Source organism: Macrotis lagotis, chromosome 2 (assembly GCF_037893015.1).
Source record: "Macrotis lagotis isolate mMagLag1 chromosome 2, bilby.v1.9.chrom.fasta, whole genome shotgun sequence".
NCBI classification, from domain to species: Eukaryota; Metazoa; Chordata; class Mammalia; order Peramelemorphia; family Peramelidae; genus Macrotis; species Macrotis lagotis.
Window position 1 is genome coordinate 255,742,428 of NC_133659.1, and position 71,805 is coordinate 255,814,232.

At 44.6% G+C, this 71,805-nt stretch overlaps 2 protein-coding genes across 7 annotated transcripts in view; both read right to left on the reverse strand.

The window, feature by feature from the left end:
• Positions 1-7,305, reverse strand: part of ATG101 (autophagy related 101) — an 11,485-nt gene extending 4,180 nt beyond the window's left edge. Inside the window, exons 1-2 of one of the 3 annotated variants that reach the window (XM_074225874.1) lie at positions 7,159-7,305; positions 1-158 (exon numbers count right to left, since the gene is read on the reverse strand). The exon at positions 1-158 is cut by the window's left edge and continues 143 nt beyond it. In XM_074225874.1, coding sequence (XP_074081975.1) covers positions 1-109 — 109 coding nt within the window. In that variant the 5' untranslated portion in view covers positions 110-158; positions 7,159-7,305. Of the gene's footprint in view, positions 159-6,685; positions 6,785-6,964; positions 7,121-7,158 lie in introns of those variants that run through there. The other 2 variants (XM_074225875.1, XM_074225877.1) reach the window with 2 other exon arrangements.
• Positions 7,306-12,578: 5,273 nt separating this feature from the next.
• On the reverse strand, positions 12,579-38,631 carry NR4A1 (nuclear receptor subfamily 4 group A member 1). Of its 4 annotated transcripts, none has more exons than XM_074225882.1 (8): positions 38,614-38,631; positions 38,137-38,187; positions 19,189-20,057; positions 17,987-18,116; positions 17,250-17,401; positions 16,894-17,096; positions 16,369-16,547; positions 12,579-15,221 (listed from the first exon to the last, which is right to left on the reverse strand). In XM_074225882.1, exons 3-8 carry the CDS (start codon positions 20,053-20,055, stop codon positions 14,962-14,964), a joined length of 1,791 nt encoding a protein of 596 aa, XP_074081983.1. In that variant the 5' UTR covers positions 20,056-20,057; positions 38,137-38,187; positions 38,614-38,631; the 3' UTR covers positions 12,579-14,961. The 4 variants fall into 4 exon arrangements, with proteins under 4 accessions (XP_074081983.1, XP_074081982.1, XP_074081981.1 ...); XM_074225881.1 differs by lacking the exon at positions 38,614-38,631 and adding an exon at positions 38,346-38,438; XM_074225880.1 differs by lacking the exons at positions 38,137-38,187; positions 38,614-38,631 and adding an exon at positions 36,148-36,228.
• Positions 38,632-71,805: the final 33,174 nt, after the last annotated feature.

Sequence of the window (71,805 nt, forward strand, 5' to 3'; positions counted from 1 at the left end):
ACTTGCCTGTGCTCCGGTGCAGAAGAACGGTGTGCAGCACGGCCAACAGGGCCTCCTCCACCTGCCGCCCCTCCACGGACACCTCCAGGACCTCGGCCCGGCAGTTCATCCCCCGGCCGCTGGCTGCTCCCACCAACCTGGCAGGGGACTTACTGGCTCTGATGGAAAATATCCCAGCCAGACAATCAATTTTGAGGGCTCCCAGACAACAATGATCCACACCCTTTTGATCCTACCCACAGGATCCTGTCCTCCCTAAAGTCTTCCCTTTTCTTCTTCCCAAGCCCCCCTTTCCTGTGACCCTCAGGGCCTGCATCTTATTTGGCCACTAATCAATCCCCTAGTCCAGGGTGGGAAATCTTTTCTTTTTGACATGGGTCATTTATAACATCATTCATGGGTTATATTTGGTCAAACATTTAATGAATTCATCCCTAAAAAGCTGCTCTATTTATTGAATTTCAAATCCCACCTGTGTGAGCAATACCACACCAATACAAGGTTCCCTGCCCCTGCCCCTCTTGGATTGTATATCTGGCTTCCCCAATTGGGAAAGAGGGAGTCTTTTTCATTTTCCTATTCCCCCTCAAATACCCCCATATAACTTCTGCAAACACAGTTAAATTGGTCCATTATGATCCAACATGCATCTATTAAGGCTCCTACTAAGTGCTAGGAGATGTGTTATGCAGGCTCTAGAGACAAGCAAAAACAGAAGGCAGCCCCTGCCCTCTGCTGCTGTTCAAGCATGACCTTGTTTGGGGTTTTCTTGGCAGATACTGGACTGGTTTGCCATTTCCCTCTCCAGCTCATTTTCTGTAGAAGAAAAGGGAGACAAACACCGTAAAGGAACTTGACCAGGGTCACACAGCTTATAAGTGTCTGAGACCACATTTGAATCAGGAAGAGGAGCCTTCCTGACCCCAGGTTCTGCACTCTTCCAACTACACCATGAAGCTGCCCTGCTCTGTAAGAGCTTACAATCTACAAGGGAGATTCATGCATAACAGAAGGACAGTTAAGGGGCAGGTAGATGGCACAGTGGATAGAGCACCGGCCCTGGAGTCAGGAGTACCTGAGTTCAAATCTGGCCTCAGATACTTAATAATTACCTAGCTGTGTGGCCTTGGGCAAGCCACTTAACCCCATTGCCTTGCAAAAACCTAAAAAAAAAAAAAAAATGACTTAAAATGAAGGACAGTTAAAATGATGAAGACAAGCTTTCCATCATCAGCATGGGAGCTGAAGTGGAAGGAAATTGGGTCCCTCATCCACATGGGCATCCTCCCAACCACTTCAAAGCCAAAACAAACTACAGTCTTCCTTTCTGGACCAGGCTCATCCTTATCGGTTCAAAACTCCTCCTCAAAGGAAGTGCTCAATGTGCTAAAGGTCTTTTTTTTATTATCCCAAGGCCATCAAAGAAGTACTTGGGTGCCTATACTATGTCTTCTAGTTTTGCCCCAGGACCAGCCCCCTCCCTTTTCTAGTCACCTAGGTACCTGATATTGGTTTACTCTCCCATAGCAAGTAATGCATCTCTCCACCACTGATTTTGCACAGAGCAAGTCTCAATAGGCATTTCTGATTTCTGATCCTTCAGAAAGAGATGGGGGAGGGAGGAGAGGATATGAGCCACCTCATACCTCCTGCCATCAACTTCTTGTCAGTTTGAATCTTCATATTAATTCAATTCCATGTCCATTAGTTTGGAATTACATAACTAGAGTGACCCTTCAGAGTTTTCAGGCAGCTGCTTCCCTTCTACTACTTCCTCAACTTGGTCATCCTCAAATGAGTGGCCCAAGGTGAAGAAAGTCTACCTTCTCTTCCCAAAAAGAAACAAAATCTTCCCAATCCAGGTATTGTAGCCCATAGCTGGAGGAAAACAGTGGCTATGAAGGCAGAAGATATGAATTCTAATCCAATATACCTTTGTGACCATTGACAAATTACTAGCTCTTCCCAGGATAAGATGGAGTTTCTTCACAAATAAATTAAGGAAGTAGGACAGGATTTTATCTCTATCATCCTTTGCAGGTCTAATTCCTATGAAATCTATAAACCTTGTAGGCAGGGACCATATCTTAAACATCTCCTCACAATTCATTGAAAAAAACTGGAACTTAATATGTTTGCTGAAGCAACATGGTGAATTACCTGTTTGTAAATGTCGATTTCAAAGGTCTTCCCCAAGATTTTCCTGGGTGTCTCCTGGTCACCCACCCACCTCACCTTTTCCTCTCTCCATAATAAAAGAAGTCATGCACTATGCTGACTGAGTTCACTACAAACTGATAGGCCTCATACTCAGTCCTCATAGCTGCCTGGCAATACTTTTTTTACCCCTGACCCTAACCTATCATCCACAGAGGATTTTCCAAACTATCTCTTCTTTCCCTCTCCTTCCTTCCTTCCCTTCATTTGGTTTTTGTGAGGCAATGGGGTAAGTGACTTGCCCAAGGTCATTCAGTTAGATAATTATTAAGTCCTGAGATTGCATTAGAACTCAGGTCCTCCTGACTCCAGGGCCAGTGCTCTATTCACTGTGCCACCTAGTTGCCTCCCACTCCTAACTCTTGTCCTGGCTTCTCAGTAGAGGGTATGGACTCAAATTTTCCTGGGAAAACAGAAGCCATTTATTATGATCTACCTCTCTCACTAGTACTCCACTGAAAATTTCCTCAAATTTCTCATGTTTTCTCTGGTCTTTTGTGCCTTTGGCAGACTCCCTTTCAAAACACCCTCCTCTCGTCTTCAATCTATCCCTAACTACCTTCCCTAGTTCCTGTAAAACATGCCCAAATATCCTCCATCTTTTAAAAACCTTCACTTGACCCTATCATGCCCTCAAACTATTGGTCTATATTTCCTCCCTAGGACAGTCAAACACCTGAGCAAAGCTTTCTATACTCACTGTTTTCACTAACTCACTTCTAAAGCCATTAGAACTTCTGACCTCAGGTCTTAAAAGCTCTCTCATGAATTCTGGTCCTCATGACCTATTATCACTAGTTGACTTCTGGTCATTTCAGTGTTTCAAACTCAAAAACTAAATAGAATGTTTTATCTTTCCCCCAAAACCCAACCTCTTCTGAACTTCCCAGTTTCTATCAACAGCACTATCCATCTTTCCAGACACCAACCTAGAAATCTGGCCGTCACCCTGAGCTCCTTACTTTTCTTTACCTTACAATTAGATGCCAAATCTTACTATTTTCACTTACACAATACCTTCTTTTACCTGGTCTATGGAAGTACACTTCAAGTCTCTTCTCATTCCAATCCTCCTCCAAAAGAGACAAAATAATTTTCCTGAAGCATGGGTCTGATCATAATACCATCTCCCCACTCTATCTTTTCACACACTCTACACATAGACATAAAAACACAAACTCAATCAACTCCAGTGGTTCCCTAGTATCTCAAGGTCAAACTATAAACCATCTGTTTAGTATTTAAATACCTTCATAACCTGGCCCCAGGCCACCTTTCTGGCCTTACTGCCCCTAAAGCACTCTATAGTATATTCAGACTGGCCTTTACTGATTGTCTTTTCCAGAGTTTCTGTATCTCCCATCTCAACACTCGTTCAAATACCACTCTTCTAGAAGATTCACTCATGCACTAAGTCTCCTACTTCTCTACCAATTCACATATTTATTTTGCATATACATGCTGAAATCATCTCCCTGGAAAGAATGTAAGGTCCCTGAGGGCAGGATTACTTCACATTGTATTCCTATCTTCAGCAACTAGGACACAGGAAGGAGTGGGCTCTTAACCAGGTAGACTAATTAACTAACCCCTCCTCCTGGACATTCAGTTCTGCCCACTTCTCTCCAGCTCCTCCCCCTCCCCGGCTCACCCCTCCTTCTTTGTCTCATCATCCACAGCGATGCCCTTTAACCATTAAAAGTCCAGCAAGGCTCTGGCTGTCTGGATCTTTTTATTCTCTCTACCCCACTTCTTGGTGATCTTATCAGCTCCCATGAATTCAATTCTATGCAGGTGAGTAATCACTAAGTATTTTTTGAAACATCTGACAGGTGTCAGTTCTATGCTTGGAGATGGGGACACAGTGACCAACAACAGAACAATCAATCCCAGCTCTCTCCTGAGCATCAGTACCAACACCACATCAATGCCTCCTGGACAACCCACTGGAGGCATCTCACACTTGACATGGCCACAAGGAGTCGTAAGTCCTTTCCCTTTCCTTTCTCTCATTCCCACATTTCTCTCTCTAATTTCTTGGTTTCCTGTCAAGGGAACTACCATCTGTAGGCCAATTTCTTAGGCTAAGGAGAGCTAGAAGAGACCTTAAAAATACATCTAGTCAAAACTTATTTTATTCACAATAGAAAAAGTTGAGGTCCAGAAATGCTAAGTTCCATGTTCAAAATCAAATGAGTAATATGTGGGATTTGAATTCAGCTCTTGTGACCAGAGCTCCTTCCCCAGAAACCCTTCCATAATAGCTTGTGAAATGAATTTCCTTCCCCTTTTTTAAGATCTTCTCCCAAGGTGTGGCCCAGGACCTTCTAAGTCTTTTCCCAAAACTGTATGGATATATTCTGCTAATCAGATGTGCTCCTCTCTAAATCCTATCTCTCCACTCCAATTGGTATCTCACAGGTGCTTCCCCTGAATTCCTTAAGCATCCCTCAAGTTTAGCCCCAAGATTTGGCCAATCCAGTATCTGGCATCCTGAGAAAATACTAGTGGTTTACCTGGGCAGAGAAGAGGTAGCATGATGTTCTCTGCTTCCTCACCCTCAGTAACCCCACTCTAGATCACGCATCTGTAAATTCATCTAAACTCAGAACCTTTTCTGAATCTCTACTTGTTCAAATTGATCTGATGGCTGATGGCTGATGAGTTGATGGCTTCCCTTACACCCAGTCTGACCATATGTCACATTCCTTTGGCCTTAATGGAAGAATTTACACTGCCCCACAACAATCTAAGGCACAATATAAATGGTTTAGTCAACACCTAGAGGTTCCCCAGTTGCTGCCCTGGTCCTGGGTCAGGTGATGGATCACCTCCCACAAGACAGATGGAAAAGCAGACTATTTGAACCTTCCCTTACATGCTGGACAGCTTGTCAGATTCATTTTTCTCCAATCATTATATTGATCCCTTCTTCCTCTGCTCAGCAACCAATCAATAGGTTTGATTTCTTGGATCAAATCCAGACTTGGAGACCTTAGTCTCCAAGGACATTCCTCTCACATTCCCAATTCTGTTTTAACCTTCATTTCTTACCAGTATCAGACCCTCCAGAAAAATCACTCCTTTCTCTTTAGTTACCTCATGTCTCTTATCAGATGAACTTTCACATAGGTTTTCATCCCAACCTAAGAATCCCTGTTTTCTCAGTCCCTTTTATCATTAGCCCAGTTGTTACTCCTCCTAAATAAAATTCTATAATTTTTCAGAAAAACCTTCTCTAGCCACATCCTTTTAATCCAGAGCTTTATCCCTTAGATATCCCTCTGAATCCTATCTCTAATTAGAAACATAGATCCTTACTCTGTATCCCCCTCCCCTGCTTACCAGCACCCATACCCACCAAATAAAACTGTGCTCTCTACAGAGAAAGAGAAGGAATTAAAAAATGAATTTGCCCAATATTAGAACAGACACTAAAGGCATGGGACCACCTGAGGATGCTCACAGCCAAAGCATTTCAGCAGGGAAGGCACCTCAATCAGTCAAGGGACTAGGTGTGGTGGCACATGCTTGATAGATCTTTTAAGCTCACAAGTTCTGAATTACAGAGGACTAAGCCAAATTGGGTGTCTGAATTACGATACCGAGCCTCCCAGAAAGGAAGGACTAATTTAGGAGAGGAAAAATAAAATAGCCCAGGTCAGCTCTGATCAGCAGTGGAATTACAACCAGGAGCAACCTAGTCAAGATAAGAGACTCAGCCTCAAAAGAAAAAGAAAAAAAAAACAGCCCGGGATAATCACTACTCCTGGGGAAAAATAGCTTCCCCAAGGGCTCCAATAACAGTGTGAATGCTCAGAAGGATCCTAGAATAGCAGAAAAAGCCGTAGCTACGGAGTCAGAGAACTTGGATTTGGATCCTCATCTCAACAGTTTCCTTATCCGCAAAATGGAGAGGTGCAGGAGCATCTCGGTAGCTCCCAGCTCGGGTAGAAGAAAGCCTGTTCCTGCCAATCCAATCCTCCGCCCCGGAGGAGGCTAGGCCAGTCTGCCCCGCAGGCCCCGCAGGCCCCCGCAGGCCCCCGCAGGCCCCCGCAGGCCTCCCCAGGCCGGCGCTCTACACGCACGGGCCGCCCAGGAACCTCGCGCCTTCTCGGCCCAGCCAGGAGCATCCACTTGGAAACAAAGTAACCGCTGCTCCCCCGCAGCAGCCGCGGCGGGTCACCGGCGGCCCGGCGCGGGCTAGTGTCGTCTGGGGCCGACTCAACAGACATTTATGAAGCGCCTGCGGAGCGCCGGGCCCTGGGCTAGGGCACAGAAAGCGCCGGCCTTGGCAGCTCCGATGCACGTTTTGGAGAAAAGCAAGCCCGCTGGGGCCGAGCCGGGGAGGCTCTGGCCCCCCAACACCTCGACCCTCTCCCATTCCACAGATGAACACACTGGAGGGACCCTTGCACCAGTCCCGGGCGCCGTCGCCCCCGAAGCTGGACTCGGGGGGCCTCCTTACCTGGGCCCGGGAGCCCTCCCCGAAGGAGCGGGCGGGACGGCCCGAGGGGCCCGACTCGCCGCCGACAGAGGGAGGCCGGCGGGACGGCCGCGGGGTCTGCCCGCCCCCCTGCCCCCTCGCCAGAGCCCGGAGGCCCGCCCGCGCCCAGGCCGGCCCGGGGGTCGCACCACGCGGGGCCCCGCACCTGGGGAGCAGCGCAGGCGCACTGAGCCCGGGGCCGGGGGGGGGGGGGGGCGGCGGCAGAACCCGCGCCGGTCTAGGCCCCAGAACCGCACTCACCGATCCGGACGAGACCATCCACAGTCCTGAGGGGAGGGGCCGAGGAGTCTACCATCCACCCCCAGAGTCAGAGGTCTGAGTTCGGCCTGTTCCACCTCTCTCCCTCGCTCTCCCCGGGGGAGCGGTGAAAGGAGAGGCGCACATTTCTGTGTCGCCTAAAAACATAAGAAAAGCCTTCTTTAAAGCTGTCTTACCGCGATGTAACGTAGAATGTATGGGTCTTTCTCTGTAGTGAAATATCCTTCGTTCTTTAACGTTCATCTCTTTCTAAGATTGGACCCCGAAAAACCTACCCCCTGTTTTGCCCGGATCCATTCCCTCTCCACCACCGAGATGCTGTTGTGCTTTGGAAAGAACGGACCAACTTCCGGCATAGAGAGAAGGGGAGCGGAGGGCTAGAAGGACAACAGGCACTCTCGGGCTCCCCCTGCGTGGGAGGACTCACCGGAGTCAGTACTGCAACTTCGAATCGTGGCTTCAGGTCCTGCTGGAATAAACGCTTGTTCTGATCGAAGGAGACCGCCTGGAACCCTGGCTCTGGTCGCCGGGAAGACAGAAAGTAATTCCATTGAAAAGCTACATTTCCCCGCCAGGGAATGACCCGAAATCGGAGCCCTTGAATGGTTGTGGAAAGATCCACACTAGGGTGTGCTGTGTGATGTTGATTTAGCCTCTAAACATCTCTGAGCCTCCCAAGATATGAAACCCAGGCGTTAACTGGATCAGAAAAAGATTTGTAATGAGAGGCCACAGGTCACAGTCTTGCTCCTGAATTGCCAGTTTGCCTTTGAGCACAGTCGGGTGTTTTTTTCCCCCCAGAGTCTCAGTTTCCTCATCAGTAAAGTATAAGCAGGATCCTCCCCCTGACTACTTTAAAGGGTTTCTGTAAGGAAATGTTTGAACTCAGGGTCTCCTGACTTCTGGGCAGGGGGCTCTACCCACCGCCCTTCCCAGGCCTCAGACACTTGGGCAAGTCGATTAACCCTGATTGCCTCGCATCCCGGGTTATCTTCAGCTATCCTGATTCCTATCTGGCCACTGGACCCAGTTGGTCCTGGAGGGAAAAGTGAGGCTGGCCCCCTCACTCAAAGCCAATTTATGTGATTGTCTTGGCTTTCCCTTCTCTTGGTCTTCTTTAAGAAGGGAGTACAGTCGACATCATCATCATCATCATCATCATCATCATCAATATATACAGGTAAAAGAATCCTGGGATTCTAGGATACCCAGCTGAGAGGGACCTGAGTTCCTGATATAGTTCTATTGATTGATTCTAACAAATCCTTCACTTTATTCTTTTACTCTCCCTTCTCCACCCTGAACTCCCATCCACAATGGATCCAGATCTCAAGATTGTAGGGTTCATCTATTTTCATTTTTGTCTTTCCAGTCCCCAACACATAGTAGGCTTTTAATGTATAATTAATGGGATCTTAGATGGATAGCTCTTGATATTTATTCTACCGTTGGAACACTTTCCTTCACAGTCATCAGATTTTCCTCTCTCCAATTCCACTCTTCCAGGAAGCTTTCTCAGTCCCCCCCCCCAACCTCCACCCCCACTCCATTCCTCCTATTTATCCAGCTGTCCCTAGGTCGGTCTTTGTGTTTGGACATTCAGAGGTGGGGTGAGAAGATTAGAATGGGCTATCCTGAGGGGTGGTGTAGAAAGGAGGATATATCTCCTCCTGGCAATTGATAGAAAGAAAGAAGGAAGGAAATACTAAAAGAAGGAGCTGGAGCTAAGGGAAAAGAGCCAGGGTGAGGGTATCTGGAACCGGCTTGACCAGCCCCTGGAGAGCTGAAGGAGGTACTGGAGACAACTCCAGGAGATCAGGGTGTGAGCTAGTCAAAATCTCCCCCAACACAAACACCCTTTTCTGCCACACACATACACCCTTTTCTGCTTCCAACCCTATCCCTCTTATCTCCTTTTCCTCCTTCTTTTCTTCCTAATCTACTACAGCCTACATTCTCCAGGCAGCCTTTCCTGTGTAACCCCTTTACCTATAAAGGAAGTATCTTGTCTACCCAGCCTAAGATGTTCAAAGTTTCAGAAATAGAATTTCAGAATTTCAGAAATCCCTAAAGTTAACCCGTCTTCACAAAGAACAGACACCCCTTCTCCTCTCCCCCCACCTCTATATGCAATTCACACTGCTACTGTGCCTCCTGTAAACCTAGGATAGGCATATAAGAGGACCTATCTAGCCCTATAGAAAGGAGGGTCCAAACTTGGGTACCAGGGGGTTGGATGGGGTAGAAGAGAGGACGATGTGCCCACTGATCCCCATCAGTCCTACTCCTCCTCTTCCCAGGCTAAGCAGCACTATCCCAAACTTCAAAGCCCTCATCTCCACTCCACCCCCATCTTCATTTCCCTTTCTTCCCACTCCATCCCCTCCCCCACCGAGCCCTGTCCTAGGTACTAAAAGTGTAGGGGTGGTGCATCCAGAGGGATGGTGAAGTTTTGTTCTTTGTTCTTTAAGAGGACCACACTTCAGGGAGTTAAGACCATGACAAGCACATGAATTGGATTAGAGTGAGGGTGTGTGTGCTGTGCTGTCCCCAGCCTCACTTTCTCCTCTAGAGTCATCTGGATCCAGTGGTCAGATATGAATCCAGAAGACTGGAGATGGTCTTGGATGTGAGGCAATCAGGGTTAAATTCACACAACTGGTGTCTGAGGTCAAATTTGAACTCAGGTCCTCCTGACTCCAGGGCTGGTGCCACCTAACTGCTAGGATCCAGAGGAAAAGAGGCAAACTAGGCTCCCGCCAGAAGCTTCCATTCTTAAGAGAGAAGGGGAGAAGCAAACACAAACATGAAACTAAGAAGACAAGAACAGAACTGGATGGAAGGAGGCTTGAGATGGGGAGGGGTGGAGTTGAAAGGGGTTTATTTAGTCAAGGAAATGTTGGAGGAGGGGAACATGGAACGGCAGGAGGAAGGAAGGGAGGGACAGGGTGGAAAAGAGAGGGAGGAAAGGCAAGGGGCAGCTTTGCCAGAGTAGAGTACAGAAGCTAATCCCAGGAAAGGGTTAGGGAAATAGGAGCCTCGAAGGGCAGACTGAAAAGCTGAGTTTCACAGCTGGAGACAAGATGAAAGTGACCCCAGTTGGCCTCCCCTCCTCTCCAAGGCAGGGCTGGTCCCCTAAGACCAACCTATCGGAAACCTTGGGTCTGCCCTAGAATCTTTGCTCCTCTGCTGACCCCATCTGTGGCGTCAGTGCCCCTGGTTTCGGCAGGGGTCAATGACTCAGTCCCCAGCAGCAACAATGTGGGGCGGGGAGGAGGGGGTGATGTCAGGTTCTGGGTGTTGCTAAGAGTCAGCCAGAAGCCTGCTCCTGGGGTTGTCATACCCTAGGGAGCCCCCCTCTCTGTGCCCTCAGTGAAGGCAGACATTGGTCCTGCACTGCGGGGGTGGCGGGCCTCTTGAGGCTTTTTTGCTCTGGAACACTCCACCCCCCTCCTTCTGATGTCACAGAGCTGCCTTCCCCCCCAACCCCCCACCCCCAAGCAGCAGAGGAAATGGTGAGGCAGGGAAGGGAGCAGGAGAGCGTGAGAAACTGACGGCCAGCCCACAGCTCTCCAGGCCACCCCAGTAACTGGACAAGGCCCAGACCCCTCTGGGGAGGTCTGGGGGAGGAGGGTCTCTCTCTCTCTCTCTCTCTCTCTCTCTCTCCAGCCCCTTGGGGTGGGGGAAGGGAAGGCTCCTAGAGAATGGGTGTGTGTCCAGTCTTTTGGAGGAGGCTCTGTATCTTTTCCCCTGGCTGAGGGAAGTCTTTGACCTCCCTCTTTTGAGGGAAAAGGAAAGAGCTAGGGAGTAGCTATGTGTCTGGACCCCCAAAGAAGAGGCAGAGTCCAAAAGACTGAATATTTGCAGGTTTCTTCTTCATGAAATTCTCTTCTAGAACCATGGGGTATGATCTGGTTTATGGGCTAACAAATCTACTAAGGCCCTGGGATTCCCCAATGGGCGCTTCTTCCTTCAGAGGTTGAGTGACAGCACCTCTACCTTCTTGACACATTGCAGAACACTTCTTTCTGCTAACACAGCATGTCTCTAGAGGGCCCTACCTACCCTGACCCCAGCCCAAATGTCATCCCCTCACCACCACCACCACCCCCCCACCCCGCGGGCTTGATTTATGGTTCCGGCCGGGTAGTTGCCCTGGCAGTGCCAGCAACTGGGAGTTGACCTTGCAGCAGAGATTTTATCTTTAATTCCCTCCAAACATTCAGTGTGTCTGTCTGTCTGTCTGTCTGTCCGTCTCTCTCTCTCTCTCTCTCTCTCTCTCTCTCTCTCTCTCTCTCTCATACACACACATACATTAGGAAAGCCAGTGTACAAATTCAGCCTCAGATATTTTCTTGCTGTGTAACCCTGGACAAGTCACTTAATCTCAGTCTGCCTCAGTGTCCTCAACTGTAAAATAGAGGATGTTATTATCCTCTCTCACAGGATTGTTTGTGAGAATCAAATAAACTACTATTTGTAAAGGCACATAATTGGTCAACAATCAATGTTTAAGGGGCAGCTAGGTGGTGCAGTGGATAAAAGCACCAGCCCTGGAGTCAGGAGTACCTGGGTTCAAATCCGGTCTCAGACACTTAACAGTTACCTAGCTGTGTGGCCTTGGGCAAGCCACTTAACCCCCATTTGCCTTGCAAAAACCTAAAAAAAAAAAAAAAACAATCAATGTTTATTACCTTCTCTTTTCCCTATGTCTAAAGGTAAAAATTTATGAATCTGCAGCTCAAGATCTAAAATCTATGAGCCTCAGTGTTTGTACCATGGTACCCATTATATAGATGAGGAAACTGAAGTCCAGAGAGATTTAACTTGCCCAAGGGCATAAAAGGGGTTAAGAGGTAGATCTGGGATTTAAACCCATACCCTTTGATTGAAAATCCAGAGCTCTTTCTAGTAGACCCTTGTACTATGAAGCCTCTCATCCATCCATCAACCATCCAGGAAGTATCTCCTCCAAGGAGGGGCTCATTCATAAATGGACAAAGACAAAAGTGAAAACAATCCCTGTTAAGGGGGGGGAGGGAGAGACAAAAATGACCCCAGGTTATCTCTGGGAGAGATTGTCCTGGTGGCTGGCAGGATCTACAGATTTGCTACGTATAAGCACTGTGGCTAAGCATTGTCCTAAGCTACAAGTCTTGAGAAAGAAACCAGGGAATCCGAGAGGAAAGTGAGTTATAAACAATAAAACACCATATAAAGGGAAGTTACAATTAGGTACAAACAGTGCCTGCTCGGATTCCCATCACAGAGCTTGAGCCAAGCTCCCTCAAATCAAGAAGAAATCTGCTTCAGGGACCCCTCTTCATCAGGACTTTCTTCCAGGGTCAAAAGAATGAGAGGATAGCCTGGGGTCCCAGGGAGAGCCCAGAACCCTCATCCCAATCTTCCCAACTCTGATCACCCTCCTGTTATTGCCCTGAGCCCCATGACACACCCAGCTTGGCACCTCTGGGGCAGACCAGCACTGGGCATGCTGCCCAGCGTGGGTGGGAGCAGGGGCCTCAGAGCTTTAGGGGGGAAAAATCAAGGGGGGAGGGGAGGGTGGGGGTGGGTTTCCTGGGTCCCTGGGACCAGTAGAGACAAACAGCCACCATTGAAGGCTTGGAAAATCCCGCCTGGGATTCCGATCTCTCCCCACGTCACCAGCCCTTTGACTATTGTCCCTGTAGGAAACAGGCCGATGGGGACAGAACAGCTATTGTGTGGAGGGCCCCACCACTCAATGCACTGTTGTTCCCCCTCCCAGGCCAGGATGGAGACTCCAAGGCCCGTTCTTCCAGTTGCTGAGTGGAAAAGAAAGGAAAGAGCCCTGGGGGCTCTTGAGGCCTTGGAATGAAGAGGGGGAGCACAGGGTAGGGCTCAGGGAACCACTTGCTCCCAGAGATGGATTCAGCTAGTAATCCATGGAGGCCATCCAGATCCCGAAGTCTTCTTTCCCATCTCCCTGCCTTGATTCTCAGTTGTCCTGATTCATATCTGACCACTGGACCCAGATGGCTTCAGAGGAGAAAATGAGGCTGGTGGCTTTGCACAGGTTGCTCCTCACTCAAATCCACTTCACTTGTGTGTCATGACATCACCTCCTTGATGTCATGGTCTTCTTTGGGAACAAAAGACCAACAAGCCTTGCTTCAAGGACAAGATCTCTACACCTTGAGGATAATGATTCACATATCCATACCCTACAAAATGTCACACAACCCCTTGAAAATGTATTATTCCCATCTCAGAGAGAAGGGTCCACTGTCACAAAGCAGATCCGGATTTCAACCTGTCTCTCAACTTCAAAATGAGCACATTTCCCCGCCCCCTATTTCTCATACTCTTAAGGATTACAATATTCTTCTTTTGGAAAAATTTTCTTTTCAGAGACACCTGGAAGAAAATCTCTCTCTAAACTCCATAAGGCAAAGGGAAAGATTTGGAATCAGATCTGGTTTCAAATTTGACCTGGTACTCAGTAGCAGTTGTGAGCAAGTCACTTCCTTTATCTAGGGCTTAATGTAGGCCTCTGTAAAATGAGAAGGGTAGAGAGCAAGTGTTATCAAGACTTAATGGACACCAAGACCTCTTGAACTGACCATGGTGTAGGAACTCATAATGTTGTCTGGACCCAAGGTAGGATAGGATGCTCAGGTGGAGAATTCCCCCAGCGCAGGGCCACTGAAGCCTGGCAGTGAAGCTTTGGCCCCAGTACTTTGCTGACTGGTACAATTAAGGAAACATTCCATCCTTTCTAGGGGTTTCTCATCACCCCAAACCTTTAATCTAACCAGAGAATCTTAAGGAAAACTGAGTTAACTTTTCTGACCAGAGTCAACTGCAGTTTCTTCCTCTTCTTAAACATAACATATGGATGGGGTGGAGTTGTTACTGACCAATCCTAATTCGTGTCACTTGGAGTACATCACCACCTCTCAGTGCCTCAGTTTCCTTTTCTGTAAAATGACTCAGATGACCTTTAAGGCCAAGAATGCTCTCCAAGACCACTCTGGTAGGATTCTCACTCCCTTGGAAGTGAAGACTCCAATGTCCCTCCCTCTTCTCATATGAGGGAGAGAATATCAGAGGAAAGCCTTCTATTCTCTTCCCTCCCTCCCGCTGCTTGAGTCTTGGATATGCAACAGCCCTAGACAGGTCTTTCTCACTCAGGGAGCCTAGTTTAGCTCCAAATAAGGATATGGTCCACATCACGAGTTCCTATGGAGACCAAAAAACTTTGTAGACCCTACTTAAGTGCTATAGTATGAACTATATTTCAATGACAACTACCTATTTTGGGGGGCAAGGTACACAAAGACCCAGTTTCAACTACAAGTCTATTTTTTTTATTCAATATATTAAATATATTAATCAGAAAAGTCACATACTATAAATCCAGAAAAATACACAAATATAAACGTCAGAATCTGTCCTATGTTTTGTTTTTTCCTAGAATGACAGACAACTTATATACATGGGGAGGCAGGGAGCATAGAGGGGGGGTAGGAGAGGGCTTACTCAGACAAGTCTGGAGTCAAACTGTTGTGTTTACTCCACTTCATCCCTCTGCCCATGCTCCCCAGTCTAACCAACCCTTCCCTCCCCTTCCTGTCCAGGCCTCTCTCTCCCTTATATACAACAGCAGCTTTCTGCCTATTTACAACGTGCTTGTTAAAAAGATTTATTATACAAAAAAATTAAAGCAAAAGGCTATGGCCAGTTTTTTCTTTTTCTTTTTTCTTTTTTTTTTTGTAAGGGATAAGGAGGGAGGAAAGCTGGAGGCAGAAGCCTTCCTCCCAACTCAACATCTCCCATTAAGGCCTAGAGACAGTTCTCCCCACTCCTATGGAGTGAGAACCTGTGTTAGAGCCCCAGCCCAAGGCAGAGATGGGAGCCACAGGGAGGAGGATATTTTGAGGAGAGTGTTGGAGCTATAGCCTGAAGGCACATGGGTGCGTGGGAAAGGGATGTAAGTTTCAGAAGGGCAAAGTATCCATGAAGATCTTGTCCACAATGGCAGGGGGGGGCACCAGGTCCTCCAGTTTGAGGTAGAAGATTCGCTGCAGCCCTTGAGTACATAGGGTCCGAAGTTCAGGCAGCTTGCCCAGGAGGCGAGACAGGCAGCTGGGGGGCTGGGGCTCCCCCACTGCAGATGATGACACATGCTCCTTCAGACAGCCAGCAATTCGGTTCTGCAGCTCTTCTACCTTCCGAGGTTCCTGCAGTCCATGGCGGTCTGTGGGCAGAGTGAGAAGCAGCTGAGCTACATGACCAGAACATGATGGGCATTCTGCTTTGCCCAGATTGGGAGCTAGGACTCCTGGCAAGAATTTGCCCCTGTTGCTCTGTTGACTCACATGGAAGTATGTTTTGTATGACTTCACATGTATTATCAATATCAAATGGCTTTTCTTCTCAAGGGGAGGGAAAGAGAATTTGGAACTCAAAATTTTTTTAAATGAATGTTAATCATTTTTTAAAATGTAATTGAGAAATACTTAATGAAATAAATACTAGTTTGCGACCCTGGGTAAGTCATTTATCTGTCTGCCTCAGTTTCCTCATCTGTAAAATAGCTGGAAAAGCAAATAGCAAACCACTTCAGCATCTTTGCCAAGAAAACCCCCAAAGGGGTCAAGAGTCAGACATGACCGAAAATGACTAAACTACATATTAAAAAGAACTTTTAAAAAAGACTTTGCCCTGTTGAGTTCCCCTCCCAGGTGTCAAACTCACATCCAGCTACTTTGTGCAACATTTCCCAATGTAGCCAGAACAAAGTTAAAATATGATTGGGAAATATTTAGCAAAAAACTTAAAGATACAATAGAAGAAAAATGTAACGTGGTTTTCTCTCACTCCTTTTTATAAGGCAATTGAGGTTAAGTGACTTGCCCAGTCTCACAGCTATTAAGTATCTAAGGCCATTTGAACTCAGGTCATCCTGATTCCAAGGCTGGTGCTCTATCCACTGCACCACCTAACTGTCCCTAATACGGGGTTTTCTATGTGGATATGTGGTTGTCAGGGATTCTCATGTACATGCAGTAGCCATATTTATTTGAGTTTCACACTGCTGCTTTACCTCTTCACTGTCTTTAAGGGTCCCCACTTCCTAGAAGCCCCCCTGACTGCCCATGGTGGGTCACCAATCTCCTCTCTCTTTGAATTCATGCATCTGAGGTTGTCTCCTCCCCAAACCTGATCCCAAGCTCCCTATGTCAGGGAAGGGACTAGTCCCAGCCTAGTGCTCAGTTACGAAGTCAGATCCCTAACAACATGCTTTAGGTTAGTGACAGGTGGGGAGAAAGTAAACCAGTCATCTCCCACCTTCAGACAGACAGTGCTGAGCTTAGTTTGGCATCTCCCCATCCTCCCCTTACCAGTGATGATGACAAGGGCAGCAAGGCAGGAGAAGGCCGGGACATCAATGACCATACTATGCAGGGATCGAGAGAAGGCTAGGATGCTGTCAATCCAGTCCCCAAAGCCCCGGACACACTGCAGTCGATGAAGAACCAGTCCTGTACAGAAGATCAGCTTCCCTTCCCCAGGCTTGGACCTACATGTGATGGGTGGAAGGGCAGGACCAAAGGAGAGATGGAGAATAAATACAGAGCATGTGAGGACTCTCTGGTCCCCAGTGAGGGTCCCCTTGCCTTAATAAAGATACACAGAAGGAACCGTGGCAAATGAATAGGGAAAAACTCCCTCCTTGTCTGAGAAAGAAAGGGTTAGGAGAGTGGAAGAGGATGGAAAACAGTAGCCAGAATCAGGGAGCAGGGAAAGGGGAAAGCAGAAGTTACCCATCACAATCATAAGAAATGCTTCCTCCCAAGAGCCAGAGCTTAGGAAGAGACAGCTGGGGAAACATCTGAGGGACGAGGGGAGTCATTAAGGCAGAATACCTGTAGGCTAGTCGGAGGATAAAGAGTTCCAAGAAGGCAGATTCCAGCAGTAGGTCCTGGTCAGCTGGGGGAAGGTCCAAAAAGCCAGGGATTTTCTCTGCCCACTTGCGAATCACATCCATGGAGCCCGACAGCAGATCATAAAACTGTTGTACATCTCCAGGGTCCTCCTTCCCAAATTGGGGTACTGCTAACTCCTGGAACTGAGGAGGCACAGCAGAGGGGAGTCAATGTCTGGGCTAGAATAATGCATCACAAAGTCCACCTCCCAGAGGGCTCTCTTCTTCCGTGCTTGTGGATGGGGGGGGAGGTGTTACCCCAGGACCCCATTCAAGCCAAGCAGGAGTGTGACCCACCTTGGAGTAGTCCAGTTTAGCAGTGGTGGGTACAGAGTCAATGTGTGCCCGAACAAGGGAGGTGAGGAGGTTCACCGGAGAACAATCTGGAGTCTGCTTGGGTTTGGAGGGGAGACGACCCCGCCGTCCTTTCAGGCTGTCTGTTCGAACCACTAGAGAGATCAGGTCAGAGGTCAACAAACAGGAGAGCCAAGGTTTTCCACCCAGTCCAGAGTTATCACTAGAATAACATTGCCTTTCAACCCAACCTGGGCTGGGGGGGGGGGGGTTTGTGACCCTAAGAAGAGTCTCATTAGGTCCGCAAGTTGAGAGCCCATTCCCTTGGAAACTGATATCAATGACCCTTGGGCAGGTGTGCTTACTATCCTGGACAACACTTTCAGAGACTGGTGAAACTTATGGATCCTCTTTTGGGTTATGTTTTTAGAAACATAAAATACAAAAGATTTCAAAGAAAGTCAATTATACTGGAATACAGTCATCAAAAAGAATTTTTTTAAAGTCATGCAAAGAATCCCTATGTGAGAAGCATGCCAGGGCAGCCTGCCTGGAGAAGCCCATGTCAGTCTTCTAATTCCCTGGCATCACCATAAAGCCCCCCCCACCCACAACTTCCTACCTTATTCCAGATCCTTCCTCACTGCTTATCCACCTTGACTTTGACCCAATGGTCCTTACACTCCTCCACTTCAACCATGGCCCAGCCCTGGCCCCTCACCCTAGGCCCCACCACCCACCTTCCTTCACCATGCCCACAGCCAGACACTTCTGGAAACGGCAGAACTGGCAACGATTTCGACGCCTCTTGTCCACGGGACAGTCCTTATTGGCCAGACACACGTACTTGGCGTTTTTCTGCACTGTTCGCTGGGGGAGGGAAGGGGCAGAGGAGGAACAAGCTGTCAGGACTCAGAGTTGGAGGAGGGAAGAAACTGGATGGGAGGGGGGGTGCCTTCCAAGATCCTGCTGAAGCCTGGACAAAAGCAGCTTCTGTTCACAGCTATTTTTCTAACATTTGGGGCGGCTGGGGAGGTGGGGAGGTGTAGGAGAGGAGGGTCTTGGGGGGGGGGGGGAAAGGGGAGGTTTCAGATTTCACCAAGAAGCCAGCCCAAGGACATGGAGATGGGGGGGGGGGGTAGGGATGGTTCCCCAGACCCTGCACCTGTACTTTTCAATCTATTTCTACCAGCCCCTCCCCCTGTGGAATACATGAGGTCTGGGGAGGGCCCAGAGCAAGGGAATTGGGGGAGGGACTGGGGCACTGGGACAAGGACACAGCCTGTTCCAGAGTCCCATTCCCCACCACCCTCCAAGACCTCTTCCCAGTTCCTTTCATCCCCTGCCAGGAACATGACTGCCCCGGGGCTCTTGCTCTCCCACCATCCCCCACTTTGGGGATGGGGGGAGGGGGTGCTGAAGAGTGGAAAATTCAGAGCCCAGACATCCTGGAGACTTTACCACTCAGGACCTTGGAGGAGCTCAGTCTTATTCCCCTCAAGGGAAGGATGCTGCACTCTCCCCAAGTCCTAGGATACCAAGCCACCCCCCTCCAGGGTCCCAGAATGTAGCCCTGGTTCTTCAACCAAAGGAATTCTGGGCTCGGGATTTGAGAAGGCAGGAACCTTTAAGAATACTCAGCCAAATCCCCTCGTGTTAGAGATGAAGAAATTGAGAGAGCCAGAGAGGGAAAGAGATTTTCTCAATGTTAAGAGGAGGATTTGAATCCACCTCCCAAGTCAATCCTCTTTCTAGTACCCACACTATGACCCATCTCCACGTAACTGGCTCTGCCTCTTAGAGAAGACCCCCTAACCGTTCCTGATCTCAGTCTCCTCCCTCCTTCTGTCATCTGCAACTGTCAACAGAGGAGAAGTAGTCAGGTGAAAGAACGGGGCACGAAGAGAGAGAAGGGACCTGGCAGCAGCACACTGACAGTTACCTTGAAGAAGCCTTTGCAGCCCTCACAGGTTCTGACACCATAGTGCTGACAGGAGGCGTTGTCCCCACAGACAGCACAGCGGCCTTCCGTCCCCCCGGGGACCCCAGCCTGGGCCTTGGCTGGAGACAAGGGCCCATCCAGGTGGGGGGAGCCAGGTGGCAGGGCAGAAAAGACAGCCTGTCCATAGCCTTCACCCTCCCCTAGCCGGTGAGCAGGCTGGGGCGGGAGCAGCTTCAGGGGACTTGGTGAAATGGTGGGACTCGGGGCAGCAGGGGGGCTGAAGGAAAAGAATGCAGGAGGCTGGGGGCGACCCTTGGGCAGCTGCTCTGTCCATGCACGAAGACTGTCATAAGTCTGGTTGGGGGAGAAGGGGCCAAAGGAACTCCCATCCCAAGGGGAGAGTTGTGGGGGCTGGAAGCCAGGGGTGGAGGGAGATGGGGCTGAGCAGGGACTGCCATAGTAGTCTGAACCACTGGAGGAGAGGGTCTCATCCAGCTGATTGCTGAAAGATCCGGGGTAGCAGCCGTAGATTTGAAAGTCCTCAAACTTGAATGAAGAGGAGGCTGGGGAAGTGGCTGAGGATGATGACGTGGAGGAAGAAGAAGAAGATGTGGAAGAGGAGGAGGAGGAGGCAGGTTGGGTAGCCCCCGGCAGCTGGTAGAGGAAGGTATCAAACTCGCCCGTGTAGCTATCCATGAAGGTACTGAAGCTGGGCAGGGCAGTGGGAGCTGTGGGAGGCACTTCCGGGCCAGCCAGGTCCATGGTGATCTTGGTGAAGCCAGATTGGATCAGAGGGTCAATGGCAAAATGGTCACGGGGTCCTGGACTCTGAGCTGATGTCCCATACTGGGCTGGGATACAGGGCATCTCTGTAGCAGGGAAAGGAGAAAGGGAAAGAGATCCTCATTTTCTGCATCCCTCTTCACCCAACACTTTGTTTTCTGAGAATGGGGAAATTAAGGCATTTGCTACCTAGAACTCCTGAATCTCTGGAGGTCTTACAGGTTCACTTCTAGGGGTGGTGAGATGAATACTGTAAATACTCCCATGCAGCCAAGGCAAGGATTAGGAGAGGGAGAGGGTTGAATTTGGTCAGGAAGAGGCCAACCCACACCCTAGTCTGGTTGAGAGCTGAGATGTTGCTAAAAATCAGAAAGAACCCAACAGAACACTTTTCTGCTAGAGGAGATAGGATGCCTTGATCTGATGGAGAAGCAGTAAAGAAAGGCACCATCTTTGGAGTTGGGCTCTCATCAAATGGTGATTTCCATCCCCTCCCCTATGGCTCAAAGAAACCTGCCCAAGCCCTGCCCCAATGTATACACACACACACACACACACACACACACACAGAGCACACAACGACCCCCCCCCCCCACATACCCCACTCCCATCCACCCTGGAGTGGAACCCACTCTGAACATAGAAAGGTAAAGCTGTGGCTTCCCTAAGCAGACCCTTCAATGGTGGGTTCCCTGAAGAGTTAGGTCATCCTCAGGCTCAGGCCCCAGCCCCAGTCCCAGTCCCAGGAGACAGCAAGATGATCAGGTAACAGGGCTCAAAGACCTTTAAAGGTCGAAGGACTGCTCGCCTCAGCCTGGAAAGCCGAGGAGAGGAAGACAGCAAAAGCTATGGGATCCCAAGAAGGAGAAGAGACAGTTCTTGGGAGGGATTCCAAGACTGTCTCCAAAGACATTTTTCCTTGTTATTTTTTTAAGTGCCATTTCCAAAGCCAGTAGGGTGTGAGGGTACCTTGGGGGTGGGGAGGCGGAGGGAGGGACAGGGAAGAAGATTCTGGGTCCTGGCCAAAGAGTTCTTTTAGCTCTCATGTTTCACTCTAAATCACTGTCTGGCCCAAGAATCCCATAAGGGGGGACAGGGAAAGGCTCATTTGATCATTCCTTCACCTGAAACTCAGGAAGTCCCGAAGGGACAGCAGAAGGAGGCCCAGAAGTCTTAAAGATGATTGGGAAGTAAGAGGGGCCTGAAACAGAGGGGGAGGAGCAAAGTAGGATGAAAGCTCAGGTTCCAACTCTTCTGCTCTCCTACCAATTTGATATGTGACCTTGGTTGGGCAGGTCAATGTACAAACCCTCTCTGGGCTCCATTTTCCTCATCTGTAAAATGGGGTGGGGGCTAGTCTAAATGTTCTTCATTAGGGAGATGAAGGAGTAGGGGATAACTGTAAAAAAAAAAAAAAGGACCTGAACGATTCAGGGACATAGGGCAGAGAAATGTCTTCAGATGAGGATGCCCTTGTGCCAGCAGGGGCGGGGATGCCAACTCCCCCATCAGCTAGCACTTGCCAAGGGAACAAGGAACCCTCCTGCTCCGCCCCATCCATTATCTTGGTGGGCACAGAATACAAAGAGTAGGATTAATGGGGTGGGAGCAAGGGTAATTGGGAGTGGCCCTGTCCCTGCTTGAAGTCATTCACACAATCCAAGGACAATAAGCCCCATATAAATCTCTGCCAGGTCCATTCTGGATGCTATTGAGGTTTTAAGTAGCTTGGGGGGAGGGGGGGAGAAGGGAGACAATCCAAGCAAATGAGATGGACTTCATCTCCCCTCCCAAAGTGAGACCGTGTTGTAAAATGAGGCCGGAAAGGACAGGAAAGGTGCTCCCCTGCCTCCCTCCAAAAAACAAGCCTCAAGAGAGTATCTATGGAAAGGTGGGAGAGGCTGGGGAAGGTGAAAGTGGAGAAGTCTGAATGCCGTTCCCCAGTAGTTTGTCCCAAAGAGCCACATGCTGGACAGCGGCCAGGCTCCCTCCCGGCATGACTGCGGCCCGGCTCCTCACGCAGGGGGGCCGCCGGCGCTCGAGCTGACAGCCGACGCCCCCACCCCCAAAACTCAACTCACGGCTCCTCCGGGGCAGGACACAGACCTAAAACCGGGCGCGAGGCAGGAGGGGGCGGGGCGGGGCGGGGGCGGAGGAAGGAGAGGGCCGGAGAGGATCCGGCTTGGGCCAGGTGTTGGCCACGGCGTGGGCTGCACCTGTTCCTCCCAACCGGCCCCAAGCTGCACCCCACCTGTGGGATCCAGGCTCCGGGGGTGGGGGGGAGAGAGCTACCTGGGAGAGGTGCATCCTCGGGGAGCCGGCACGGCCGCAAAGTCTATACGTCCATCAAGCCCTGGCCCCCATCCCCCAGGGAAAAGCCCCGCACCCCCGGAGAAGAGAGTCGCCACCTCCTAGCCCCCCTCCCCTCGCCCCAGTGCCCCCCGTCCGGGACCCGCCCCCCGCCGCGGAGGTCTGCACGCGGCAGCCCGGCGCCCCCCAACAAGCCGCAGGTTCAGTCAGGGGCCGCCCGGGAGGCTCCGGCTCCGCTCCGCTCCCACCCTGCGCCGGACTCCTCGGGGCTCGCTCTGCCGGCCAGGGCAGCCGCCGCCGCGCGCACCCCCGCGCACCCCGCGAGCATCCCGCACGCACCCCGCGGCTGGCTACCTACCCAGGGGCCTGGGTCCCGCGGCCGCCGTCCTCCGGGCCGGGGCCAGGGCCAGGGCCCGCTGCAGCCTGCTCCGCCCCCGCCGCGCTGCAGCTCCGCCGCTGGGGCTCCCCCGGCCGGCCCGACCCTCCTCTTAAGGACTCCGTGACGCGGGCGGAGGGGCGGGGGCGCCGCTGACGCAGGCGAGCCGGCGCGCTCCGGGCCATACAAGGGCGCGGGGGGCGGCGCGGTTCCGGCGGGAGGGCAGGCCGGGGGAGCGCGGGGAGGGGGAGCCCGGCGGGGCGGGGCGCGCCTGGAATGTCTGCGCGTGACGCACTCGGGGTTCCATTGACGCAAGGAGCGGGGCCGTTTGATCTATAAATAGCCCGCGCTCGGCCGCCCGCGGGACTAAAAATAGCCTGGGCCCGGCTCCCCCGCCCGGGAGGGGGCCGGGGGAGGGGCGCCCGGGGTGCCCCCCGGGGAGGCTCCGTTCCTGGGGTGGCCCCGGCCGCGGCCCCCGCGTCTCCGCGCGCGCAGGTGGGAGGAAGGAGGGGCGCCCGGCCGGCCCGCCCGAGGTCGCGGCCACGGAGCCGGGTGCGGGGCCCCCGCGGCTCCCGGGGGGCAGGGCTCCTCGGGCATCCCCGGGCACCCCCGCTCCCGCCCCCGCCAGCTCTTAACTGGCCTCGCCATCGCGGCCCGGGCCAAGGCAGACCAGCGCCGGCTGGAAGGGCGGCCAGGTCCTGGGCGCGCCGGGCAGACCCCCCCTCCTGCACCCGAGGGGAAAGCCCCGGCCGGGGGTCCACTGAGCCCCCATACCCGGCTCCCCACACCAGGGACCCCCAGTCAGGAGGGTGGGTTGGGGTGGGGAATAAAAATAATTGAAATTTATATAGTCTTTAAGCTTTGCAAAACACTTTATTGATACGGGAACACTTTGCATATGTTTTCATTGGAGCCTCTCCATTTTACAAACGGGGAAACTGAGGGTCCGAAAGGTTAACGTGATTTGCTCCAAGTTGCGAGAGGGAGAGAGGATTGAAACCATTGAATTCGGGCCTCTCCTGAGCCGGGTCCAAGTTCGTCTTTCTTTCCATTACACCACAACTTACACTTCTGGAAGTAAGAAACAGCAATGCCGATATGAAACCAATTAGGAGTTCCGGCCTCAAGGGGATGCCTTGTCTAAACTTCCCATGGGGCCCAAGACTAGAGCTAGAACCAAGAGGGCAAGGATGAGCATTTGGAAAGCTCATGAAGGTGTGCCAGAGACTTTGTACACCTTGGTCTCTCATTGGATCCTCAAAAGACTAGGTTCGGATGTATTGGGGGGGGGGGGGATGGGAAAAAAAAGGAGATGATGTAGATACACTAGAACCAATTTAGACAGTCAGGGTCCAAAACCATCAGGCCCCAATACAGTCTGCCCAGTATGGAGAACAGGGTGCCAGAGGAAACAATTAGGGAAGTACAACAGGAAGGAACCCTCCCATTAAACCCATTTATTTAGAAACTGGAGGGAAAAAAACTGGCCAGGGCAAGAAGTCAGGGCTATGTCACACACACACAGTCAGTTATGTCACATAGTCAGTTATCTTGCACACACACAAAATCAGTTATGTCACATACACAAACACACAGACACACAAAGTCAGAGTTATGTCACACACACACAGCTGAGTATTCTCACAGTTAACTTTTCAAAACTCAAGTTAATTAACATTCTTTTCTTCCTTATACTCCCCCAAATCCCAATTAATTTTCTCTTATCAAAATAGTCAGAACCTCAGACTCTTGAATCCTTACAAATCTACAACTCCAGTCCAGGGCCTCTCCTCAGCTCTGCTTCTACCTGGATGATACCAACACCTAACCCTGAACAGGTACAAAAATAAAACTCAACAACCCTCCCCTCAAAATAACAACAATTACAAGCAACAAACATTCTTGGAGAAAGCAAAGAATAGTAATAATCTATCACCAAATTCTGTCACTTCTTTTTTTTTTTCAGATTACTTGTCACTTCTTTTTAAAGAGCATTCTCAGATTCTGCCTGGATCCTTCCTCCATTGCTACCTCTCCAGTCCAGGCAGGTCTATATACTCACAGCTGTTAATCCATCTTATATACTTCTGCCAAACTATAAGCCTTGCTTAAAACACTATTTTCACCATTTCATTGATGAAGCACCTGTTTCTATCTTTACCCCATCAGAGAGTCATAGAATGTTATTGCTGAGAGCTCAGAGATAATTGAACATTATTATCCCCCACTTAATAATCTCAAGAGAGAGAAAATGACTGGTTCCAAGTCACTCAGCTGGCAAATGGCAAGAACACAAGTCATTGGATTTGTGTCAAAAGTTCTTTCCATTATAATGGCTGCCCTAGTGGATTTTCCCCCCTTATTCCCTGACTGAGATGGGCCCCACTGAATGCTCGGAAATGGTGTGAAACGAAGCTGAATGTGCCCTTTTCCTCCTCTTTCACTTCAAGCCCTAACCTAGTTCCTATAAAGCCCTGGAAACTGAGCCTCTGCACAAAGGGCAGAGAGAACCCCTAACAGAGCTCACCACCGCAATCGCATCTCCACAGTGGACTAAACACCGATGGGTAAGAATTCAATCTTAGGCTGAATTCTCCCCACCCTGCTCTGCCACCTCTGGGGCACTTCATTCCACAACATATCTTCAGAAAATAGAAACTCATTTTACTATTGGAACAAAATGCAAATAAAAAGGAGGATCAGTCTTTGATATCTCTCCATCACATGATGGATGCCAAACCAAATAAAAATAATTTGAAAATGCTGCTGCTTGTAGATGTGTATATCAGATTCCTCCTTCACCAGCACAGGAAACAGAGTTGGTGGCAGGGCTATTTCAGAGTGAAGGGGTTTCCTGGGCAATCACACCTTCATTTTCCAATTTCCATAAACATTGAGCACAAGTCTAGGGGACTAAAGCCAGCATGGAGTAGTGGAAAAAGGGCTGGTCTTAGAACTAACAACCCTGGGGATCAAGTCCAGTCTATGTAACCTAAGGCAAACTACTCAACTTTTCTGTACTGGTCCCAGTACTGACCCAGAAGTGCTGGGTCTGAAGTCAGGAAGATGCACCTTCCTTCATTCATATCCAGCCTTAGACATTTAGTTGTGTGACCTTGGGCAAGTCACTTCACTGTTTGTATTTCAATTTCCTCACCTGTAAAATGAGCTGGAGGAGGAAATGGCAAACCACTTTAGTATCTCTGCCAAGAAAACCTATAAATAGGATCAAAAAGGCACCAACTAAAACAACTGAACAACCAACAGAATAGCTCTGTCCATCTGCATTGGTAGGGTAAGAGCCTCCTTGTGGGATCTCCCCCCATCAATGAAAGCACAGGTCTGGACCTTCCTCCCTCTACTAGTGCTCAAGGAACTATGTCATATGTGAAGATATAATACAAAACAAAAACCAGTCTCTGCCCTTGAGGAACTTAGACTCTACTAGGAGAATAAACCATGTCCATAAAGAGGAACATGTGGGGTCATTTGAGGAAGAATAGAACACAGGCAACTGGGAGATCAGGAGAGGCTTGGGGGTAGGAGGAGGCAGCATCTGAACTGAGCAATGAGGAAAAATAAAGATTCCGAAAGAGATGAAGCACATTTCAGGAATGGAATATGGCTCATCAGAAAACATGAGGCAAGAGAAGATGCTGAGGGAGTAGTTAGTAAAACAAGTGGCTGGAATTTGGAATATAGGAAGAGAATATGGATTAGGAAATAAGCCTGGAAATGTAAATGGAGGACCTCAAACACCAGGTAGCTAAGAAATGTACTGAATAATGAATTGGACTTGGAAGGCAAGAAGATCTGGTTTCAAAATATGCCTCAGATATTAGCTGTGTCTGGATAAGTTATTTAACCACCTCTATTTTCTTACCTATCAAATGGGTATAATAATAGCATCTACCATGTGAGGATCAAATGAGATCACACATGGAAAGCACTTTTCAACCATAAAATGTTTTATAAATGTTAGCAATTAATAGACTAGGGGGTTTGTATGAAAAGCAATGGAGAATCACAGAAGTTTTTTGAGTAAGGGAATGGCTTTGGGGAGATGAATTTGGCAGCTTTGTGAAAAGATCTATTAGGAGGGAAGAGACTAGAAACAAGAAGGCCAACTAGGAGGATTTTTTTTCTTCTACTCCCTCTCCCTCTTTTTTTTCTGCTCCCCTTTTATGGATTGTCTTACCCTCGTTGGAATGAAAGCTCCTTAAGGGTTTTCTTCCTATTTGTAACTGTATTCTCAGAGTTTAAAAGGCTTAACTGTATGTTGATTAATAAATATTTATTTAATAAATGTTTGACCCCATTAAGAAGGGGTGAGGGCCTACATCAACACAATGGCTATGTGGTGGAGTGAAGGGGATGGGTTCAGGAAAACAACTAATAAATGGGTGGGGAGGAAGAAGGAGGGGAGGTGCAGAGTCTATGATGACTCTGAGGTTGTGAACCAGGGTGCCTGGAAAGATGATGGTACCCTCAATAAAAATAAATGCCTTTAAGATACCTAGGTAAAGAGGCACTTATCCCCCTAGGTCAAGGACCAACAACTTATCCTGACCTCCTTACAACTTTTCCCATCAAGGTTGAGGTTTTGATGTATTTCAGGTCAATATAAGAAATTAAATGGGAATTTGGGGAAAGTTTTGCAGATGCTGCAGACAACATGCAAAGGCTAGAAGATGACATGGAAAAAGTTTAGAAACTCAGAAATGCATAAAACATACATAGAGTATTGTATAATATCAACACCCCATAAAAGAAAAACAAAGAATCAGACTTCTTTTCTGGTATAGAGAGAGGGCCAAAAAATTTCACACTATTTTCCAAATCGTTTCCCTAAACCCCATGAAGTAGAAAGAATAAACCATGCACTGAAAATTTCCTATAAGTCTACCCAGAGAGGCCCAATTTAGTCCCTCAACCTTTTGAGGAACCCTCTGAGATCCAAGAACTGTCTATAGATTATTCAACCAGATCTACTACATGGGGAAAGGCTGAAGAAACGGAATCCTTCAGAGGGCCTCATGACTACCCTGTCAGGCCTGGCCTACTGGTTCCAGAGCCAAGCCATGTATTCCCAGACATTCAGACTGAAGAATCACAGGATTTCTAGTTTGAAGGGACTTTCAGGATTTTTGAATCCAAATTTTAAATCAGGATTTAAATCCTGATTTTAAAATTAAATTCAAATCTAATCTTCTCATTTTGCAATTGCTCTGGAAGGCAGAATCATTAATTCTCACATTTACAAGAGACCTCTTGAACTTCAATTTCCCAAAACCCTTCATCCATATCCCAGAAAAGTATTTCTCTAATCTTTGTATATGGACCCTGGTGAGAGGAAAGCCACTATTACCCAAAGTGGTCCATTTTATTCTGGCAAGTTCTAATTGTTGAGAAATGTTCCCTTACACTAAGCCCAAATCTATCATTTCACAACTTCCAACCACTACTGTCTTCTGATTCCAGTCCAAAAAAGAAAAAAAGTCCAATCCACATGGCAGCCCTTCAAATAGTTGAAGAAACTAATCATGTTCCCTCCCAAGTCTCTTCTTTTTTTAAGATAAACATCCTTAGTTCTTTCAACCAATCTTCATATGGTATGTTCTTGGGATACAGCCACCATCCTGGTTACCCCCTCTATGGATTTATTCTGATTTATCAATATCCTTCCTTAATTAATATGCATTCCTGATAAAATGTGGTAGAGAACCTAATACAGTACTCCAAATATGGTCTTACCAAAATAGAACACTTTAGAAGTAGCATTTCCTTAGTCCTGGATACCACATTCCTCTTAATGGACTCAGAAGCTCCCATCTGCTGTTCTGGTTGCCATATCACACTGTCTATTCATCTTGAGTTCACAGTCTACTAAAATCTCCCATCACTATCACCTATCTCTCCCTAATCGTGTCCTTGTGAAGTTGATTTTTTTGAAATGAAATTGTAGGACTTTACATTTCTACCCACTGAATGTCATCATGTTAGATGAAATTATATTATAGAGACAACCCTCTAATATAGTGATGGGGGTGCTAGGCCTGGGGTAGGAAGAACCAAGTTTAAACTCCACCTAAGACACTCTAGGCAAGTCACTTTGTCTGCCTCAATTTCCTTAGCCATAAAATGGAAGTAAAAATAGCATCTACCTCCCAGGGTTGTAGTGAGGATCAAATGCAGCACTTTTAAAAGTGCTTAGATATGTTTATTCACTTTCCCCTTCCTTATATTCAGCCCCATCTTCTAGCCTGTCAATACCTTACTGGGGGGCAGCTAGGTGGCATACATAGTGGATAAAGCACCGACCCTGGAGTCAGGAGTACCTGGGTTCAAATCCGGTCTCAGACACTTAATAATTACCTGTGTGGCGTTGGGCAAGCCACTTAACCCCATTTGCCTGGCAAAAACCTAAAAAAAAAAAAACCTTACTGGACCCTGACTTTCAACCAGAATTTGTGATTCCCTTTCAAATGGCAAATCTGATAAACCTGTCATTTATTACTCTATCCAAGTCATTGATAAACAGAGTCCTAGGGTACCCACCTAGTGACCTCCTACCAAGAAGATAATTAAGGACTATTCATTGAGTCCAATCATTCAACAAGTTTCTAATCTTCTTCTTGTTTAATTGTGTGCAACTCTTTTTTTTTCCTCTCTTTTTTTTAAGATTTTTCAAGGCAATGAGGTTAAGTGGCTTGCCCAAGGCCACACAGCTAGGTAATTATTAAGTGTCTGAGGTTGGATTTGAACCCAGGTATTCCTGACTCCAAGGCCGGTGTTCTATCCACTGTGCTACCTAGCTGCCCCCTAATTGTGTGCAACTTCTTAATGACCCCAGGGACTATATTGTCCACAGGGTTTTTCTTGACAAAGATATTGGAGTGCTTTGCCATTTCCTTCTTCAACCAGATTAAGGCAAACAGAGGTCAAGTGACTTGCCCAGGGTCACACAACTAGTAAATGTCTGAGGTTAGATTTAAACTCGGATCTTCTTGTCTCTAAACCCAGCACTCAATCTACTGAGCTAACTAAATGCTAATTGCTAATCTACCTATTGTCTATCTTACATCTTTTCCATTATTTCTACAAGAATCAGCTAAGACTTAGACAAATTATCTTGACAGTATTCTTCCTATTCTACTAATGATTTAGAAAATGCAAAAAAAAAAGGGGGGGGGTTGTTTGACATGACCATACCAATTTATCCTTTTTTCCTAAAGGTAGTTAGTTGGGTTGAACTCACCTACCCTGGGAGCTATTATTATCCCCATTTTATAGTTGAGGAAACAAAAGTTAAATGACTTGCTTAGGGGTCACACTGCTAAGAAGTAGGATGCATTTTATTTTTCAGCCCAGCTCTAGAATACTCCTGCCACCTACAAAAAGTCAGGGGGGAGGGGAGGCTAGGTGGTGTAGTGGATAAAGCACCAGCCTTGGAGTCAGGAATACCTGGGTTCAAATCCGGTCACAGACACTTAATAATTACCTAGCTGTGTGGCCTTGGGCAAGCCATTTAACCCCATTTGCCTTGCAAAAAACCTAAAAAAAAAAAGTCAGGGGGGGAAGTCCCTGTCCCAAAGGAGACTTGCTCAAGGTGACCCAGTTACTTCAGGGCAGGTGCTCACAACCCAGGGTTTTTCTCTCAAATCTCAGGTTGTCTTGAATTATAACGACTAGCATTTTAGAGACTTTTAAGGTTTGCAAAGTATTTTACAATATTATCTCACAATTATATCTTCACAATAATCTTATAAAGTAGGTGATATTATTATCCTTCTTTTACAGATGGGGAAACTGAGGCAAACAGAGATTAAGCAACTTGCCCAGGGTCTTATAGTCATGTTGGATTTGAATTCAGGTCTTCCTGAGTTCAGGTCTTATGCATCATCCAATGCACTATCCAGCTTCAAATTTATTAACTCTTTTAGGTCTAATTAGCATCTATATATTAAAGACTCCCAGATGTCTCTCTATTCCTTTCTCTCTCTCACTAGCTCCACACACACACATACATACACACACACACACAAACACAGAACACCACCCTGTATTTCTCTCTTCCTTCCATCACCACCTTTACCAGGTCTAATCACTTGACAGATCTTATTTCTACCTCCACGATATCTCTGAACTCTATCCACTTCTTACTACTGGCAGTCATCATTTTGGTTCAAGTAATATCCTCTCATATGGAAATAGCTTCCTAATCAGTCTCCTTGCTTCATGTCTCTCCCCCTTTCAATTCATTCTCCACAGCTGCCAAAGAGACAAAGTATGGGGCTGACCATTTCACTCTCCTACAAACTGCAGTAGCTCCTTATTATGACTAGGAGGAAATAGAACCTCTTCTGTACAATTTCAGATTTACCTGTCTAGCCTTATTATACACTTTACTCCCCTTCACACACTGTCCTTACTATTTCTTACAGGTAGTACTCCAGTTTCCATCTCTGTGCCTTTGTTTATGGCAGTCTCTATGCCTAGATACCATCCCTTACCTTCACCTCTGAGAATTCTTAGTTTCCTTTATGAACCAGTTCAATTTTCTCCTTCTTCATGAAACCTTACATCCTCATCACCCTGGCTGCTACAGTCCTCCCACAAAATCTATTTCACTGACACCTATATACTGACATCTCATCTTCCCTGATAGAATGTAAGTTCCTTTAAGGCAGGGGTGTTTTTCTCTTGTCTTTGTACTAAATAAATGTTTGCTAATTGACTGAATAAATGCAAGATATCTCACAAGATTCCAAAGGACCCAAGATGAAAAATCCCCGCCCCCAAGGAATTAATGAACTTTGACTGCAAATCAAGGCAGATTTCTTTTTTATTTTCTTGTTTTATTTTTGTCTGTTTGCAACATGGCTAATATGAAATATGGTTTGCACATGTATAATCAATATCAAATTGTTTGCTTTCTCAAGCATGGACAGAAATGAGAAAATCTGGAATTCAAAAATATTTTAAAGTATTGTTAAAAATTTTGTTTTGCTTGTACCTGGGAAATATTTAATGAAATAAATAAAAATGTATTAAAAAAAAAAGAAAGCTGTTCAGCAAAAGCTTAGCAACCACAGTCACTATTTCCTCCAGGGTTCCCTGGGAAGTTGGGGTTATTTGAACATGATGATTTAAGCTCAAAAACAGCTAGATACTGTTACACATTGGTTCCTTAACTTGGATATCAATTCCAAATTCCTCATTTTTGTTTCATCTTTTCCTGTTACTTTCCTCAAACAAAGAAAAAGGAAGCAAGGTGAGGTGAACAATTCTACTTTTCCTTTCTCATCTGTTATCATAACCCTATTCACCCCTACCAAAAATCCAGTCCTTTCTTTTTGATAACATTGCTTTAAAGACAAAAAAAAATTCTTTCTTCTAGTGTTCTAGACACTATTCTCTCCTAATGCCCCGATACCGTTTTGTATTCATCTTTGCCTTGTCTCTCTTCTCTGAACTCATTTTTCAAAAATATAAGTTGGTTGAAAGTTCAGTGAGCTCTCCCAGCCTGTAAAAAAAATGGGGGGGGGGTTGAACTGGATTTGTAAGACTTCTTTCTGAATCCATGATCATGATCCAAATCAGTTTCCATAGACAATTTGCCCTTTTCCATATCAGAATTACTGTAATTCACTGGGAGTTTTATATCCCTCACAGGCTAATTTCCCAGTAGAATTTTATGCTGTAGAAACTTCATAGCAACACTCCTTTATAATTACAAAAAACTAGGGGGGATAAAAAGCAGATGCCCATCAACCAGCAAAAGACTGAACAAAAATATGGCATATGGATATAGAGGTATATTAGTAAGAAATGACGCATATAAGGAATTCAGAGAAGCGTAGGCAGATTTGTAGGAATCAATGCAGAGAAAAATGGGCAGTACTAAGACAACAGACACAATGACTATAACAATGAAAGTGAAAATAGCACTGACAGAAAGTCAAAATTTTTGAGTGAAAGAAAAACCAATGAAGGTCCCAGAGTACAGATAATTAAACCCATTTCCCTCCTCATAGCAGAGAGGCAGGGAACTAAAAGGTCAGAATGTTGTATAAACTTTCTATTGGAGTCACTCTTTTCAGACAGATGATTTTGCTTAATTGTTACTCTGTTGATCTTTGGGGAAAGTGCTTTGAGATTCCCTAGCTGTCAATTTCATCCAATGAACATTTATTAAGCACCTACCTAGGTATAAAAAGCACGATTAGTTCATTACTACTCTCAGGGGGCTTACAGTTGAAGAAGGGAGTATGATACTATATATGATACTAGCTATAACACCAACAATCCATGGTAAATTCACAAGAAAAAAAAATCAAGAAACTCACCCTTAAGCATAAAACTTAATATTCAAGCCCTCCCATAAGCAGGGTCCTTCATTATTGCTTCAGTCTCAGACAAACTATTGCATTGGTATCCCTTTCACCATGGCCTTATTGGATAATTATTTAGATCGTTTACTTTTATTTGATAAATTTTTCCAATTCAGCTGAATTCCAATTCAATTTTAATTAAATACTGGTTAAGCAACAGCTGTGTGCAGAGTACTAGGCTAGGCTTTAGAGAGAGAGAACATAGTTCCTGCCCTCATGGACCCCATAGTCTAATAGTGGGAAATTTCCCAACACAAATAAATGAAATAAATAATATTATATGTGACTTATATAAAATACAATATATGAATATCATATGTAATAATATGAGAAAGAAAGATGATTATCATTATCAAGTAGGGGAAGAAGTATAGTGTTGTCAAAGGTTTTCCACAGGAGGTGGCATCTGAATTGGTTTAAAAGTGTAAATGGTGGGGGAAGAGCTAGGTGGTGCAGTGGATAGAGCGAGGACCCTTGAGTCAGGAGGACCTGAGTTCAAATTTGACTTCTGACACTTAATAATTACCCAGCTATGTGGTGGGGGAAATTTAGTAGGCAGAAATGGGGAGTAGGGGGTATCATCCCAATTGTTTTCTCAACTAGTCCATGAATTCCTGGAAAGAATTCTATATAAAATTCTATATAAGTATCCTGGAAAAAATCAACTAAAATTTCCAGGCCTGTTTAAAAACCAGGAGAAGGGGTTGGATTGGATTGTAAAACTTTCTTCTGAGCCCATGATTGTTAAGATTCTATTAAAGATATAACTCAAGAGACCCAGGTTTGTAGAGGTCTTAGTCCTTGGCCTTCTCATCTTTGAAATGAGGATTAGGGCCCTGGTTACCATTTTCATAGAAATGCTAATAGAATCAGGGGTACTAACAAGTTTAAAAAAAGACCTTATCATAGAGAGCTACAATTAACTCTGGCTGATAACTAGAGAACAGGGACAGCAAGGTTTGGGAGGGGTGTGCCCTTAGCAAGTTCCCTGGTCCATACTCTCCCCCCCCCCGCCCCCCCCCCCACGTCTTTCAATTTTTAAATATGTGTTTCTCTTTTTTCAGATTATTTTCATTTCTTACTGACTCTCCTCACAGAACCTCCTTGGTCACAAATATGTATATTTATGCAAAATATTCAGACCTGCACACTGTCCAGGTCTAAAAATATTTATATTGTTCCCCACTTCCAGATTGCTGCTTTTCTGCCAAGAGACATGAAATTATGCTTTACCATCAGTCCTCTGAAGTCACAATGGGTCATTGCAATCATTGATCAGCATACTGAAGTCTTTCAAAGTTGTTTTCCTTTACTTTAATGTGATCACTAGGTATACTGCTCTCCAGATTCTGACTCTGTTCAGAATATGTTCTTATAAGTCTTCCCACATTTCTCTGAATTCTTCAAGTAGTTGCTTTTTTTGGCATAATAATAATTCATTATATGCTTGTATCAGACATCCTCCAATCAATGGACACCCACTTTGTTTCCAGATCTTTACTACTATGAAAAGTTTCTGCATAAATATTTCTGTATATATGGGGCCATGTTTTATATCATTGCACATTCATAACCTATATAGGGAAGGGGCAAGGGAAGGAGGGATAGAATTTGGAATTAAAAATTTAATGCTATCATTATCATGGCCATCATCAATATATCTGGCTCTACTTTCTTTTCTTTTCTTTTCTTTTCTTTTTTTTTTTTGCAAGGCAATGGGGATTAAGTGGCTTGCCCAAAGCCACTAGCTAGGTGATTATTAAGTATCTGAGACTGGATTTGAACTCAGGTACTCCTGACTCCAGGGCTGGTGAACTATCTACTGCGCCACCTAGCTGCCCCCTGGCTCGACTTTCTATAAGAACTAAAATTAATAAAGCTACCTCCTTCTTTCCCTCCCTTAGAGCTGTGGATAAGAAATAGCTTACATATAAGTATTTTCAGCTTTAGGCTAGACTTCAGTAGGAACTTCCAGAGTGGAAACACAGAACTAAAGAATCTCTGCTTCCCTAGATATCTTTAAAGGTTAAGAATTCTGTCTATCAATTCACACTAACCCCACCTTATTCCCCATCTGTCTGGCCAGAAATTTGGCTTGGCTCCTGGAACAACTGTTGTCCCATCCCTCAAGCCAGGGTCTCATGCCACCTTGCAGACCCCATGCCAAATTCCACAGTCTTTGCTTCTGCCCCCTCATTGAGGCCACCACCCAGAGGAGGTGGGCAAGATTTCAATTCCCAAAATAAAAACCTTCTGATAGCAGGACACAGCCGGAAAGACTGAGGCATTTTCCTATTGTTAAAGTATTTTTAGATCCTGGCTCTGGATTTGTTTAGCGACTCACGTTCAGATGAGGAGAGAGAGAGAGAGAGAGGGAGAGAGAGAGAGAGAGAGAGAGAGAGAGAGAGAGAGAGAGAGAGAGAGAGAGAGAGAGAGAGACATACGTAAAGAACTCTAGTTAATTCTATGTCAGAGCTGAACCCTTGGCCCTGCTCCCAGCCCCACTGCTACTCCAGGGAATGTATTTTGTGGTGAGGAGACTGGCATTCTTTCAGTTTTTGCTCCAAGAGCACAAAGAACCAAGGGAAAAGGCAGATGTAGAAACTAGTCAGAAGACCAAGGTTAGGGGAAAGGGTATATCAGAGGGCTAAAAACTCTAACCCAGGCCCACAGGCCCAGGGGATTTAGAGACCCAAGGTGACATTAAATAAAATACTAGCTAACAGCAAGCCTAAGGTTCCCCCCAAAATCTTTTCCCTTGCTTTCTGGCAAAAATGTCCTTCACTTAGCCCAGGCAGAAGAGAAACAGGGCAAAGAGCTCATCCACTGGTTGAAACTGAGAGAGAGATCCCAGAGTCTACCTAGGGCTGCATTTTCCAGGTCTAAATGTGTAGTGCTAAGCAACAGCCCTCCTATTATTGGTTCCAAGACACTAAATCATTCTTGTTTGGTCCTCAGTGGAAACTAACAAGCACTGCACCCCAGCCATCATCCCCTCCCCTGTGCCCCCCCTTACTTATATGCTCATGTTACAGCAGGGATCAGATGGAAAGGAATCACAAATCCTGCACTTTCATTACCGTCCCCACAACTTACCAGCCTTCTAGTGGTCTGATTCTGGCTTAGAGATCCTCAGTCAATAAGCTGGGAGGGTCCAAGGGATGGAGAGATAGGGGGAGGGGAGTGCCTTCCTGATCTCTGGGAGAGGCAGGTGAGTGGCTGCCTTCAGCTGGTACTTCAGCCCAAGGCAGGTGAATGAGGGTGCTTGGGATGTGAAGAGGTGAGGATCCTGAAGCTATTTCTAAGCCAGAGTGTCCTAGTCTGTTTATATAGCAGAAACCTGAGCTGAGTTCTCTGGGAAAGGGGAGGCGAGGAGGAGAGGGGAAAGGAGCCAATCTAGGGTCTCTCTTGGTTAAGAGTTTGAATTTGGCTCAGGTCAGCAAGAGCCCAAAATACTCAGTTGACAGGGTAGCTGGGTGGCCCCTGCGTGAGCATGAGTTTGGGTCAGGGCCCAGTCCCTAGCAGACAGGTGTCCACGTCACAAGACCAGCAGCTTTGGGGATTCACGGGGCCTAGGGTTGGCAGGCTCAGCAGGGTGGCCTTGGCACTCCCTTAAGCACTGGAGGCAGGAGGAGGAAAGGAGGGAGGGAAGGGGTATTCCATACCACTGCTCAGACAACAGGATAAACAGACAGATCTATAGAACTTGTCTTTTGTCCCCAAAGAGTAGACTGACTGGAGAACTTTGGTATAGGGCCTGGGAAGAAGGCAGAGGGAAGAAAGAGAGGGAGAACTAGAAGCAAGGGGACAATGCAGTGGGAACCTGACCTACTCTCTCATCCTCATGTGCTCTCTTGAGTACTGTTCCAGACCTGGCGCCCCCAGGATGCAAGCACCTGCCCCCTTCTGATGACTGTAATCCCCTTCCCCGACCCCATGCCAGAGCATGAAGTTCATTCAGGTCAGCTGATAGAACAGAACCTACTGACTGAAGCCAAGGGGACACCCTTCCCAGAGTCACTGACCCAAACCGGGAAGCCCTACATGCTAAGGGTCTTTACTCCATCTTCCTAGGACTGAAAACAGCCTAAATTTCTCCCTCTCCCTAGAGTTTCTCTCTTTATACAATGTATGTCTATACACACCCATATATATATATATATATGTTCATTATATACATACATACACATGTATACACACACACACACACACACACACACATATATACACATATTTTTGGGGGGGTTTGCAAGGCAATGGGGTTAAGTGGCTTTCCCAAGGTTACACAGCTAGGTAATTATAAAGTGTCTGAGGCCTGATTTGAACTCCGGTATTCCTGACTCCTGGGCCTTTGCTCTATCCACTGCGCCACCTAACCACCCCATATATATTTTTGTTTATGTTTATATTTGTATTTTCTTGAATGACGCCAGTCAACTATCCAGGAATATTCAAGAGGTATAACCCAGTAGCACAGGCTGGGAAGAAAGGACCTCCAAAGACCCCTAACCCCTGGTTCTCAGAACAGAGGCATCCTAGAAGCACAAGGCAAACCACCTTGGATGGGAAATGAAGAGCTATTTGTCTACCTCAATGAGGAAGAATCCTAGCTGAATGGGGTATTCCCTTATTTCTGACTCATTATCTGAATTGAGGAGACCTGAATAGTCTTGCCTGTCTGTTTTGGCCCTGATAACTCCACTCCCAAGGCCAAATTTTAATTTACTGGGGGGGGGGTGTCCTAGAATATTATAAAATCAGGGGGAACCCAGTAACCAAGTCTACTTCCCTAGAAACTCCAACTCTGGAATGGGAATCAAGATGACATAGGATTGATGTTTAACAGGAGGTTTCAAAGACCTTTACTTTCAAAGACCTTTACAAGATCATTGATTAAGACTAGGAAGAGATCTCATGACTCCTCCAGGAGAGGCCCAAGGAAATGGCTTGCCTAAGGTCATACAGATAGTATAATAGCCAAAATGGAATTTGAACACAGGTTCTCTAACCCCAGAGCCAGAGTTTTCCCTATTCTAGCCCTAAAATTCTATGATTCTATGACTCAGGTTCAAGTATGCTACTTACCAGTTGTATGACTTTGGGCACGGATTCATCTTTTCGGGTCTGTTTCCTCATCTGTAAAATGAGAGACTTGGGTTAAATAATGGCTAAAGTTCTTTCCAAAGCTTAACATTCTATGATTTTTCTCAAGTGACTGAAGGATATTGTAGATGACGATAGGGTACTTGGAGGGGGCAAAGGGTAACTCTCCTGGCCAGCTTTGAAAAAGTTACCTTCTGTCTTCCCTCCCTTCCAGAAACAAGGCTATGCTCCAATCTCACAGGCTTAAAGCTCCTGACACCTCCAGAGTCCTTGGCCCATGTGCCCAGTCTTTTCCACTGCCCTACCCCTCACCCCAAGCACGTGCCACCACAGGATGACAGCTGTTGCCATCTCTTTTCACTCTGCCCTACCCCAGAGCTAGGAATTCCTAATTACCTATTCTATCCTGACTCCTTCCCCCCCAGCTTACCCTGTATCACCCCCTACCCCCAGCCCTACCCCAACTGTGATTTTCTTTTTTCCACTGAGGTTATCAGAATTTCATGATGCAGTTTCCTTCTTCCAGTCTCCAAATCACATCTCTACCATGGTATGACCCAGATCTCCAACCTTTGGTATAAGATCAGAAAGGCACTGGTGGTCCCCTCTGCACAACCTACTGCTCCCCCATCCCCCCAGCCCTGGACCCAGTATAAGGGTCTATAGACTTCACTCTATAGATGTGATTTCACTCACAAACAGAAGCAGCCTAGAAGCCTGGAGACTGGAGGGGGAGGAGGGGAGGAGAAGAAAAAGATGGGCAGAACCACAAATGAGAACTTACCCCATAGCTAGACAGATTAGGTTATATTCGGGACATTCTTGGTGCATTCCAGGGCTGGTAAAGAGGGACAGAGAGGCCAGGAGACTTGGGGTGGGGGGCCCTGGCTTGGGGCCACCATGGCTGCCTGTGGAGAAAGAACAAGAGTGAGAAGGGAGACAGGGATCCAGCTGGTTGCAATCACTGGAGGCCCAGCCAGGAAACAGGCATGAGTGGGAGCTTGGCAAACAGCAGGAACAGACGTGGGAGCCCAATCATGGGGGGACAGTGGGCTGGCAGGGAGAAATGAGGGAAGGGTTGAGGTCAGCACACAGGGGCCTCCCTACGTGGGTTAGTACCCATGGAGATCATGCTTCTGGAACCCCAAACTCTTTAGAGGGCCATGTGATAAACCCAATGACAACAAAACAAAACAAAACAAAGTAGACCCAAGGAGGGATTCAGTCCAATTCAAGCTCTTGGGACCACTTCAAGACTCTCCCAGGGGAGCTCAAGACTGGGAGTCAGAACCCTCCCTCTTCACAGAAGCTTGAGAGACAAGAGCTAGGGTTCTGGTGGGGAGGGGGAATGGATGAGAATGGGGCACAGATCCAGATCTTAACCTCCAGGAGTTTGGAAGAGCAGACTTGGGAGCTGGGTTGAGGGCAAGTGTGAAAGGCCTCTTTCCTCTGGAAGACCAAGCATGATTCCAGAAATCTTTGGTCCTTTGGTGATCCAGCCCCTAACAGACAGAAAGACATCTTTACCATCTCAAAGAAATGGAGGCTTGGATTAGAGAGAGGCTACAGGTCAGTGCAGAAGGGGCAGAGAAGAACCCAGATTCCCTGACTCCTGTTCCCATCCCCTCCAGAAAGACTTATCTAAAGAAGGTAGCATCCTATTCTCTTTATTAATCAGGCTCTAGACTGTTCCCTTCTGTCCCGAACCAACCAAGATATGGCCAGGGCTGGAGATGGGGAAGGGCTGGCAGGAGTTGGGAGAGTGTTGGAGAAAAGTGAAATTGCTTGTTTCCACCCAAAGTATCTTAAACTATCCCCATTTTAAAACCAATCTTCCCCATTCTGAGTCAGTGCTCTTCTCTCTAGTCCTGAACTTGTGGGTGGGGGATGGATAGCAGCCAAAAGTCTGGTTATGGCCAGTTATCTTGCCTGCCTTCCTTTCCCAGTCCTGAGATCTGGACTGGAGAAAGGGAAACAGATATTCAGATATTTCCATGACAAGGAGGAAGAGGGAATAAAGACCTGTGGGGCTGATGGGCAATGAGGCACAATGCCAGGGACCTGGGAATGGGGTGAGATGAAGCTTGGTTTTGTTGCTCCCATAGGGAACCCAAGAAGCCAGTCCTCTCTCTCAACTAGGTTTCAAAGACAAGAGAAGCAGTCTTTAGTCATCTTTAAGGTGTAGTTCTCTTGCCCTCTACCCTCCATTACCTCTGAGAACTCACAGCACCAATCCTGAGCCCCAAACTGATACCTCAGGCTTTCTTCATTGATGAGCACTCTCCATGTCTACAGATTATTAAAGAAATGGCTGATGAACCAGGGAAGGGAGGGGATTACAAGGAGCCAAGCATAGTCACACCAGGCTAACTTCATTGTTTTGTTTTGTTTTGTTTTTTAGTTTTTGCTAGGCAATGGGGTTAAGTGGCTTGCCCAAGGCCACACAGCTAGGTAATTATTAAGTGTCTGAGGCTGGATTTGAACTCAGGTACTCCTGACTGCAGGGCTGGTGCTCTATCCACTGTGCCACCTAGCCACCCAACTTTATTGTTTTTGATGGGATTACTAAACTCACAGAAGGGGATGCTGAGGATACAGTCTACCTAGATTTTTGTTTTTTGCTTTTTTGTAAGGCAATGAATGGGGTTAAGTGACTTGCACAAGGTTATACACAGCTAGAAAATTATTAAGTGACTGAGGTCACATTTGAACTCAGGTCCTCCTGACTCTAGGACTGGTGCTCTATCCATTTTGCCATCTAGCTGCCCCCAGTCTATCTAGTTTAAAAAAAATCCTTCTGATGATAAACTGTTTTATATGATTCTTGTAAAGAAGATGGAGCTCTATGGTTGATATTAAAGCAGATGGATCTAGAACACTTTGTACAGCCAGACTGTAGAGTTGTTCTTTAGGTGCTAATCAAAAGGAAGTCTCCAGGGGAGTGCCCTGGGGATTGAAGGCTTTTAACAATTTATCAATGACATGGCAAAAAGGAACAAAAGTTTTGTTCACAAAATTTGCAGATAACACAAAATTGGAAAGAATAGCTAACACCGTTGATGATAAAAATCAGGATCCAAAATGATTCTGCCAGGCTACAACACTGGCCTAAATAAATGAACGATCCTAGTGATAAACATGGTCTTTTACTTGGTACCAAAAATCAACTTCACAAGTAAAAAATGTTCAATAGTAGTCTGAACAAAGAGCAGGGCCTTCCAAACTCAAGATGAGTCAGCAGTGTGGACAGTCAAAAAATCTAAAATCATCTTGGGCTGCATTAAGAGAGGCATAGTTTCTGGGAACAGGGAGATGATAATACTATTTTACTCTGCCAAAGACAAATGTCTCTTCAGTTGAGGGGACTAGAGCTTGAGAAGGGTAATTCTAAACTGGAAAACAACCCAAAGAAGACAACCAGGATAGTGAAGGGCTATGAGTCCTTGGCATATGAAGAGCAGTGGAAGGAAGACTGGGGAGGGAGGGGAGGAGCAGAGAGGAAGGAAGAAAGAAGAGCTGAGGATGAGGGACATGATAGCAGTCTTGAAGTAGGTGAAGGACAACCTTGTTTGGCCCCAAAGTGTGGGACATAGATAGAGTAGATAGAAGTTATAATTTACAAGAACAATTTAGACTCAACCTCAGGATAAACTTCCAAAAGTGTAAAGCATTGTCCTTAATTAGGTCTTCATGGGGAGGTTCCTTTCATGTACAGATCAGAAAGCCCCACCTATCTCTCAACTTCATGCATCATCATCATCATCATCATCATCACCATCACCACCACCACCATGTTCCAGATCTTGGGCTTCTAACTGGTGTGAGCCTTCACCACATCTAATCCAAATTCAGAGCCACCAGGCTTCTAATGGTACATTCTTTTGGCCCCAAATTTCTAACTCTAGTAATCAAATTTACACTAGCATTCCTTGAAAGGACCTGTCAGTCAGATACCCATCAACATCCCTGCGACTCCCCTATTAGAAGACCCTCCATGGCAAAGCCTGCCACTTCTTTTTGTATTTCCCCACCAGCACAGGAATGCTTTTTTTTTTAGTTTTTTAGTTTTTTTTTTTCTTTGCAAGGCAAATTTGTTTAAGTGGCCACACAGCTAGGTAATTGTTAAGTGTCTGAGGTCGGATTTGAACTCAGGTCCTCCTGACTCCAGGGCCGGTGTTCTATCCACTGTACCACCTAGCCGCCCCCTAATACTCTTTTTAATTTTTTTTCTAAATTTATTTAAGGCATTGGGGTTTATGAGTGGCTCGCCCAAGGCCACACAGCTAGGGAATCATGAAGTGTCTGAGGGCACATTTGAACTCAGGTCGCCCCGACTGCAGGGCCGGTGCCCCGCGCTGCGCCCCCCTGGCCGCCCGGGGATGCTCGCTCATTCATCCGGAGGGTGGCACGGCGCAGCTGGCCTTGGCATCAGGAGGGCCGGTGCGGGTTCGAGCCTGGCCACATCGTGGCCGGGCCCCGGGCCAATTCGCCATCCACCAGCTGTGTAGGAAGGCCTTGTGTGCGGGGAGGGGGTCGTGTAAGCAGGCCGCGCGTGGGGCTTTCAGAAGGTGGAACTGGAAAGCAGAATCAAACATCAGCTCAAGAAAGGCCCCCCCCCGGGGGGCGGCGGCCCCCGGAGACAAGCGTCAGGGCGCGGAGGGGGCTTGGCTGGCCCGGGGAATGGGGGTTCTCCAAGCCAGCCCCCGCGGGGGTCTGGGCCCCCTGGCCTGGCCAGAGATGAGATCCGGGCTGGGCTGCCCGGGCCGGGCCCGGCTCCTCGGCGGTAAGCGGGCCCGGGAGGACGCCCCCCGCCCCGCCCCGCCCCGCCCCGCCCCGCCGGGGCTATTCCGCCGCCTCCCCCACCCGGCCGTGACCCCGCCCTCACCTGGCCCGCTGGGGCGCCCCGGGGCCCGGCCCGGGCGGGGGGCGCGGCCCCGCCTCCTCCTCCTCCTCCGCCAGAGGAGCCCCCGGCCCGGCTGTCCCGCGGCCCCGCCGCCGCGCCCCCCGCGCGAGCGGCTGTTCCGGCGGGCGGCGCGCCCCCCGCCGCGGCGGGCGGGCGGGGGAGGAGTGACGCGCGCGCCCATTGACGTCTCCGGAATCCCGGCGGCGGGGCCCGGGCCTGGCACTGCAGCCGCCCGCCTCAATGGGGCTAAAAATAGCGGCGCCCGGCGCCCCGCCCCCGCCCGGCCCCGCGCTGCAGGTGGCAGACCCCGGCCCCGCCCCGCGGGCCCGGAAACAGCGCGCCCCGAGCCGCCCGCGGGAGCAACTCAGGGGCGCGGGGGAGGGCCGCAACGAGCCGGCGGAAACCGCGGGGAGACCGAGACCCGGAGCAGGAGGGTGGTCCCAAAGCCGGCGCCTGCTTTCTGCCTTCGCTGGCAGTTCCGTGCTGCAGAAAGTGGGGGGAAGCGGGGGGCGCTGGTGAAGGCGCAGAGAGCGCCCGAGGAGAGGGGCCGGGGCTCAAGCACTCACAGGCTGCGCGGGGCCCCGGGAAACCACTCCACTTCCACTCATCTCAGTTTCCCCACCTGTAAATGGGATCATCACAACTGCTATCTCAGTTTCCCCACCTGTAAATGGGATCATCACAACTGCTATCTCAGTTTCCTCACCTGTAAATAAGGATCATCACAACAGCTATCTCAGTTTCCTCACCTGTAAATAAGGATCATCACAACTGCTATCTCAGTTTCCTCACCTGTAAATAAGGATCATCACAACTGCTATCTCAGTTTCCCCACCTGTAAATGGGATCATCACAACAGCTATCTCAGTTTCCTCACCTGTAAATAAGGATCATCACAACAGCTATCTCAGTTTCCTCACCTGTAAATAAGGATCATCACAACTGCTATCTCAGTTTCCCCACCTGTAAATGGGATCATCACAACAGCTATCTCAGTTTCCCCACCTGTAAATGGGATCATCACAACTGCTATCTCAGTTTCCTCACCTGTAAATGGGATCATCACAACTGCTATCTCAGTTTCCTCACCTGTAAATAAGGATCATCACAACTGCTATCTCAGTTTCCTCACCTGTAAATAAGGATCATCACAACTGCTATCTCAGTTTCCCCACCTGTAAATGGGATCATCACAACAGCTATCTCAGTTTCCTCACCTGTAAATAAGGATCATCACAACAGCTATCTCAGTTTCCTCACCTGTAAATAAGGATCATCACAACTGCTATCTCAGTTTCCCCACCTGTAAATGGGATCATCACAACAGCTATCTCAGTTTCCCCACCTGTAAATGGGATCATCACAACTGCTATCTCAGTTTCCTCACCTGTAAATGGGATCATCACAACAGCTATCTCAGTTTCCCCACCTGTAAATGGGATCATCACAACTGCTATCTCAGTTTCCTCTCCTGTAAATGGGATCATCACAACAGCTATCTCAGTTTCCCCACCTGTAAATGGGATCATCACAACTGCTATCTCAGTTTCCCCACCTGTAAATGGGATCATCACAACTGCTATCTCAGTTTCCCCACCTGTAAATGGGATCATCACAACTGCTATCTCAGTTTCCTCTCCTGTAAATGGGATCATCACAACTGCTATCTCAGTTTCCTCACCTGTAAATGGGATCATCACAACTGCTATCTCAGTTTCCTCACCTGTAAATGGGATCATCACAACTGCTATCTCAGTTTCCTCTCCTGTAAATGGGATCATCACAACAGCTATCTCAGTTTCCCCACCTGTAAATGGGATCATCACAACTGCTATCTCCGTTTCCTCTCCTGTAAATGGGATCATCACAACTTCTCAGTTTCCTCACCCATAAATGGGATCATCACAAGTGCTATCTCAGTTTCCTCACCCGTAAATGAGGATCATCACAACTTCTACCTCAGTTTCCTCACCTGTAAATGAGGATCATCACAACTTCTACCTCAGTTTCCTCACCTGTAAATGAGGATCATCACAACTTCTATCTCAGTTTCCCCACCTGTAAATGGGGATCATCACAACTTCTCAGTTTCCTCACCCGTAAATGGGATCATCACAACTGCTATCTCAGTTTCCCCACCTGTAAATGGGGATCATCACAACTTCTATCTCAGTTTCCTCACCTATAATAGGATCATCACAACACTCCACTTCTTCCTGTTTGCTCACCTGTAAATGGGATCATCACAAGTGCTATCTCAGTTTCCTCACCTGTAAATAAGGATCATCACAACTTCTATATCAGTTTCCCCACCTGTAAATGAGGATCATCACAACTTCTATATCAGTTTCCCCACCTGTAAATGGGATCATCACAATTTCTTAATTTCCTCACCTGTAAAATGGGGATCATCACACCCAGCTCCCAGGGTTGCAGTGAAAATGAAATGAGGTGGGCCTATCTCCTTTGCCTTTATCAGGGGCTTTGCAACTCTTAAGACCCTCTATAAATACTAGTTATCATGGTTTCATGACCTTCTTCTCAAACTATTCTCTGAGACAAAATAATAATACACAAGGTGAGGATCTGCGTTACCGGGTGAAATTTCCACACCACTGAAACCACAAAACCAGACGGACCTTCAACATCAACCAAAGAAGGGAGTGCAGATGAGAAAACTGAGGCTCCATATAGTTACTCTCCTGTCTCCCCTCCCTTCTTCTCCCTAGTCTCCCTTCCCGTTCTCTTCTTCCTTCCCCTCCCCTCCCCTCTCCCTTTCCCCACTTCTCCCTACTTCTTTGGCCATCCCCTCTCCCTCCTCCCCTTCCCCTCCTCTTCCTTCTGCTATTGCCCCCCCCCCCCACCTTTGTGGCTAAACTACTAAAAAAGGCTTCTGCAATAGGGACTTCCATTTCCTTTCTTCTCACTTTTTAACTCTCTACAATCTGGTTCCTAACCTTATCATTCCACTGAAGCTGCCCTTCCCCAATGTTGCTAACAATCTCTGGATTCTCATCCTTTCTAGACTTCTCTGACTCCATTGACCATCCTCTTCTTCTTTGTTTTTTTTTGTTTTTGTTTTTGTTTTTGTTTTTGCAAGGCAATGGGGTTAAGTGGCTTGCCCAAGGCCACTCAGCTAGCTAATTATTAAGTGTCTGAGGCCAGATTTGAACTCAGGTACTCCTGACTCCAGCCATCCTCTTCTTGCTTCTCTCTTCTCTGAAGATCTCCACACTCACTCCTACTTATCTGACCTTCTCAGTCTTTTTTTGGGGGGGGGGGGGCTGGCTCTTCAATCCCAGTCAAGATTGGTAGCCATGGGTGTCCCCAGGACTCTGTGCTGAAGTCATCTTCTCTTCTCACACTAACCAGGGCTAAGGCAATTATGATCCATGGTCCCAAGCTCCACAAAAACAGGTGGAAGACTGGATTTGGGCCACGGGGCCATAGTTTGCCACCCCAGGCTCTTTAATATTTTCCTTGGTGATTTCATGGATTCGATTATTATCTCTATATGGATGATGTTCAAATCAATTCTTGTACTTGTTTCCTAGCACTTGTTACATCAGATAAAACTGGTGAATTTACAGGAAAATCACTCAATGTTAGAGCTAGAAAACCTCAGAAAACAAAGACCAGATGAGTTAAATGCCTTCCACTAAGTGGAAGAAGGAGATGAAAACCAGATATTAGAAGTTAATTCAGTTGTCCATCAATTTCTTAAGTCACACAATTCCCAAACCAGGGATGGGGACTTATGCCTCTGCCCCATGGCTTTCACCTTTCATTGTTTCCTAACCCTTTTCCAGATCATTGAGCCTCTTGAACCATCCTAGTTCCTAAATCTACTGGACCCCATAGGTTCAGAAATCCACTTCACCAAACCTGTAATTAAATTAACTCCTTGTTTTTCTCTTGCCATCCCGTTGATGGATTTTCCTGGCATCTACTCTCTTTCCTTTTTAGCCCCCACTTCTAAACACTCCAGAACACAAGGGCCTCTCAAGGATTTACTTGCAAAAGAAAAGAACATCTACAAAATCAGAAGTAATAGACCAGGATTAGATAATGAGAAAGAAGGTGGAGTAAGAGACCTATCCGTTCCAGACCAGATGGTACTTCTCAGTTCTTTTAAAAGATGTTTTATTCAAAGATTACCACTCAAAATAAAGGTGGCATAAAACCAAAACATAATAAAAATAAGATAAAAAGAGCCTCAATACAATTAACTGAGATGCTTGGTAACTATTTACATTCAAATGAACCAATTTCAATGCAAACCATAATCATAATTTTTCACTTGCTCCTCTCAATATTCTTTGACCCATTATTCTTACTCCCTTTTTCCTTTGTATGCTTGAAGTTATACTGTACACATATCAAACCCTTCTGGTTTTCCTTTTTTTTCACTTTGAATCACTTCCTCACTGTGGAGTCCCCTAAACCAATTGAATCATAGAGCCAGTCCCTATCCCTCAGTCTCATTGGTACTTCAAGATCCCTATTGTTTCAGATAAATCTTTTTAGGTTTCTTGGTATACCTCCTATAGTCATAATTGCATGATGGATATTCCATTAAATTAATGAATGGTGCTTGAATTCTTAATTATCTTACCCAAGCTATTCAGTTCCTCAAACCTAGTTTGGCTAACCAGGATTTTCTCTAGGTCTGGAATGTCAGAAGCAGGAACCTTGTTCCCTCTTTTCTCTGGACCTCCTCCACAGCACCCATAACCTGGTTCATTGGGGGATTTTTTTTTTCTGTTTTCTCACAGAATTTAATTCTTTGTTGAGATTTTATAAGAAAGTTTTTTCTTTTCTTTTGATTTTTCATCTCATTGCTCTTGATAAATTTCCATATTTTATTTATATATATCCTCATTTCAGAATATCTCTTCCCTATCCCCTCTCCAGAAGGCTAGCCTTTGTAATAACAATTCTAAAAAGAAAAAGGAAAAAAGTATTCAGCCTAACCCACCAGCCCATGTGCCGAATTTGACAGTGTATGGTCTCCCATCTGTGCAAAAAAAAGGGAAAGACATGCATTTTCTCAGTTCCTCTCAAGAAGTAAATTTGGTTGTTGTTATAATTACACAATTTTCAGAGTTTTTATTGTTGTTGTTGTTCTTTCCATCTGCACTGTTGTAATCATCATGCATATTGTTTTCTAATTTTATTTAATTTATTCTGCTTCAGTTCATCTAAGCACTCCCAGATTTCTCTGAATTTTTCATATTCATTGTTTCTGATGACAGTAATACTCCATTACATTCATATACCATAATTTATTTGGGTTTTTCTCAACACATCTATTATAGTTCCAGCTTTTTGCTAGGAATATTGTATTGTGTGTGTGTGTGTGTGTGTAAAGCACCTTTCTTCCCATCCTTAACAAATGTCCATCAGTGAGAGATGGACATTTTGACCACTTTCTTAGCATAATTTTACATTGCTTTCCAGAATGGTTAGACTCACAAGTTCCATCCACAGCATATTGTAATGTCTTTCTTTTCAAAGTTCACTCCATCTTTTCTCATCTTTGCCAGGTCTCTGGGTTTGAGGTTAAAAAAAACTCAGTGTTGTTTGTTTGTTTGTTTTTTTGCAAGGCAATGGTGTTAAGTGGCTTGCCCAAGGCCACACAGCTAGGTAATTATTAAGTGTCTGAGGCTGGATTTGAACTCAGGTATTCCTGACTCCAGGGCCGATGTTCTATCTACTGTGCCACCTAGCCACCCTGTCACCTAGCTGCCTTCAGTGTTGTTTTAATTGGCAATTATACTAATTATTGGTATAACATACTAAATATATAAACAATAATAATCATAGCTAGTATTTATATAACACTTTATGGTTGGCAAAGCACACTACATTTTTATCTTCACAACAACTCTGTAGGGTAGGGTCTATGGTTATTACCATTTTACAGAAGAGGAAACTGAGGCAGGAAGAATTAGTTAAGTGATTTGACCAGGATTCTAGAACCAGAAAGTGGGAGAGGCAGGATTTAACCTCAAGTCTTCTTGACTCCAGCTACATCAGGATGCTATCTGCTTTGCTGCCTTAGTGCCTTCAAATTCAAATTATTCTCACAAATTGAGAAAGAAAGCACTAGCAACACAGAGAGGAGAGTCAAGAGAATGATAACTAAAATGTGAAAGAATTAAGAATTATGATCAATGCAATGACCAATCATTACTCTAGAGACCTGATGATCAGATTACACAAGCTTCCCACTTCCTGGCAGAGAGGTGATAAATTCAAAAGGCAGAATGAGACATACATTTTCAGATACAGTCAATGGGTGAATTTGTTTGCTTGATTACACTTACTTGTTATATAGGAGGGCTTTTTTTTGGAGGGGAGGGAAGATGGAAGGAATTCAAGTCATGCAAAGAAAGAAAAAGAACAAAAGGAGACTTGATAATATGTGTGTGTGTGTGTGTGTGTGTGTGTGTGTGTGTGTATACATATATATTTTTTAAAGGCCCAGAAAAGAGCAGAAGGAAGTTCAGAAAGGGATAAGCAAGGCAGGGTTGGAACTTCTATTATAGCTACTGTATACTTATGGACTGAGGATACTCCAGCTCACTGCCTTGAAACTCCCCTCACAGTATGAGGGGAATCCCTAAAGGGTTGCCATTGCCTTTCCTACAATGTCATCATCTTGAATTCCCACCAGTTATGTTCTCCCCACTGTTAGCCACAAATAAGCGTCTAGCATTACAGTTCCATTAAACATTAAGTTTCTCAAAGAGATAATTATTTTGAAACAAAGTGTAAACATTTCTACACATCCACTTACACATCCCACACCCACACCCACACCCATACCCACATACAACTCTAACTCAGAGCACTGTCTCTTCTATACCACTTTTGTTTCTGAAATAAATGGGTTCAGATTTAGGTCAGTATCTACATAGAATTAGTCCCACAAAGATCATATTCTAATAAATATTAAATTAAGTATCACTTAGCTAAATCCTTACCTCAGTTACCAGGCCCCCCCCCCCCTCCCCAGGCTGAGTCCAGAAGATCATTCCTTGATCCTAGGGACATTGATGCTGAGTTGGCTATAGAACCTTGCATGGGAACTCCTGGAATCCCTCTCTCACTCTGTTATAGAATGTCTATGCTCCAAAGTCTCTCTAAAGTATTTCTATTATACTTTATTACAACTCTCCCAGAAGCAGTATCCTCAGTCTTTTCTATATACCACATTGGCCTGAGTAAGTTCCCTACAACACTTAAAAAACAAAGTGTACATAAGAGAAATTCATGGTGTCATAGACAACCCTCTTTTTCTGGTCTTTGTATATAGAAATGTTGATGTTTGATGATGTTTGTAAAGTTTATAATAAAAAAAATAGATTAAAGGGGCTGCTAGGTGGCGCAGTGGATAAAGCACCTGCCCTGGAGTCAGGAGTACCTGGGTTCAAATCCGGTCTCAGACACTTAATAATTACCTAGCTGTGTGGCCTTGGGCAAGCCACTTAACCCCATTTGCCTTGCAAAAAAAAAACCTAAAAAAAAATAGTAGTGGCAAAGTGATAGACCTGGAGTCAGAGACCGGATTTGAACCCAGGTACTCCTGACTCCAGGGCTGGTGCTTTATCCACTTCACCACCTAACCACCCCAACATCTAGATTTCAATCTGATCTCAGACATCTCCTAGTTGTGTGATTTTTGGCAAGTCACAACCCTGTTTGTCTCTTTGCCAAGAAAAACCCAAAAGCAGTCATAATGTATTGAAAACAACCAAACAACAACAGTAGTAGTAATATTAACAGTCGCTATTAAGCACTGATTTCTATATAAATGATTTAAGATTTTCAAAGAGCTTTACATGTCATCTCATTTAATCCTCATAACAATCCTGTGAGATAGGTTACTTTCATCACTATTTAGAGATAAGGAAACTGAGACTCAGAGTAGTCAAAAGACATGCCCAGGGTGAACCAGTCAATGAGTGTCAAAAGTAGGATTCAAACACTGATCTTCCTGTTTCCAAGACAAGCTTACTCAACTGGATGTTCTGGGTCTAAGACTCTCTCCTAGCCACTCTGGAGGCCTCCTTTGTTCTGGTGGGTTTTTGGTGTTACATTTTTGTTCTCATACAATCACTCAGCTAACAAGACCTTCCCCCACCCCTTCCCTCCCAACAAAGGAGGGAAAAGAAAAACAAATCTATACCACACTCTTAAAATGTTTCCTATCACACACAGGGTATCTAGATCATTGCCAAGTTTGCAAAAGATAGCCTTTGCAGCAAGCTAGGAAGGTTTAGTAGTTGACCCCAGAAAGAAGTTATCAGGGTCATGGTGAGAGAAGAGATCTCATATTTCAGCTCTATGCTATCTGGCTATCTATCTATCTGATTATGTATTCATTTTCATATAGATTTGAAAGGATGTATATTTACAAATGAAAGTACATATTATAATACAAAGATATAAATGATGTATTTATTTTCATATACTTATATATTTATAATTAAAGATATGTAAATTAGGTATTCACTTTCATGTATACAAAAAAATGTACATTCACTTTCATATATATTCTATACAAAAGTATACATGTGATATACATAAAATTTTGTATTCACTCTCATACATAGAAAATATTCATTTATATATTTATATATGAAATTATATATTTCTATAAAAGACATAGTTACATTTTATATTTACTTTCATATACTAACATATGAAAGCATATATAAGATATATACATAAAATAGGTATTAACTTTCTTATATATGAAAATATACATTTACTTTCACATATATTTGCATATACTCTGTCTCTCTCTATATGTCTATATCCATCCATCCATCTATCCATCCATCCACTTATCTGTCTGTCTGTCTCTAGTGGAATGCTCCATAGACTTAGTATCAGAAGGCCTGGGTTCTAGTTCCATCTCTACAACTTATTAAGTGGCTGGGGAAAAATCACTTAAAGTATGGAGCTTTAATTTCCTCATCAGTAATAGGTTAAAAACTCTTGCATTGCCCACTTGACAAGACTGAAGCAAGGAAAACTCTTGGTAAAAGGGAAAGCTCTTTTCACTCCCACGCCTTCCACCCTTTCTTTGAATACTTTACATTTGTATGGCATTTTCCAGTCACAAAGGTCTCTCTCACACACACTAACTCATTTGTTCCTCTGGGTGTGGAGACAATGCAAGTATTATTCTCCCCCATTTTACAGAGAAGGAAACTGAGGTTCCAGGAGGCAGATGACCTGCCCAGTATCACCCAACCCTCCCCCCCCCCAAAAGTGGCAGAGCTGGACACAGAAGTCAGGTTGCCTGGCTTCAAAGTCAGTCCTTAATTTGAAACTACAACAGGCTGTCTCCTCACATGTTCCAGGCAGGGCAGGAGAATACAATGTCCCAGTGGCTTTTCCCCTCCTCTTATCCAGCCTTACAATTTCTACTTCACTCCTCCCACCCAAAGGGCAAGATCCCCAGACACCCCGAGCACGCGGCTTTCAGACAAGTAGGAGTCAGAGGAAGCCACGAAGGGGACACTTCCGGGAAGGGTCGGGTGGAGAGAGAAGGGTGCTTCTCTCTCCCAGAAGCATTGGCATCAGTGGGTTCATGGGAGTATCCTGAGCCTCAGGGGCACACTCTTCAAGTGCCCAGCTCCCCAACACTCCCCATTACAAACTCCAAGTCGACCGGCACACTCCTTTACTGTAACAACATTTGAAGATATCTCTGTTGGGTTGCTCAAAGTAACGGAGAAAGGGGTAGAAATCACTGGAGGAAATGGGGGTGGGGAACTCCCTCCAACCAAACCAGGGTGAATCGGAGGTGCTCACAGACTCATCAGATGTTTGCTCTAGAAGGTGGCCAACTCTTTATCTACTTTACCAATAAAGAAAAAAAGAGACCTGAACTTGACCACATATTTATCCCAACTAAAATAAGAACCCAAATCTCCTATTTTCTACCTTCAATACCATGCTGCCCCTTGTAACTAGAGGGAGACTCCTCCCAACCCATCTCCTTTCCCAATCACATGCCCCCAAACCATCACAATTTCCATTTTAAAAATAAGAACATTGTGGCAAAGTGTCTGAGGCAACATCGTGGCAACATTGTGATCGGAGTGGGTAAGAAAGAATAGGCATGGAGATAGGGGGTTCTATTGACTAGTCCAGTCTACTAACTTAACAAGTCTAATTCTTGAAATGAATCTAACTCACAGATTCACTCAGGGCTAATGGAAAGAATGAGGCAGCTAGGTGGTTCAGCAGATAAGATGCCATCCATGCCGAATTGGAGTCAGGAAGACCTGAATTCAAATCCTGCCTCACATCCTGGGTAAGACACTGTTGCTCCAACTATAAAATAGGAATAATAATCTACTTTCCAAGTTGTATGAGGATTGAATGAGATAATATTTGTAAAGTTCTTGCATAGTGTCTGATATACAGTGGTTGCTTAATAAATGTCTGTCCCCTACTTTGCTCACCCCCTCCCTCATTCAATAACTCTGAGTACCATTAAGAAAAAGTATGTCCTGGGTACTTCAGGAAAAAACAGAGAAGGAAGAAAAAAGGTCCTGACCTATACTCTCAGTTAAGGACAATGTGATGGAGATGGGACCTAGACTATTTTGGGTAAGAGAAAGTTCTCTCCCAGACCCCACAGTGGAGAGTTCCAGAGGGAGTGGGCTTCCCTTCATGGTGACTTTCCCTTCTTAGATCGGTAATTGCATAGCTAGAATATCCTGACTAGCTCTAGACCACCACATCTAGAGATGACTGACAGTTAAAGGAAATGGAAGTCCAGAGTAGAGGTAGAGACCACCTTGGACCTTCATCCTCCCAAACTCAGTCCATTCCCTTGAGATGCTCGTTCCTTGTTCTGCAGTAAGTTCTGAGACCTTGTCAGATTTCAGCCTGTCAAGCCTTTCTCACTCTGTCAGTGATGCCCTCATCTACCTCTCCATCTTCTGGGTGTCCTGTTCCAAAACCAGCATCCCTCTTTCCCTACCACCTCCACCTGCTGCAGACCCACAAAAACAGGGGTGTGCTGGAACCAGTCCTAGCTGACTTGTGAGAGACTTACATTTTCAGGGAGGCATTAGCACTTTAGAATTCAGCAACCGTTATAAATCATGACTGGGTTCATTGTTCTGTTGGTTGTCTAGGCTTAAGATTTAGATTAAATTTAACGGTATTGGGGCGGCTAGGTGGCACAGTGGATAAGCACCAGCCCTGGAGTGTCAGGAGTACCTGAGTTCAAATGTGACCTCAGACACTTTGCCTTGCAAAAACCTTAAAAAAAATTAATGGTGTCTATTCATAAATATCTCCAATCCCTACCCCAGAACCAAGTTGTTAAATATGTATCAACACATTCCTGTTCTGCTTGAGCTCAGCAGGGGTCCAGTGGAAGGTTCATCAGCATGAAGGTCTGGTGATAGTAGGTTAATAATAGTAGTAATGATAATAATAACAATTATCAACATTTATATGGCATTTATGTACCAGATTGTTTTACAAATATTATCTCATTCAATCCTCACAACAACCCTGGGAACTAGGTGTTGTTATTATCTCTGTTTTACAGATGAGGAAACTAAGGCAAATAAAAGTTAAGTGACTTGGCCAAGGTCACACACCTAGTTAAGTTTCTGAGGACACACGTGAACTCCATTCTCCCAGACTTCGGGTACAGCGTGTTGTCCACTGCGCCACCTTGTGGCCAGAAAGATAATAATTGATCGTGATAACTACTGGCATTTATATAGGTTTGAAAAGTGCTTATAATAATAATTTTGGTTAATATTTAAATAGCACCTACTATATATCAGGTACCACGTGAAATTCTTTACAATTATCATCTCATTTGATCCTCATAACAATCCTGGAAGGGAGGTGCTATTATTATTATCCTCATTTGACAATGAAGAAAATAAGGCAAACAGAGGTTAAGTGACTTGTCCAGGGACATACAGCTTGTAGGTGTCTGAGGCTGGATTTGTATCTTACCTTTTTGACTCCAGATCTAGCACTCTTTTTCACCATGCTGCCTAGATGCCATAATGATAATGGTAGTCATAATAATAATAATAATGATGATGATGATGAAGATAATTACTGACATTTAAATAGCATTTTAAGATTTGGAAAGTGTTTCACATCCATGATCTAATTTGAGCCTTACAATTATCCTGCTCAAGAGGGGATCTTTATAGGATCTATTTTTAAGAGTGTAACCCATAGGAACAGGTCATGCATGTCCTTTGGCCAAGGGCCAGAGTACAAGTGGCCCACTAGACAGGGCTATCCTCATGCATGTTCCATCACACAGTAATCCAAATAAAAATATGGAAGAACAATGGTCATTCTCCAAGACATATGAATAAGTAGTTTTCTAATGAGAAAAAAGTAAATGATCCACAACTACATGAAGAAATACTACAAATCGCTAATAATAAGATAAATTCAAAACAACTCTGAGGTTCCCCCTCATAGCCATCAGACTGGCTATGGGGGGGGGGTGCCAAAATAGAAAAATGGAGAGGCTGCCAGCCAAATGGGTATGTATATTGTTGGTAGAGTGACTGATTGCTCAACCATTAGGGAAAACAACTGGGAACTGTACATAAAAAGTCACATCTTTTGAGGCAGTGATACCACTACTAGGTTTAACACCCCCCCATGTCAAAGTTAGAAGGAAAAGACCCATCTATTACAAAGATATTTATGGCAGCACTATTTTTTTTTGTATTAAAGAATTAGAACAAAATGCTTGTTGATTGTAGTTAACTGAAGGTATATGAAATTAACAATACTGTTATACTCTAAGAAATAGCAAATAATAATTCAGAGAAACTTGTTAAGTCTTTTTTGAATTGATGTATATAAGACACACAGTTATTAGTGTAATGGGGGGGGGGGTTGGGATAATTAATGTCCTAAGAAACTGGAATGCTGAATACCTGTACTGAAAAACAAACCTTGGTCCCAGAAGAGAGATGTAGAAGTACCTCCCTCTTCTAAGTTGAGAAGAGGAAGACCTCAAAGAAGCTAGGTAGTGCAATGATAGAGTGCTAGGCTTGGAATCAGGAAGACCTGAGTTCAAATCCAATCTCACTTACTAGCTGTATGATCCTGGGTAGTGGGCACCCTATTTGCTTCAGCTGGGGACACACTGGAAGAAAAAATAGCAAATAATTCCCATATTTTTACTAAGAAAACCCCATAGACTTGTCCCTGGGATCACAAGAGTTGAACCCAAGTGAACAGCAACAAGGGAAATACAGCTGTGTAATGTTGCACATACCATCAAACTGACTTTGGTTTTACTGAACTGTTTTTCCTTCACTATTATAAAGTGGAATTTATGTGTTAGAGGAGGGGATTGGGGAAGGGAGGCAATTTATTCAGGAATGACCAAAAATAAATTTATAAAAACAAAATATACATTAATATCAGTTTTTGAAAATTTTTCTTGTACTAAAAAATCTTTTTACTAACTCCTTCCTCTCATCTCAGCCTACAAACATACTAATATCTCTTCTAGTCTAAAAATAAATAACACAATACCTTCCCTTGACTCAGTCACTGAACTGAAAACCAGCTTAGCAAAATCAGTCTAATGTTGTTCAGAATATGCTACACCTGTGGTCCCCTATCTCTCAACCAAAAGGAGAGACATGCTTCCACATCACTCCTCTGGAGCTAAGATTGTCCAGCACAACTATTTCAACTGTCATCCTATTCTTCTCCTTCCTTCCACTATAGAAGGTTCAGTTTCCATTTCCTTATCATCCACTCATTCCTCAACCTTCAAAGTCACTTCATTGAAATAGCTTTCTTCAATAATCATTTAATCAGGTGACTTTCCCCTCTCTGTCCTCGTCCTCCATCTCCTGACATTCTTAATTTAAAAAGGGCAAGGCCCTCCACTGCATTCAGGTCATCTTCAGTTGTCCTGATCTATATCTTGCCACTGGACCCAGATGGTTCTGGAGGAAAGAGTAAGGCTGGTGACTTTGCACAGCTCTACCCCATTTAAATTCACTTCACTTGAAAGTTAAGACATCACCTTCCTGATGTCATTAGTCCTCTTCAAGAAAGAAAAACAATTGAAAAAAATAAGGAAAATAAGATAAGAGACTTTCTCAGAGTCACACAACTCTTATGTGTCTGGGTCTATATTTGAACTCAAGTCTATTCATATCACCATCTGGCTGCCTGTAAGTATATCTATTTGACAACTAGAAATATATCTAAAAAATGATTAAGTAGATAAAACCCTGGGCTTGGAGTCTGGAAGATCTGATTTCAAACTCCATTTAGACATTTATTGGACATTTCACTGTCTGTCTCAGTGTCTTTATTTTCAAAATAGGGATGGATAATAATAATAATAATAATACCTATCTCCCAGGGTTGTTGTGAGAATAGAATAAGGTAATAATTGTGAAATATCAAGCACAGAATTTAGCACATAATAGTTACTTATTTACCTTTTCTTCCTTCCCATTATCCTTTCTTCATTCCTTAACTGAAAATGTCTTCAGGCTTACCTAAAGCATCATAAATTAATCCAGTGACTGACCTAAGGGGTCCAGTTCTCTAGTTCTTCCTTTCCCTGAGCCAATAGTTAGGATGATCTAGTCATCAGGATCATTATGTATCTATACTTAGGCTGGAAGCAGGGGTAACTTTGGTCATCAGTGTGATTATGCCCTTGTGAGTTAATTTGGTATATTAGGAGTGTGTATAGCAGTTCTAGATAAGAAGGAAAATATGATATCTTCTAAGAGTGCCCATAGTCCATAAACTATACTTTTTCAACCCAGCCAACACCAATTGTCTACCATTTCCTAACTTTGAGTTCTTGCAAATCATAAGCTTGGAGCTGACAGTCATAACTTTGACTGAAAAAAAAGAAATAAACTTTATCACTGCCTCCCCATAAAGGGTCTAGTTTCAGTATAGCTTGAAAGGACACTCTCACCTTGACTAGCTGCCCAGTCACATTGTAAATCACTGTTTCCCAATCCAGATTCTACTGCAGACCAGTAAAATATCCTAATTCTCTTTCTTTCATGGTCTGCTCCGTCTCAGGTCTTTTGTCAGACCAAGAAAACAGAGCAGAGTATTGGAGTAGTGTCAGAAGCTGAGAAACGTAAGTAAGGAGAATTTGTTTTCTAAGTTTATAGATTATAAAAAATAAGGACTTTGAATAACAAAAGTTCTATAGACCATTAGAGATTTGCTGGCAAGAGGAATGAATACCTTTGGTCTAAAGCATTGTTTTAGTCATACTTCCCTGCCCCCCAAAGTAAATCCAGGGGAAGGAGGGAGAGAAATCTCATTTTTACAAACATTCTCAAAGATTTGCAGGATCTGTGGTGATACATAGCTGCTTCCCAACTCATTCAATTTGATTTTTTGGGATGTTTTTCTTTGTCAAAGAGGATATAAATCTTTTTTTTTCTTTTAGAGAGAAAAATATTTGGATCTTCTTATGATTCAAGTACGATGAGGATACTCTGGAAGAGATTCTACCAATGTAGGCTCTCTATGGTACTGAGGTAAAGGAGGCAGGGCAAATGAGATAACATTTTTAAAATATCTTGTAAATCTTAAGTTGCTATATGCTAGCTATAATCAAATAACTATTGAATAATAAATATTGAAATGATGGTTGTTGTATTTGTTTTTCTTTTTTGTCTTCTCAGGGGAAAAATATCAAGAGATGGAGATGATCATTTCTAATGGGAAATGGAGAAAGGATGGGGGTGAGGGCATGCACTTAGTTGAAAATGTATGGTTTTCTAGGAACTTGAAAGCTCTCCAGCTAACCATGTTTTCATGACTTCTGAGTATTAGATTCAATTTAAATGTCAGTGTGCTGTTTCCTAGCTCTACCTTGAATTACAGTAGATTAATCTGGCTGCCTCATGGAAAGTTCAGTTAGTTGATTTTGCACTGTCTTGTTACTTCAAGAGGAATGAAATGTAACTGTATTTTAGACTTGTTTAGAAACAGTTGCAAAAAATCTATTATGTAATTGTCTACAGTTTAAAAAAATTAGTATACATAATGTTCTTCACTAGAAATATCACTTAAAGCACACACACACACACACACACACGTCTGTGTTTGGCAGATTTGACACAGAGGGACAATCTTTTTCTCATCCTTTTCCTAGCTGAGTGTCCTTTATCTCTCTATTCATTAAGAAGTCCAGCTAAAGAACTTTAGACAATAGGGTTTTTGGTGGATAATAATAATAATAATAATAATAATAATAATAATAATAATAATAATAGCAGCAACTATAACATTGTTATTCCTGTTACTGTTGCTGAGTCTTGTCTAACTCTATGTGATCCCATAAACCTCTCCATGGGGTGTTCATGGCAAAAAATACTGGAGTGGTTTGACATTTCCTTATCCATTGTTTCCCCATTTTATAGATGAATAACTGAAACACACAGGGGTTAAGTGATTTGCCCAGAGTCACACAGCTAGGGTAGGTGTCTATGACCAAACTTGAACTCAGATATTCCTGACTGATGGTCCTGTGTTTCATCTACCATCCCACTGCCTAGCATTTCTAGAATGTTTTAAGGCAGTATATATTGGACCCCATCCACTCTCTGGAGCTATTTTGTAAAAATGTGGGCTGCTCAAGTCTTTCCACAACTTTGCATAAGTTAGCTTTCCATATGAGCCTTCAGATGACCAAGGTTTCTCCCCAGAATTCTGTCTCCTTCTGTAAACTCATTGAGAACAAGGTTTGGTCATATCAATCTCTTAACCTCTCTGTTTTGGAAAGACAGAGGAGGAGATCTTGATTCTGTCATTCATGCTATCCCTTACTCTTACCCCTTTGAGGCAGTGCTGGTGGCACAATAGATACACTATCGGGCCTAGATTCTTTTTTTTTTTAGGTTGGTTTTTTTTTTGTTTTGTTTTTTGCAAGGCAGTGGGGTTAAGTGGCTTGCTGAAGGCCACACAGCTAGGTAATTATTAAGTGTCTGAGACCGGATTTGAACCCAGGTACTCCTGACTCCAGGGCTGGTGCTTTATCCACTGTGCCACCTAGCCACCCCTGGGCCTGAATTCTTAAAGAACTTGTTCAAATCTCCTCAGGCCTAGATACTTATCACTATGTGATCCTGGACAAGTCAGTTAACCTCTTCTGCCTTGGTTTTCTCAATTGTAAAATAGGAGTAACAATTATAGCACCTAACCTTCCTTATATCATATGGTTGTGAGGACCACATGTCATAATATTTGTAACTAGGATATATATATATATATATACATATATATATATATATATACATATATATATATATGATACTTAAAAATGCTTGTCCCCTTTCCACCCCCCCATAATCTCATGCAGCTTCTTGTCATTTTCCATGAATTTTGATAACTATACCATTTATGTCTTCATTCAAATTACTAATTTCACAGATGAGGAAACTGAGGCAAATGAAATTAAGTGACTTTCCCAGGGTCACACAGCTAGTAAATGTCTGAAGCTAGATTTGAACTCAGGAAGATACCTCAACAACCTGGGCATCATTAGGAGTACTCTTCCTGTATTAGTGTCTTGAAATTCCTCTTTGTCTTAGGAAAAGGTCTTTGAGAGCTGTCAGGGCTGAAAAATCCATTCCATTGCAGTAAATGAAAGCAATAAACCTCTTGGGATTTGGCTCACCCTCTGGGCCTTGCTCAAAACCTTTCTAGATTGAATTTATTTATTTATTTAGATTTTTGCAAGGCAAATGAGGTTAAATGGCTTGCCCAAGGCCACACAGCTAGGTAATTATTAAATGTCTGAGATCAGATTTGAACCCAGGTACTCCTGACTGCAAGGCCAGTGCTTTATCCACTACGCCACCTAGCCCCTCTAGATTGAATTTAAACACTTCTGGTGTGGCTTTTAAGAACCTAGGGTCACTTTTACTAACATGAGGGATTAGCATAGGACTTTAGTGACCAGTCAAGTAACCCTGCCTAAAAATGGAAAGATTAGACTAATAGAACTTGTTTATAGTGAATTCTCATTGCAGCCAGGTGATTATTGTTTTCCTTTACAAGTGTTCATAAATATCTCTGACACTTCTAGAATTCTGCAGGAGGGTCAAGATCAAGTTCACTTGTGAGTAGCTTTCAAGATTCTTATAAACAGCCCGGTGATTATCCATAGATTAAATATCATTACTTCTAGGGATCAGAGGAGGAAATCTAAATACTGAAAGTTATTTTCTCAAAATGATAGTTATTTAGTTACAAAGCTGGTATGACCCTAACTTCCCCAAATTTTTCTATTCTGCCTGAACCACTGGCAACTTTTTGCAAAAACTAGTTAGTAATATGGAGCTGCCAGACACACACACACAGACATACTCATCCATAATTCTCAGTCCTCTGCTGTTGGAAGGGAGAAAGTTTGGAAGTTGCCTGATACCAGTTCTATTCTACATTAAGTCAGTCAGGAAGTGATCATCACATGAGAATCAGGAGTCCATTATATAACCAAGAAGGAAAAATCCATTACATCATTTAAGACTCATGGCTCATCCTGTTAAGCTAGTCCTATACAAACTTTGAGGAATTTAACTTTACATTTCCTTAGAAGTCATTGGTAAAAATGTTCTACCAACTAATAGCTTGCTAGTATCTAAATACATTCTCTCTATTGCTTTCCTTTAATCCATAAAATTGTATGTAAAAAATCACCAAAGGGATGGGGGGGATAGGAATCTGAGAGGGGGTCAAAGTCTATATGATCCCCTCTCAGCTTCCTGATTTCCCAAATCATTGGTTTATTTGCACTTTTAAAAAAGAAAATTATAAGAAACGGGCTTGACTAGAGCCAGGAGAAGAGGATCTGTATCTAACCTACTTTCTTCCCCCTCTCTTTGTCTGGATCTGTTAGAAACCATTTCCCCTGAAGGTCTGAACTTAGAAGAGGGAGATAATAGAGGGAATATATAGAAAAAAAGCACATAGGACAGCTTGAGTAATAGTGAATGAGTCAGTCAGTCAACAAGTACCTAGGTGCCAAGCACTATACTAAGCACTTGGATTATAAATATAAAAGTCAGTCCCTGCTTCCAAGGAGCTCCCAGTCTAATAGAGGAGACAACTTGAAAACAGCAGGATAAATGGGTGGGGGAGGTAATTTCAGAGGAAAGACATTAAGATGGAGAACTCTGGAAAAGGTTTCTGGAAGAGGTAGGACATTTTTAGCTAACACTTGGAGTAAACTGAGGAAGCAAGGGAAGCAGGGAGGAGGAAGGTAAGAATTTCAGGCATGGGTCAGAGAGTGAAAAGATTTTAGGAGTCCAGGAGATGTGCCAAGAAAGCAAAGAGACCAGTGTCATGAAATCAAAGATTGTGTGAAGGCGAATAAGGTGGGAGAAGATTGGAAAGGTCGGAAGGAGCCAGGTTGTTAACAAGGATTTTGAAAGTCAAGAGTGGAATATTACTCTGCTACAAGAGATGATGAGCTCAATGATTTTAGAAAAGCCTAGAGAAACATCCATGAAATAAAGAAGAGTGAAATGAGCAGAACCAAGAGAACACCATACACAGGAACAACAGTATTAATTTAAGAACAATTTTGATCTGTCAAGTTATTCTGACTTATAAATATCCAAATCAACCTCAGAGATTCTATGGAGGAAAATGCTGTTTGAATCCATAAAGGAAAATGGCTATGGAAATGATGAGCTGGTTGCTTTAGAAAAATATGGAAAGACTTGGGCTTATGAAGGAAAATGCTATTCACCTTCAGAGAAACAGATGATAGGAGGAAATAAGCATAGTATGGTCTTACATATATGTATGAAGTATAAGTGATGTTTATAGATATCTATAAATATGTATCTAGATAGGTAGATAGATCCATACTTAATTGTAACCCCTTTGGGGTGGGAGGAAGGAGGAAGGGGAAAAATAAAAAAGTGCACAGCAAAGAACAAAGGAAAACCAATAAGGGAACAAAGGAAAACCAATAAGGAAACAAAGAAAAGATAGGTAACTTTGAAAACCATGGATAGTATTGATTATATAGGTTTTCTTTAAATGGAAATTTATTGTTTTAAATTGAAACCTCTCTTATGATCTGCCAAATATAAAAAAACACAGGATTTTGTAATTGATTCTAGAAGAAGTGGGAGGGGATGGGCCTGATCACTGGAGGTGATTGAATAGGGAAATAATATGGTCATCTTACATTTTAGGAAGATCAGCTTCACAGTTGAGTAGAATAGTGGGAAGACATCTGTGAGATGGTAGTGAGATGGATGAGCAAACTATTGAAATCAACAAGGCATGAGATGAGGAGGACCTGGACCAGGGTGGTGGCTATGTCAGAGAAGAGAAGTATGTGAAGATGAGAGATGAGACAAAAGTAGAAACATCAGGACCTGATCATTGATTGGATATATGGAGTGATCATGAGAGAAGAGTCTAGGATGAACTTGACTTTGGAGTCTAGGTGTCTAAGAAGATAGTGGTACCCTCCACAGTAATAGGAACATTAGGAAGAGGAGAGGAATTGGGGGAGGGGAAGAGAATAAGTTCAGTTTTTGACATGTTGCATTTAAGATATTTGTGAGACATTCAGTTCAAGGGGTCTAAAATGCAGATGGAAATTCAAGACTGAAGGTCAGGAGAGATTAGGGGAGGGAAGGGAGAAAAGCAGGTGAAGGGGACTGAATTGAGTAGAAGAGGGAGTCAGAGAGACTAGAGGGAACAACTTCAATGTCAGAGAGAGCTGGCCTTGTATTTGGATTAGGTCTTTCCCTTTGGCTTTCCACCTGTTTGAAAGGTTGAACCAACTAAGCAAAGCATCTGATTAGATTGAAAAGAGGTCAACCAGGAGCAGCTGGGTGGTGTAGTGGATAGAGGAACAGCCCTGTGGTCAGGAGGACCTGAGTTCAAATCCAAGCTCAGATACTTAACAATTGTCCAGCTTAACACCATTGCCTTGCCAAAAGAAAGAAAGAGAGAGAGAGAGAGAAAGAAAAAGGGGGCAGCTAAGTGGCGCAGTGGATAGAGCACTGGCCCTGGAGTCAGGAGTACCTGAATTCAAATCTGGCCTCAGACACTTAATAATTACCTAGCTGTGTGGCCTTGGGCAAGACTCTTAACCCTATTTACCTTGCAAAACCTAAAATAAAATTAAATTAAAAAAAAGAATAGAAACATACCCTGGGATTGGAAGCGAATAAGAGTGGGGAAAAGGAACAAGAAGAACCTGCATTTATGAATTGACTGCTGAACTCCAAGCACTGTGTTGAGTGATTTACAAACATGATCTCATTTGATATTTTCAACAACTTATGAGAAGGGGCAGGGCTTCAGGGAAGAGCACCCATGTCTGTGACTTTGTCTTAAGTAGGTTTTATCTGTGACACCAAGCTGTCTTGGTGTTAGAGGACCATTTCATCTCTCCCTGTTCCCTCTGGCTGTGTCCCTCCTCCAAAAACTCATGGTAGGCAGGGGCAGCCCAGATTAACTGGATCTTGTGTTCCTCCAGCTGTTGCCAGGCAACATTGCTTCTGCTAATGCTCTTGATGAAGGTGCCAGTTCTGGTTACCAATTACAAAGCACCATCTGCCCTGAAGAAGCCAGTGCTTTTTCAGGGAGCAAGGGTAGGGAAGTTCCTAGACCCAGATCCCTGTGGATGAAAGAGAAAGAACTGTGGATGGATGGGGTGGTTCCACACAGCACCCCCAACTCATGCCTGAGTAGAGCAGATCACAGGAGTTTAGATATAAAGTTGAAAGTCACCCAAGTGATTTCCTAATCCAACCCACCTTATCATATAGATGAATAAGAAGTGAACCCACATGCACCCAAGGTCACTTAGGTAGTAAAAGTGACTTCGTTAGTATTTCCCTATAGTAGAGTCAGGCAAACTCTTGTCACATGATTCTAAATACACCCCTCTTTCTGTTGCCTTCATGCTGCGCAAATGGTACAAAGATGTCTTGACACCTTCCCAGGCTCTAATCTCAGGGAATCTGCTTCTTTTCCCTCTCCAACCCCAGCAATGCCTATGGAGTCCCCTTAACAATGGCAAGAACCATTCTCCTCATATTGATAAACATGGAAATTCTGAGGAGACCTCTCTGTTTTCATTGAGAGCCAGGAGACCTGAGTTCAATTCCCACATGTGATATTTACTAATTGTGTAACCCAGAGCAAGTGACCTACCCTTTAAAACTCAGTTATAATCTCTAAAATTCAGAGAATAATACTCCTTTTACCTACCTTATCTTCACCTGGTTATTGTGAAGAAAGTCTTTAAAATGTAGAATAATGTAAATTCTTTTAATTTTTATTTTAAATTTGTTTTACTTCAATTAAATTTAAATTTATTTTAATTAATGGATTCCTATGGAAGATGGACACAAAGCTTGGCTGCCTGAGGCCAGAGTAGACAAATACCAGTGTAACCTCCAATTTACCGTCTGCTTAGTTACCATAAAAATGAGCAAACTGGTAGCTACCCTGCAATGGTCAGCCCATGGACTCCCAAGGAGCTGTCTCACCGAGAAGCAGCAGGTACTGCCTGAAGAGCCCACCCATCTACAAAAAGGAAAAACCAACGATGTGGCAGGAAAGATTTGCCTCCCACCTCTGCCCTCATAGCCACACTTCATATGTCTGAGGGTTCTCCTCTTCCTCCCAAGAATGCATTCTGACCTCCTCCTTTAGCTACTATATGTGTGGAAACAGGACTGCCTAGGAGGGTAATCATCTGGTATTTGAGATCCCCTAGGCATCCCATCCCTTATCCCCACCCTACCTAGATGGTTCTGTTTGCACACAGGTACCACAGATTGTGTCTATCTGTATAAGCCTTTGTGAGTCTGGGAACCAATAACTGTCTGTGGAATGAGTGTTCACGAGTGTGTGGCTTGGTTGAGTGAGTGTCCTTGTAACCAGACTCCTTGTGTTCCTTTTGGCTCCTGTGACCTGGGGTGACAGCAGAGGGTTGGGGAAAGAAGCCAAAGAGGACTTCCCACTGCGCCCAGGCTAAATTGGGGAGAGAACCTCAGAGTCCTGCCTGTCTCCTGCTTCTCTAGATTGCACATTCATGCACACACACACACATACATGCACACACACAGGTGCATCCAAGCACAGGTGCACACCCTTTGATGGCCATAGCTAAAGAAACAGGAGTTATGAACATTGGGTCCAAGTTCAGTCTCTGCTTTCTACTGACTTCCTGACCTTGGGGAAGTCAGTTAGGAGGCAGTGGAGTCAGAAAAACCTAACTTCAAATCTTAGACCCTTCCTGGATAAATCTGTTTGTTTCTGTTTCCTCAGATGTAAAATGGGGATATAATAGGACCTACCTCACAGTGTTATTGGTGAGAATTAACTGAGATTACATTTTGTGAACCTTAAATCACCATAGAAATGCTAGCTATTATTATTTACTCATAGATGTAAAGGAAGACATAATCTTAGAGCAGATCTGTTCCTACGCCTTCATTTTGTATTCTCTTGACCAATCAGGATAGTTTCATGCAAAGTTCTTCAGGTTTAGCTAGAAGTCTTGGTTATTTACAGATAAAGAAACTGAGGGTAAGAATTTAAGAGCCTTGTCCAAGGGTTTGAACTCAAGTCAGGGATGTGAACTGGGGTCCTTTGACACCCTGGCCACCAGTGGGGTGTTATTGCCCATCACCGACTGTATGTCAGCAAATTGGAGAGCTTGGATGAAAGGAAGATGTCTAGAGTATTCTCACCTGGGCCATATTTGGGGAGCCCCAAAGATGAACTCCTTCATTCACTGTCATCTATACTTTAGGAAACATATATATATATATATATATATATATATATATATATATATATATATATATATAATGTATAGCTTGTTTCTCATATATTTACCACTACTAAATTCTCTTCAAGCTCTAAGTCCTAGGATGCTAAGACCAAGGAGATCAGAGCTCCCAGGTCTTTATTTGAAGAGACTTTCCCCAACTTGAGAGATGCCTTGATCTCTCCTCTTGATTCTCTGCCTCTAGGGAAACCTTTGGAGAAGCAGGAGGAGCCTGGAGGAGTGGGGAGGGGGGGAGAGAAGAGGCAGCCACATTTAGGCTTGTCCTTGTGAGTCCGAGGAGTTGCAGAGAACTCAGACCATAAATGTCCAGACGAAGACTCATTTTGGAACACATGAGAGTGAGGAGACTCACAGTCCACTACCTCCCCCTCCCCCTATCCCCTACCCCCCCTACTGCTCGCTCGGGCAATGCCACCTCCCAGGGGAGGGGGAAACCTGAGCTGGGCAACCTCACCTTGGGAACGGCTGGTCGATCAGCTGATACTGCTCAGAGACCATTCATCATATGCCCTGCCCCCATCCCAGCTGGAGCTATTTTAAGTTCTGGGTACAGAACAGCTTATGTAACAGGCTGACTTCCCAAGCCACTAGGTGTGGTCCCTGGCAGGAGGTGAGGGATGGGGGTGTGTATGGACTCTCCTATGAGAGGTCAGGTTCCCTTCAACTTTTCTTGGTCACCCCAGACTGGTAAACCTGGGTTTTAGAAGCCTGCCACCTTGGGCTTCTTGGTCTGGAAAATATTTGAAGAAATGGAAAGAACACTGAATATGGAATAAGAAGTTGCATCCCCCACTGCTGAGTCAGCTACTTACTAGCTGTGTGACCTTGGAAAAGTCCCTTCCTCTCTTGGGTCTAAGTTTCCTCATTTATAAAATGAAGGAGTTAGATGAGATCCAAGTTTTTATGCCATGGGCCCCTTTGGCAGTCAAGTGAAGCCTATAAACCCTTTTCTCAGAATAATGTTTTTAAGTGCATAAGATTAAATATATATTATATTTCACATATAAATATGTAATATATAATATTGTAAATGAAACTAATTGTATTGAAAGTTATTTTTAAAAAAACAACTTTGTTTAAAGTTCATAAGCTAAGAATTCCTGGAGATGGCTTTTAAGAACCTTCCAGGCTGAATGAGAGGAAGATGATTGGTCATATTAGGGAAGCCCTGAATATGAACTTCTTCATTCACTGGCATCTATACTTTAGGGTATATATAGCTTGTTTCTCATACATTTACCAAGTCTTTAAGTCCCTCCTTCATGCTAGGTGCTATGGATATAAAGATAAACATGAAATAATTCCTGACCTCAGGGAGTTTACATGCTATTTGGAAGGAATAAGGTTGCCTCAGCTAAGTCACTGCAAAACATATTTAAGTAATTTTAGGGGAAGGAGAATGAGATCACTAAAGATAAAAAGGATCAGGTAAGATATTGTGCAGAACATGGCCTGAAGCCAGGGGATCCTCTGAAGTAGAGATGGGAGCTCAAGCCAAGTATTTGCGCAGCCTGTGCAAATGATCTTAGAGGCAAGAGATGGAATGTCATACCCAGAGCTCAGCAAAAGAGACTTTGGCCAGAGTGCATGAAGGAGAGAAGAAGGAAATCAATCTAGCAGTATAAGTGAGAACTAGGTAGTAAAGGACCACCCAGCCTTTTATCCTAGAGGAACTAAGGATCTGGTAAAGCTTCTTTAGCAAATAACTCGAAGGATCAATGCTTTGCTGTGGGGATTTACCTTTAGCTGGTGGGAGAGACAGTTTGGAGAGGAGAGGTGGAGCTAAGGGAGACTAACTTGGAGGTACTGTATTGGTCCAGGGAAGAGAGGAGGATGTGATTCAGGGTTGGGTAAATAGTAAGAAAAGAGAAAAATGAAACAGTGTAGAAGTAAAATCAAAAAGATTTAGTGACTTGACTGGACATAAAGGTTAAAGAAGGAAGAATCAGAAATTGAGCTTGCCAAGCTGCTGAACCTAATTGACTGAAAGAATAGTGTTCTTAACAGATAGAGGAAGATGGTGAGGTAGAACAGTAGCTCCCATGTCCACAATATTTTAAGTTGAAAATCTTTTCTGACACCACTGTGAAATGATTGATGTAAATATCTCCATTTTACAGATGAGGAAACTGAGACTCAGCATCTATTTGTCTAAGGTTATACAGCTAATAAATGGCAGGCTGGATTTGAACCTGCCCAATGCTGGTGTTCTTCCATAATTTTGTTTCTAATTTACTCAATGACCTTAGTTTCTTTTTTTTAGAAATATTTTATTTATTTTGAGTTTTACAATTTTCCCCCCAATCTTACCCCCCCCCCACAGAAGGCAGTCTGTTAGTCTTTACATTGTTTCCATGGTATACGTTGATCTAAGTTGAATCTGATGAGACAGAAATCATATCTTTAAGGAAGAAAAAAAAGTATAAGAGAGAGCAAAATTACATAGCAAGATAATTTTTTTTTCTAAATTGAAGGTAATAGTCTTTGATCTTTGTTCAAACTCCACAGTTCTTTCTCTGTATACAGATGGTATTCTCCATTGCAGACAGCCCAAAATTGTCCCTGATTGCTGCACTGCAGGAATGAACAAGTCCATCAAGGTTGATCGTCACCCCCATGTTAGGGTGTACAATGTTTTTCTGGTTCTGCTCATCTCGATCAGCATCAGTAATGACCTTTAGTTTCAGAGAGAAAGTTTGGGATCCTCCTTTCTAAGATTAACACCTTAAACTCAACTCTGATCCTTCCCTGATTCCTTAAGCCATATGCTTTTATACATATCCCTTCTCTCTCCATCAAGTCACAAAACTTCAAAGCTTGAATCAAGTCATTTTAGAGAACAGAAAAGTCACCTCCCTTTTAAAAACTAAGGAGGAGGCAGCTAGGTAGCTCAGTGAATAGAGCACTGACTCTGGAGTCAGGAGGACCTGAGTTCAAATCCATCCTCAGATTCTAGCTGTGTGACCCTGGGCAGCAAGTCACTTAATCCCAACTGCCTCCAATGGGTGGGAGGAAAGACTAAGGAAACTGAGACCCAAGAAAGGGAACTAACTTGGTTGCACAGTAAATTAATGGAAAATCCAGTACCAGAACCTAAGCTTCCTAGCTCCCAATACAATGATGTTTCTACAGCCACAGTTTGCTTTAGTTTCTTCTGGACTTTTTCATGAGTGTCCTAGCAGTTTATTCAGAAGAATATCAATTAAATGATGTCAATGTTTGTCTGATTTTCTCTGGACTCTGTATATGGAAATACATTATGTGTTTTTGGGTAAAAGTTTATACCCACTATGCCTTTACAAAATATATCCATTTCTATGAACTATTTAAATCTGGCTGACTCATTGATAACAACTGATAATCATGGAGAAAAACACACTTAGGAGGACTGGTGAATTGTAGCAAAAGAAAGATGTGCTTTAACTCCTCAGGAGTGACCTTAAAAACTTGAGGGGTCCTCTTAACTAACCTCTGGAGATCTGCCCCATGAATTCAAATGGTGATTGAAAGAGTATGTCCAGAGTATGGATTATTGTGCAAAGAAATTCCAAAAGGGAGAGAGAGAGAGAGAGTGCTAATAACTCTACAGGTGGAGGAGGAGATGAGGAAAAACCTTTTGTAGGAGGTAACTAGCATCTGACCTATGCTTAAGAAGATAGGGAATCTTGAAGGCAGAGTTGAGGAGGGAGCTCTTTCTGCATGACAGCATAAAATTATGGAGGTGGAAGATGGAATGTCATGATAGGGAACAGTTACTAGGAAAGTCTGAGTAGAATATAGAGTACATAAAGGGGAGCAATATAAAATAAGATTAGAAAGATAGGAGCTAGATTTGGGAGGCAAGGGGGACCAGGACTTTAAGTGCTGTATTTCACCCCAGAGGCAGAAGGGAATCATTGGAGATTTTTTTTTAGTGGGGGTGTGTGTCAGGGTCATCTATGTATTTCAGGGATATCAACTTGGCATCTATGTGGAAAATGAAATACAAAAGGAAGAGGGTGGAGATAGGGAAACCAATCAAAGACTATTGGCAAGAGGTGATGAGGACCTAGGCTCAAGTTGAGGCTGTGTGCATAGAAAGGAGGAGAGGTAAAAAAAAAAGATAATTACAAGGTTTGGACTTGGTGACTTAAATTTTGGAGGAAGCATAGGGGTTTGAGGGAAATTGAATTAATTTAATTTTAAATATTTTGGTGTCACAAGATTTTTTTTAAAATCCAGGTGTGTGTGATTTAACATTTACCTCTAATACAATCCATCTCAGTACATTTTTTTTAGGTTTTTGCAAGGCAAATGGGGTTAAGTGGCTTGCCCAAGGCCACACAGCTAGGTAATTATTAAGTGTCTGAGACCGGATTTGAACCCAGGTACTCCTGACTCCAGGGCCGATGTTCTATCTACTGTGCCACCTAGCCACCCCATCTTAGTACATTTTAACCCATCATTGTAGATCTTTCTGGATCCTGGCTCAACCCTTCAGTGGATGCACTATCCTTCCAAGAAATGATTCATCTTTGGCTCTCTTTTCCATGTCACTACACAGCATTCTCTAACTACACTTTCACACTATATCTTGCCTTATAATTTTCTTCCATATTTGATTCTGAGCTCTCCAAGTGGGAAGTGATGAGGAAAAGGGGAACAATGTGGCAATTACTGTGCTAAGCACTTTACAAATATTATCTCATTAGATTTTAACAACTCTAAAGGTAGGTGCTATTATTACCTTTATCTTTTTTTTTTTTTTTAGGTTTTTGCAAGGCAAGTGGCGTTAAGTGGCTTGCCCAAGGCCACACAGCTAGGTAATTATTAAGTGTCTGAGACAGGATTTGAACCTAGGTACTCCTGACTCCAGGGCCAGTGCTTTGTC

Excerpts from the sequence above, each read along its gene's own strand:
- NR4A1 (XM_074225882.1), bottom strand. The coding sequence starts at position 20,055 with ATGCCCTGTATCCCAGCCCAGTATGGGACATCAGCTCAGAGTCCAGGA. Across the intron at positions 17,402-17,986 it reads TGTGGGCATGGTGAAGGAAG|TGGTTCGAACAGACAGCCTG; the intron begins GTGGGTGGTGGG and ends TGATCTCTCTAG. Across the intron at positions 16,548-16,893 it reads ATCCTCCGACTAGCCTACAG|GTCCAAGCCTGGGGAAGGGA; the intron begins GTATTCTGCCTT and ends CATCACATGTAG.